The sequence below is a fragment of the Homo sapiens genome, chromosome 2 (genome assembly GCF_000001405.40).
Source record: "Homo sapiens chromosome 2, GRCh38.p14 Primary Assembly".
Classification (NCBI taxonomy): domain Eukaryota; kingdom Metazoa; phylum Chordata; class Mammalia; order Primates; family Hominidae; genus Homo; species Homo sapiens.
Window position 1 is genome coordinate 6,383,575 of NC_000002.12, and position 60,501 is coordinate 6,444,075.

General features: G+C 38.7%; 1 long non-coding RNA gene across 1 annotated transcript; it reads right to left on the bottom strand.

Moving 5' to 3' along the window:
- Positions 1–14,602: 14,602 nt before the first annotated feature.
- On the bottom strand, positions 14,603–37,548 carry LOC105373402 (uncharacterized). Its single transcript, XR_922743.1, has 3 exons — positions 37,479–37,548; positions 35,549–35,611; positions 14,603–14,715 (listed from the first exon to the last, which is right to left on the bottom strand). It is a non-coding gene; the product is annotated as an uncharacterized LOC105373402 (long non-coding RNA).
- Positions 37,549–60,501: the final 22,953 nt, after the last annotated feature.

The window sequence follows — 60,501 nt, forward strand, 5'->3', positions numbered from 1 at the left end:
GAGATAATGTAAGCAAAATATATATCGAGAAAATCAAGACGACTTTCTTTTCCTGTTAATGTTGGAATTGTCACATTAACATCCTCAAACGAAAGCAAGGTAAAACACAAGGCAATTTTCACAGAGCCACAAATGAGATCTGACCTCTTTGAGTTCTTTGAAAATATCGAAGAATAATTAGAATGTTTTGTGATACACTTTTAGATGGAGGTCAGGATTCATAACTGTTTGAAGAAAGAAAGTCATATGAATACTCATGATAAGAAGCAATATTTTCAAATATCAAAACAGCCTTCTCACAACTTGTTTCCCATTCCATTGTTTCTGATCTCCTTGACATTGTTGCATCTGGCATTATTTTGAAAGGGAAAAAGAATGCTGGATTTCGAAGTTAATTTGAGTTTAAACTCTTTCTTTCTAATTAATCAAGTTGTCTTCGGCATCAGATATAAAGGAGTAATCATTTGTTCCCCAGGTTTTAAAAATAACACAGAAGTCTGAGTTGTTTTGCTGAATGTTAAAGTGAATGACAGCTGGATGGCCAAACCTGACATCTCTCACCTGACTTTCCAGCCAAATCTGCTAAGGGGGTGAAAACCAGAAATAGCCTCAGTGACTTGCAGAGTCTCTGTTCCTGTCAACACTGGCCAACAGCTTTCCTCCATTGCAGTTGCTTCCCCCAGGGGTGCTGGAGCCATTGAATGTGCCATTGAATCTTTTATAATTTAGCTCAGCCCTTGTCCTTTGAACGGTCTCTCTCCTTAGATTTTACCTAATTTCCATATTTATTATTTTATTTTCTCTACAGCAGACACTGAAACTACCTAGACAAAGAGAAGCATTTTCACGCCTCACTTAAAGATGAGAAACATTCTGATAAATGTATTATTAAGTGACTACATTCTTGTGCAAACATCATAGAGTACTTCCTCACACCCAGGTGGCACACCCTACGGTGCACACGGCTATATGGATAGCCCATTTGCTCTGAGGCCACTCACCTGTACAGCAGGTTACTGAACTGCATACTGTAAGCAATTGTCACACGATGGTCAGTATTTGTGTATCTAAACATATCTAAACACACACAAGGTACAGTCAAAATATGGCATACAAGTTAAAAAATGGTACACCTGTATGCATTACTTAACATGAATGGAGCTTTCAGGGCTAGAAGTTATTCTTGATGAGTGAATCGTGCATGAATGTGAAGTCCTGGGCCATCACTGTACACTACTGTCGACTTTAGAAACACTTGTCACTTAGGCTGCATTAACTATGCAAATACATTTTCATTTCTGTAATAACAAATTAATCTTAGTTTACTGTAACTTTTTAAATTTATACACTTTTAAAAATAATCAGCTCACTGTAACTTCCTAAATTTACAAACTTTTACAATTATTTTAACTTTTTGACTTTTTTGTAGTAACATAACTGAAAACAAACACTCTGTACAGCTGTACAAAAATATTTTTCCTTTGTATCTTTAGCTATATGCTCTTTTATCTTTTTAAAATTATTATTTATTTATTTTTAAACTTTTGTTGTTAAAAGTGAAGACGCAAATACACATATTCCCCTAGACCTAACCAGGTTCAGGATCATCAGCATCACTGTCTTCCACCTCCACATCGTGTCCCACTGGAAGGTCTTCACCAGCAGTAAGACACATGGGCTGTCACCCCCCTGGTAATAATGCTTTCCTCTGGATATCTCCTGAAGGACCTGCCTGGGGCTCTTCTACAATTAACTATTTTTTTGTACAAGCAGAAGAAGTATAATCTAAAATAATAATTAAAAGTAGAGTACAGCAAATATAGAAACCAGTAACATAATCAATAATTTTATTATTAAGTATTATGTACTGTACATAATTGTATGGGCTAGACTTTTTACAGGACTGGCAGCACAGTAGATTTATTTTCACCAGCATCGCTATACACAGGCGAGTAAGGCATTGTGCTACAGTGTCAGGAGGGCTCCAACGTCACCAGGCAATAGGAAGACATTTTTCAGCTTCATTACAATGTCATGGGACCACTGACACATATATGGTCTGTCCTTAACTAAAATGCCCTTATGGGATGCAAGACTGTACTTCCCACCTCCACTCTTACCTCCCCATTGAGGAACTACTGTTAGCAAACCAACATCTACATGATAGGCTATTATTCTCATTTTGCCTGTGTGGTCTCTTAAACCCAGTCATCTACCAAGGTTTCCCACAAAATGCCCTCACCCTTCCTCTGCCCCTGTGAGGGCAGGCACAGCATCCTATACTAGCCTCTGGTTGTGCATTTTCCACAGTTAGAAGTCTGTATAGCAAGTACAAAGCCTAGAAAGTTCCTAGAAAACTTAAAGCTCCTTAGTATGTTATCGGACCTGCCCATTACAGAAGGTTGCAGTATACGCCCTCACATTTTCACATTGCATTCTTATGCTTCTACATCTTCTTTCACCATTTGCTCACATGTTCTAGTTTATCTTCCCATCTTCAGTGATTGCAGGTGGTTTCTGTCTAGGTAACAGATCCCTGGTGGACTTTTTTTTTTTTTTGTAGAGATAATTCAAATTAAAACCACAATACCAAAAAAAAAAATTAAAAAATCTTCCTTTTCACAACCAACTCTTATCAGCCTCCACTCCTCTTTTGCTTATATACTGAGAAGGTTTTCCTGCAGCTCAGCTATCATTTCCAGGCTGTATCTCCTTTCTTGCTTTAGATGGCTTGATCTTTTCTCTTTACAATGGAGCTGATTCTTAAGTCCACGGCCCAATTTCTGCACTTCTGATGTCACATGTCGGGACAACCTCAGGCCTCACCGGCCCGCATCCCATGACGCTTGCTGTCCCTCCTCCTGTGGAGGTGACTGTTATGGTGTCTGCAGACTTGTCTGATTGGGATGGCTTCAGCTCTCTGGGACTCTTCCTTCCTAGATATTCTTCACATTAGGGCCTCCTTACCAGCAGCCTCAATTCCCCAACTATGCTGCATTTCATTTCTTCATATTGTGTCCTTAGCCTGCAAAGTTCCCAAATCCTTCCACTGAGGTTTTTTTGCTGTGGTACGATCTTCAGCAAACCCATGCCCACCGTGAGGCCTCTTCATCCATCCTCCAGTGTCTTTTCTCTTTATCCAGAAACAGACAATAAGTCATTCCTTCTGAACTCCTTTTTCTCAAACATAAAAGTGAATTTTCAGTGTGCATTCTAGATGACTTGTGCAGTATTTGACACTGACCATCCGTACCTCTTGCTTGGAATTGTTTTCTCTCCCTTGATCTCCTTCAGAGGAATTCCTCCTGGGTCTTCTCGTACCTCATCACCCATATCATCTCATCTTTTCTCTCCTCCTCTTCCATTGCCAGTTTCTTCAGTGTGGGCAGTCTCAGAGGCTTCCAGCTTTGATCCTCTTCATAGGGTCCTATGACACACACTCCAACAATCTGCTCTTTACGTGGCTTCAAATTCCAATTATCTGCTGACTCCCAGATCCGTCTCCCAGTTGAGCTTGTGTCTCTGATTGTGAGCTGCATACACCTACTTGAGCATTTCACATCCCTCGCCCCCAACTCAACATCCAACCTCATCAGTTCATTTATTTTATTATGTAAGTCATGTCTTTTTTGAGATAAAACTCATATATTATTTATTTCCCAATTCTGGTCATAATTATCTTATAAGAAATTTGAAAATGTCATTGAAAAAATGGTATTTTACCTCTTACAACCTACCCAATAGCCAAACAAAAATAACAATAAGTCCAGAAAACATTTGAAGCCATAAATGAACCCACGATGTTCCTACATACACAGCAAGTTATCTTTCTGACATGGGAAAGTTCTGTTGACCAGGAACGATGTAGGCACTGTGGAGATAGAAAGTTGAATCTGACACCATCTTTCTTTTCTTAGTCAGTTCAGGCTGCTGTAACAAATTACCATAGGTTGTGTGGCTTAAGCAACAAACATTGATTTCTCCTGGTTCTGGAGGCTGGAAGTCTGAGATCAGGACTCCAGTTTGGTGGAGCGCTGGTGAGAGCCCTCTTCCTGGTTATGGCCTCAAATGGATTTTCTGTGGTACATGCATGCAAACAGAGAGATCGCCTGTCTCTTCTTTTTATAAAGGCATTTATCCCATCATGGAGACCCCAACCCCAACACCTCATCTAAACCTGAGTGCTCCACAAAGCGTCCACTTCCAAATACCACCACATTTCCACAGATGCATTTTTTGGGGTGGTACACAAAAGTTTACTCTCTAGCACTTCCATTCTGGAAGCTTGCAGTGTATCAGGCAAGACAGACCATTATATCAAACAGGTTGTGCTCAGAGCTAGAGCAGAGCTTTAAATAATGCCATAGGATTTCTACGAGAGGTGAAATATGAAAGTCAACTATACTTTGTGTCTGCCAGATTATCATTAGAAAATCCTATAGGTTCTGATAATTGTAATCAGATACAGTATAAAGTAATTGACTAATAGGAGCATGCATATATCAGGCATGGTTTGGAGGAAATAAATGAAAGAGATCCAGAAAGATGTTAGAAATTCAAGAACGGGTTCTCCAAGGAAACATCAAAGTCATTACTATGTCACGAACCTATCTGAAATTGGGACATTTAATCTTCTAACTTCTATGAGAATTATCTAGTCTACATCTTCAGGCTTCATTTCCAACTTATTATCTTATCTACTGCCTTATTCTTTCTTACTCTATGACTTAGAGCTTGGATTTCCTGAATTAAAATTAAAAGGTGGAACATTGTCTTTGAGGAGCTTTTTACTTTCCCTAACTCTCTGCTCCAGCAAATAACACTATCTCCAAGGTCCAGGTGTGGAACCCTGGAGTCATTCCCCTTTGGTCCACATCCAATTCCATGTCTTACTTCTCACATGTATGCCTTTCTGTCACATAAGAATCCTTGAGTTTGACGCCTAAACTTGAACTTTTCTCCTTGTTTTAGTTTTTTTCCTCACCTTGGCACTTCTGGAATTCCCTTTCCTTCTTCTGCTCATAGTCATGTCTTTTACTAAATATCCTGTAGAAGAAAAGCACCATGGAAGATTCAACCCGGAATGTGAGGTGGTCCTTGCCTGTGGGGTTGCAATCTATTAGGAAACATAGTTCTTCAAACGACCATAAGTTCTTACTCTTTCCTGATAGATTGCAACCCTGTAGGAAACGTTTGTGGTAGGTGGAGCAGGAGCAAGGTCAGGGTGGTCACCCATTAGTAATGGGACATGCTTGTTTCCAATCTCATGCTTTTTTCATTTTTTCTTTTCGCTGCCACCTTTTCATAAAGTTTGAGAATGAGCTTATTGGCTTATTTTGGGCACACAGGTAATGAGGGATACAGAATGTGGTGTTGTCATTTGTTTGATCATTACATGGGGGTACCTGGGAAGAAAGGACAAGATTTCCTCTGGTAGCAGTTAAAGACAACACAGGGTCCAATGTCTGAATGTGATGGGCAGTGCCTTTTCACTATTTTTATTTTTGTTTCTTTTGTATTTTTTAGAGATAGGGTCTTAGTCTGTCACCGAGGCTGGAGTGCAGTGGTAGAGCAGAGCTCACTACAGCTTCAACCTTCTAGAATCAAGCCATCCTCCTGCCTCAGCCTCCCAATTGTCACTTTTTTTTTAACACCTTTATTGAGGGACATATGGTATAAAAAGATACACCAATTTCAAGTGTATTTAAGTGATTACTTTTTACTTATTTTACTGAGTAAAATAAGCAAAATTCATGGAAAGCAACCCTCACCATATATTGCTTTTTTAACATTTTCATGCTTCCAAGGAGATCCCTCAAACCCATTTCGAGTTTACTTCTAATCCTACTTCAAGCATCAGCTAACCACTAATCTACTTTCTCTATACATTCGCTCTTTGTGAACATTTCATATAAATGGATTCATACGGTATGTATTTGTGTGTGTGTGGTTTCGCTTACTTAGCATTATGAGTTTGAGTTTCACACAGGATGTAGCATGTGTCAGTAGTTTGCTTTTTTATGGCTGAATAGTATTCCAGCATATGGCTATATCACATTTTCTCAATCCACTGTCCAGCTGATGCAAAGCTACGTTGTGTCCAGTCTCAGGCTCTTAGAAATGATGCCTCTAAGAACGTTCATGTGCGAGTCTCTGTGTAGACCTGTTTTTATTTCTCTTGGGCAGATTCCTAGGAGCAGAATAGCTGGGTCATATGGAAGTCCTATATTTAAGTTTTTGAGAAACCGCCAAACTATTTTCCAAAGTGTCTGCACCATCTATTTTATTATTATTATTTTTTTATTTTTGAGACAGAGTCTCGCTCTGTCGCCCAGGCTAGAGTGCAGTGGCAGGATCTCGGCTCACTGCAACCTCCACCTCCCAGGTTCACGCCATTCTTCTGCCTCAGCCTCATGAGTAGCTGGGACTACAGGCGCCCACCACAACGCCCGGCTAATTTTTTGTATTTTTTTAGTAGAGATGGGGTTTCACTGTGTTAGCCAGGATGGTCTTGATCTCCTGAACTCATGATCCGCCCCGCCTCGGCCTCCCAAAGTGCTGGGATTACAGGCGTGAGCCACCGCGCCCGGCCGTGTCTGCACCATCTTACACTCCTACCACCAATGTATGAGAGTTCCCATTTCTCCACATCCTTAGTAATGCTTGTTATTTTCTATCTTATTTTTTATTGCAGCAGATATAAAATAGTCCCTTATTGTCATTTTAGTTTACATTTTCCCAATGACTAATGATAGCCATTTTCATGTACTTATTCATATATACCTTGGGTGAAATGTTAGTTCATACATTTTGCCCACTTTCTTATTGGGGTATTTTTTATTGAGTTATACATTTCTTTTGAAAATTTGAATACAAGATCTTTATTAGATATGTGTTTTGCATATTTTCTCAGTCTGCTGTTTGTATTTTTATTTTAATATTATCTTTTGCAGTACAAAATTTTTGAACATTGAAAAAGTCTAATTTATCATTTTTTTCTTTTACAGACTATGATTTCAGTATAGAATCTAAGAGATTTTTCCTTAACCCAATGTCTTGAAGATTTTCTCCTATCTTTTCCCAAAAGTTCTATTGTTTTAGCTTTTAGAAGTAATCATATAATCAATTTTGAATTAATTTTTCTGACTTATGTGAAGGTCTAAGTTTATCTTTTTGGATTTTATATCCAGTTGTCCAGGCACCATTTGTTGAACACACTGTTCTTTCCCTAATGAATTGCCTTGGCATTTTTGTCAAAAATCAATATGTGGATTTATTTTTGGATTCTCAGTTCTGTCTTATAGAGGTAGATGTCTACCTGTCTTCGTCCATTCTGGCTGCTATGACAGAATACCGTAGACTTGGTGCTTTATAAACAACACAAATTTATTCCTCACAATTCTAGAGATGGTGGTGTCTGAGATCAAGGTGCTGGGAGATTCGGTGTCTGGTGGTCGCTCCCTGGTTCACACATACACATCCATCTATGTGCATGGGGGTTACCACCACCAGCAGATGCCCCTTCCTGCCTCCAAGGGATATTTCATCTCCTTTTCATGAGAAGCACGGTGACCGTGAAATAAGCTGATCTTTTTGCTTCCATCTCCCAAGGTACTTTTTACAGCACCTACCCAACATTCTGCTACTAGGGTTGTTAGGAACTCAATGTTTGTGTCCCCCAGCAAAATGTATATGTTGAAGCTCTAACACCCAGTGTGGCTGTGTTTGGAGACAAGGCCACTAAGGAAGTGATTAAGGTTAAATGAGGTTATATAAGTGTGGGGCCCTAAACCAATAGGATTGGTGTCCTTATAAGAAGAGACATCCAAGAACTTGTTCTTAGTGTCTCATGTTGCACACAAAGAAGAGGTCATGACTGCCAGGCGTGGTGGTCCACGCCAGTAATCCCAGCACTTTGGGAGGCTGAGGCAGGCAGATCACCAGGGGTCAGGAGTTCTAGACCAGCCTGGCCAACATGGTGAAAACCCATCTCTACTAAAAATTACAAAGATTAGCGAGGTGTGGTGGTGCACATCTGTAATCCCAGTTACTGGGGAGACTGAGGGAGGATAATTTCTTGAACCCGGCAGGTGGAGGTTGCAGTCAGCTGCAATCTCGCCACTGCACTCCAGCCTGGGTAATGGAGTGAGACTCCATCTCAAAAAAGAAAAAAAAAAAAAAGGAAGAGGTCATGTGAGCACAGAGAGGCATGGTGACTGTCCACAACCAAGAGAAGAAGCCCCAGAAGAAAACCTCTCCATCATCAGCACCTTGATCCTAGACCCCCAGCCTCCAGAACTGTGAGAAATAAGCTTCTTTTGTTGAAGCCACTTACTCTCTGGTATTTTGCTACCGCAGCTCTGGCAAACTGATACAAGTGTTGAGACAAAAAAATGGAATTGTCCTAATTGTAATCTTTGTCCTTTCTTCATAGCTAAGAATCACAGTCTACATCCAAATGCAAAAACATATCCACAACAGAACAAATAATTAATATGTAGTTTGTATACAATTTTAACTCTGTTTGTGGTACTTGGGCATTGTTATGAATTTGGCTTTCAGAGCTGGAATTTTTTTTTTTTTTTTGGTAAACCTTCTCACGAAGCAGTCTTAGTATTTGTTAAAAAAAATATGAGATTTATTTTTGGTTTGTAAAATAAAACATTTACAAAAAATGTATTGAAAGAATGAGAGATTAGAGATAGATAAATCAGACTGAAAACAAGGTCCTTTACTGGAAAAGGCTGGCATGTGTTACATTACAAAGACTTTAAGTGGCTATATATGTGGAAGACGTAAAGGGAGAAAGTTACTTCAAAAATTAAAGTTAGAGCTACTGAGAGGATGATGCCACCACTGTCTGGGAGCTGTGACTGAAGAGTGTGCATGCACGCATGTGTGTGCATGTGTGTCTGTGTGTGTGCACACGTGTGTGCACTGTGTGTGTGTGCATGCATGTGTGTGGTATGTGCGCACGTGTGTGGTGTGTGTGCATGTGTGTCTGTGTGTGGGCATGTATGTGTGCACGTGTGTGCATGTGTGTGTGCGTGTGTGTATGTGCCTTGTGTGCGTGTATGTGGTGTGTATGTGCGTGTGTGTCTGTGTGTGCACGCATGCATGTGTGTGTGGTGTGTGTGTGGGTGTGTCTGTGGAGGGGTTAGTTTGAGAGGAAAAATGTCACATTCAGCGAAAATTTTCAGAAATCAGAACGATGGTATTGACAGACATCCCAAATTACTGAGGATGGTGTTGGAGTTTGCCAATAGTAAATCTTATAGTTCCTGTAAAAGAAAAACAAACAAAAAGCTGAGTAAATAAAAGAAGAACCACTGGATGTGTTTGGAAAGACTTGATCCCTGGTGAGAATGGGGACATGATTGAAATGAGGTAATCATCTACCAAAACCAAGGAAAATTGCTTAAAGGAAGAAGGAGAGGAACATGACCCAGAGACAATGAGAACTATGAAAAGCTATTTGACAAGCCGATTCATCCCTCATCAGTGTCTAGGAGAAAGCAGACGCTACCCACATGCTGCCTATCTCCCAAAAAACTATGCAAAATGCAGTGCTGTCCCCAGAGTCATGCGAGGAGGTAACCCTGATGATGACGGGGGGAAGCGAGCTGCAAGGAATTCACCCTGCATTAGTGAGCAATCTATGTGTGGGCTGTGGTTTGGAGACATTTGGTGATTTTAAAAAGGAAGTGACAATGGGAGGCAAGAAGAAGGGAAAATGTCTCTCGGCATAGAGAATAAAAAATGTTTTTAAGCCATGTGGAACTAAGCAGTGGAGAGTCAGGCATCCAGTACTGAAGAAGAGCAAACAATCAAAAAAGAAAAAAGTATACCATTCTTAGCATAGTTTCTAATATAAGATAAATCTGTACAAATATTTATATCTAGAACCTATATTTATCAAAAATATTTCCTTAATGAAGCTTTTGTCTTTTAAAATTTAAAAATGTTAAATTTTCCTTCATGAAGCTTTTGTCTCTTTCAGAATTTCAAAGTTCTTTAATTTCAGTATTTTACATTGAAGTCCTTGCTGATATCATGGCATGAGGAATTTTCCAAATGTCTGCAAAACCATCATGGAGAAAAACTGTAATGAAAAGAAGTGTTCCTGAACTGAAATGTTATGGCTATTTTTGGATTTTTTTCTTTACTTAATAATTGGCACAAAAATCAAATCCCTTAATCCTAAAGCACAACTCACCTTTGTCCTAATAATCAGAGATTCTATAAAATATAAAAACATACGAGTGTTTGAAAGTCCAGTACATTTCTGATTTTCAAATAAACCTGTGTGAACACAATATGGAAGACACATATGTGCTTGAACAAGGGCTACTTTATTAGATTTTCTGAGTCTTCTCAATTTGGTCTTGCCTTGAAGTCAGTGACTAGTGTATTGTGTCTTTGATCATAGTGTCAGCGTCTAAAAGATCTATTTGGCCTTTACTTTCAGAAAAGGGTAAAAGCTCTTCCTGGGAAAATGTATCCCTGTAAGCCAGCTGCCTTTCAAGTCAAAACAGAAGGGATCGTTTTCAGGCTACCCAGATAACAAGCCTCCATTTTTCCCTTTCTTATGGTGGTACAGTCAGATAGCACTTAAGTGATAGAAAGAGTTTCTCCTAGGCTATATTACCTTGAAATGAATAAAACTCAATGCATTATTGTAAAGGCAGAGATGTTCTGATTTTGGAAGCAGGAGGGTTTCAAAGTGGGATAACAGGGACGTAATACTGGTAAAATGAGAGGGCTGTCCATAATAAATGAAGAGTCTACCTGGAGAAACCAGCAAATTATTGTGTGAGAGAGGGACACATTAGTGAGACAAAAGAATTGCATTGGCTGAGTCACCTCAGATCTCAAGAGTAAATCATTACCATCAGGCCTCTCTCAAGGTATAATGGACCTGGCCTGTTTCAAGTCCAGGCAAGCTAGGAAGGACAATGTCTCTGAAACCAATTTAGCGTGGATTAGTATATCTCCAAAGTTCATGGCTCCAAACTGCTTACCTGTTGGTGAACACAACAGATATTTGGCCACTTTTCCTCTCATTAACCTCAAACCACTATTTTCTGCTCTTTTCCACCTCTTGCCCTTACAGGGGCTGATACACCCACTCATCAATTATGTCCCAAGCTGATCCTGAAAAAGAAAGCTGTAAATGTTGTTCAAAGCCACCTTATTCTTGCTTTCATCCTGTTTAGGTCTAGTGTGCTTTTATGTCTTTCTGAGAATATTCTTAGCTCCCTCCCTGTCTTCCACGCTGAATTTGCCAGTCTTCTTAGATTGTGAAACTTAATGTGCCTTTATAATTTTCACCTTTTTCTCTCCCTGTTGCCCAATATCCTTTATTTTCCAAGACCCAATTTAAAGAACAAGACTACTAACATTATCTCTCCCTATAGGTGAGAGAACCAACAATATGATATTTTATGTTTACACCCAAATCTATGTTCTTTTCCAAATTCTTTCCCATAAATGTCAATAGGGAACTCTGATTTTGCAGATCACAGCAAAATATTATTGAGCCTAGTTCTTGGAACTTAGAGGCAATGAATGAAGATCATGTTAATGTAGTTTAGAGACAAACTAGGAAGGAGCTATGGTCAAAGAAAGTTTGGAAAGGCAGAAGACTCAAGCCCTGCAACAGAATTACCCAGGAATGATAACATTGTCACTCCCCCATCTTGCCACCTTCTTTGTGCTAAGGAAATGTGAAGGTGGAAAACTGGCTTTAATATCTGTTATGTTCAAGTATGGTATCCTTCCCAGTGCGGTGTGTTGACTCACTTGACACAGTTACAGAGGATGTGAATGGGAGGACAGAGAGGGCCCTAGCTGTGGGCTGGCCATACAATTTATCATCCAAAACGGAACAACTTTGACAGTGAAATGGAGTGTGCTTTTAATAATTATGCCTAAACAACGTGTTAACTGAAATGGCCCAGAAACAATGGTGTGTATTAAATACTTCCTATTTAAGAGGTTTGTGGAAAAAAAGAAAACGGTGAAAGAAACTACCCCTTGTCCAGTTTTTACTCAAGTAGCAAAATACCTTGGATTTCATAGCAGGAACAGAAAACACACTCCAAAATAGGAATTACAACCATTTTTGAGGCACCAAATAATACCAGTTTAAAGATGTGGCAAACAAACTGGTGGTCAATTGAAATTGAAGAACGAGTTCTCAAAAGGCCAACATAAAGGTGAAAAATACGCTCTATCTCCAGTTCAGGAATAGCTGTTCTTCCACCTGTCACATGGTTGTAGTTTTGTTATTTTGTCAGGTGAGCTGGTTGCAGAAACTCATCCTGGAGATGACCCTAATTGCCATGTCTTCCTAGAAAGTGCAAATACGGTAAAGCCACAGCTATAATACTGAGAAGCCATTGGTCCTACCCACAAGTGAAAGTGTGCAGTGTGTCCTTCACCTCAACATATAGAAGGGTGATTTGCATACTTGTGATACTGTGTTAGTCTGTTCTCACACTGCTAATAAAGACATACTCAAGACTGGGTAGTTTTTTTCAAATTTTATTTATTAATTTTTTTTCTTTTGAGATGGAGTCTCACTCTGTCACCCAGGCTGGAGTGCAATAGTGCGATCTTGGCTCACTGCAACCTCTGCCTCCCAGGTTCAAGTGGTTCTCCTGCTTCAACCTCACGAGTACCTGGGATTACAGGTGTCCATTATCATGCCTGGCTAATTTTTGTATTTTTAGTAGAGACGGGGTTTCTCCATGTTGTCCAGGCTGGTCTGGAACTCCTGACCTCAGGTGATCCACCCACCCCTCGTAAAGTTCTGGGATTACAGGCGCGAGCCACCGCACTAGGCCAAGACTGGGTAATTTATAAAGGAGAGAGGTTTAATTACTCACAGTTACACATGGCTGGAGAGGCCTCACAATCATGATGGAAGGCAAATGAGGAGCAAAGTCACGTCTTACATGGAGGCAGGCAAGAGAGTGTGTGCAGGGGAACTCCCATTTATAAAACCATCAGATCTTGTGAGACGTATTCACTACCATGAGAACAGTATGAGGGAACCACCCCCATGATTCCATTATCTCCACCTGCCCTGCCCCTGACATGGGAGATTATTACAATTCAAGGTGAGATCTGGGTGAGGCCACAGTCAAACCATATCAGATACCATGAACTGTTTTATCTAGTGGAATCCAACACTATTCATGATAACAGTAATATAATAACTATAACAGAAGGTGCCATCCTGGAACAGATACTCTGTGTCAGGCACCGTGCCCCCTGCTTCTTACATGGCAGCTCTAAAAATCCTGACCTCCCTCACAACTAGTTCTATGGTGTACTGTCATCTCTAATTCTGCAGATGTGAAAACTGGCACAGAAGAGTTTCATAAGATTTGTGTATGAGCACAACGTAAGAGATTGTATTTGTTTGCTAGGGCTGCAAAAACAAAATACCTGAGACTGGGCAGCTTAAACCACAGACATTTGTTTTCTCACAGTTCTGGAGGCTGCAAGTCCAAGATTGAGATGTCAGCAGGTGTTGCTCACCGTCTTGCTACATCTACACATGGTGTCTTCTCTGTTTGTGAACAACCCTGGTATCTCTGTGTATCCAAATTTCTCTTTTTATAATGACTTGGTCAGATTGAATTAGGACCCACCCTAACAGACTCATTTTCACTTTATCAGCTCCTTAGAAGTTCTATGTCCAAATACAGCCACATTCTGAGGTACAAGGCATTAAGGCTTCAACACACAAATTCAAGGGGGACACAGTTCAAGCCATGACAGTGACCTAGCTGAAATTCAAAATTGGTCTAAGTTTAAAACCATGTTTTCCCTGTCATACCTGGCTCCAACCACTGAAGGCAGGTACTTTATTCTATGCTTTAAGAGAAGCATATTTTCAGGTTACTGCCTCTATCCCCTAAGAGTTTTCAGCATAGGAGAACAGAGAAATAAGTTGACAACTTACTCTACTGCAAAACAAAATGCAATCATAATTAAATAAGAGCCCTCAGAAGACCATATAGCAAAATGGATCAAAGTACTTCTGAAATTAGAGTACCTGAGTTCAAATCTACAATTCAGTCGCAGATAGCAGAAGCAATTAAAGTAAGAATCCTACCCATTCATTAAAAAACTATGTATTGAGAGTCTACCAGGTGCCATGCATTGTTCTAGCCTCTTGAGATACATTATACAGCTCTACATGATTATTCAAAAAAGTGTTTGCAAAATAAATGAGACAGTTTATACCAACTGCCTGATGCTGCCTATTATCTTTAAACGAGGTCTTTGTGGATAATCCAAATTTGCTGATTTAAAGGATTTTTTAAGTTAATTAAGTATAGGAAAGAATTAAATAGGAAGATGTAAGGTATTTTTAAATTTAATATTCTTTCAAAGCAATAATAAAATATTCAAGAGGGACAATATTCAAATAGGAAGCGGAACTGACCAAACCATTGGAAAAAAGCTTTCTGACCAAGTGGTTCTGAGACATCTTAAAAAACCAACTTAATGCCGGGCTCTGACTATATGAGAGAAGAATTTGGACAAAAGATAATAAAGAAATCTTTGAGATAAGTTACCTGAAACTGCCAAGAAAATTCTGATCTGATTCTATATCCACATCTGTACCTCGCCCCTTCTCCTTGTGGAAATGCAGAGTCCTGGGCCAGTCTGCTCAGGCCTTCCAGCACTAAACATACTCTGTTGAGACATAACATAGGATCAGAGATTTACAAAGACCAGAATCATCTAGCACAGTGATACAAGTATGTGTCATTCTAGAGAGACCTCTCTGTATACTGATGTTTATCTGTTTAAAAACACACATCAGGATTAAGGTAAAAGGGTATATGTTTCACTAGGTCACACTTTGCATATGTAGTGGCCACATTTTTTATGATTTTAAAGATATGAGACATCATACAAGTTTGCAGAATTTCAAATAAGACCGCAGAGCCCAGGAGCTCTGGACAACATTAAATTCAGCCATCTAATAAAACACTCTCCATAGTTGTCATGACAACATCCTCCTTCTTCCCATTTGAAGTATGCCTCCTTCTTCTAGATGGAAGTGTTTATTTGGTGTCTGTTGGGAGGCTATAATTTTTTATTGAAATACACAGTTGAAAGGGCATTGAATTGGAATTCACTGAGCCTTGTTTAAGATTACTGTATATGAATCTGTGTTAAGATAACATACAACGCCTTCTTAAAGTCCTCCTCTAATGGAAGCCAGATTTGTCTTATCTCTTATGAAGCTTTTATTTCTTTTTTAACAGTATTTTATTTATTTATTTATTTATTTATTTATTTATCTAATATTTTTATTTTTATTTTTTTTAAGATGGAGTCTCGCTCTGTCCCCCAGGCTGGAGTGCAGTGGCGCGATCTCGGCTCACTGCAGGCTCCGCCTCCCGGGTTCACGCCATTCTCCTGCCTCAGCCTCCCGAGTAGCTGGGACTACAGGCGCCCGCCACTACGCCCAGCTAATTTTTTGTATTTTTAGTAGAGACAGGGTTTCACGGTGTTAGCCAGGATGGTCTCGATCTCCTGACTTCATGATCCACCCGCCTCGGCCTCCCAAAGTGCTGGGATTACAGGCGTGAGCCACCGCGTCTGGCCTTTTAACAATATTTTTAAAAGACCTAACTTAAAGCCCAAAAGATTTAAAATTGTCAGCCTAGATTTTAGTCCTTCCAGAACCAGGTATTCCAATTGTGGGTAAGTGGGCTTCTACAAATTTATAAAAAATGAGTTTTTATGGTGCTGGCAATGGGGTTCCTAATGAATTTGTCTGGGAAAGTCATTTGTCGTTACTTTTTAAATGGGTTTCTGTTCCTGAGAGAAAGGTACTTGTTGCTGATAAACCTAGTTCGTGCTGAAATACTGCACATGCACTCCACGGATCTCTCCGTGGACCCTGTTCCATCTCCACGTCACAGTTTTTCCTCACCTGCCCACCTTCCTCCAACATTTCACTCTTGCAATTTGCTCATCCAGGAAAAACTCACTTTATGCAAAAGCAAACAATAATCGAAGAGAATTTTGCCCTGATTCCTTTGAAATTGTTGTATGTATACTGAAAGAACAATAGCAAAATGATAGAGCAATGAACGCCACTAAAACAAAACAAAACAAAAAATTTTTTTGGAGCAAATAAAGATCGTGTAGCCTTTTACTCAAATGTTTACCTCCATAAAATAGGATCTGAAAATCAAAGAGAAAAGAACTCAAAATTTTTTACAGGAGGTGGAAAAATGTGCTTGTAAAAGTCAGAAAAAAAGTGAGACAGAAAAATAAAACTGTCTCTGTGAAGGCCAGATTGGAAGCAGCAAGAAAAGAAATTCTACATGGCTGAAAATGTGAAAAGGAACATGTTAGGAGGTCTTGAGAAAAATGAGCAATGTATTGCTTAAAAATTATTTTAAAAGAGTTAAAATGATGATTATAGGAGATAAAAATTCCATATGTAAATAAGTATTGTCTCTGAATAAGAAATAAATGAATTGAACCCAACAACAACAAAATAACTTTAAAAACTTTCAAAAAAACAACTATCGAGTACTATGCTTAGTAAGTCGCTGACGAGTTTGCACATCAAACCCCCATGACAGGAGTTCACCTGTATTAACAAACCTGCACATGTACTCCTGAACCTGAAATAAAAGTTAAAAAAAAAAAACAACTTTATTTTGAAATACGTAGAGGCTCGCACCTAGATACTAAAAGGTTACACTGTATCCCAGGGAAAACTGATTCAAAATATTCTATAGCAATGCATCATAAAAATTTTGGAATTTAGAATTAGAAACTGTTTTAGACATGAAAGCAAAATATTAAGTTATCTACAAAGAGAAAATTAGACTGACTTCAAAGTTATCCAAAACAACATTAAGTGCCAGAAGAAATATACAAAATGCTCAGAAAAAGAATATGTGTGTGAGAGAGAGACACAAAAATGTAGTATTCAACCATGTGCATGCTTAAACCAATCTTTTTTAAAAAATTATCTTCATTTTTAAAAATATCTAGGCCCTACAATGCTATGCTGAGCAGTAAATATTTTAAGAGAAATGGATCTAAACTGTCACCGTTGTATATAACATTTATCGTAAGATTTATATTCTATATTTGTATATGTACGCTTATTTTTATGTATTTTTATATATTTAAAATTCTATATTTATTTTATATACACATTTGTATAAATACATTCCTCTCTAGTCTTCTAAGTTTTTAAAAATGACACAAAGGTTTAAGTTTTTGTTTGTTTGTTTGCTTGTTTGTTTGTTTTGTTGAGAGGGAGTTTCACTCTTGCCCAGGCTGAAGTGCAAAGGCAAAATCTCAGCTCACTGCAACCTCCGCCTCCTGGGTTCAAGTGATTCTCTTGCCTCAGCCTCCTGAGTAGCTGGGATTACAGGCACCTGCCACCACACCCGGCTAATTTTTGTGTTTCTAGTAGAGACAGGGTTTCACCATGTTGGCCAGGCTGGTCTCAAACTCCTGACCTTAGGTGATCCACCAAACTCGGCCTCCCAAAGTGCTGGGATTATAGGCATGAGCCACCGTGCCCGCCTATAAAGGTTTAAGTTTAATCATTTTTATTTAGTTTTTAATATTTTGTTTGTTTTTATAGATTTAGGGATAAAAGCACAGCTGTGTTACATGAATGCATTACGCATTGGTGAACCCTGGGCTGTTGGTGTACCCATCACTCAAATAACGTACAGTATACCCAACAGGTAATTTTTCAGCTTTCACCACCCCCTAACCCTTTGGAGTCTTCAATGTCTATATCCCACTGTGTATGTCCATGTGTTCCCATTATTAGTTCCCAGTTATAAGTAAGAACATGTGTTTATTTTCACTTTTTGTTTCTGAGTCATTTCGCTTTTGGCCTCCAATTCCATCCATGTTGCTACAGAGGAAGTGATTTCATTCTTTTCTATGGCCAAGTTAGTATTCCGTGGTGTGTGTTTGTGTGTATGTGTGTGTGTGTGTATACACATTATATATACATCTTATTTTAAAACCTAATCATGAATTGATGGACAATTAGTTTGGGTCCATAACTTTGCTATTGTGAACAGTGCTATGATAAACATTTAAGTGCAGGTGTATTTTTGGTATAATGATTTATTTAAGGTACATTTAATCCATTTAAAATCACATGTGTATTTCTTTATGTATATATTTTATGTATTTTTTATTCTGTATTTATTACATATATTCATATATATTCTCATTCTAGTTTACTGAGGTTTTAAAAAATCACGTATAAAGATTTTAATATTTCTAAAGAATTTTATTGAATGTTTTCTTCTACCTCTCAAAATCTTTTTAGAATTTTCGTCATTTATTCTATTAATCTATTAATCTATTGATAGAATTTTCTGATGGTAAAATGTCTTCTTTTAGAGATAAACTGTATTGGATCATTTCTATTTTTATACACAGTTCTATTTGCGTAGCTTTGCATTAAAATCTACTTAGACTATTTTAAATGTTCACACTTTTTTTTTCTAAATTAAAGTTTGTTGTATATTTTTTTCATTGACTTAACATTCAACCTTCCTGTGTCTCTGGGGAGTTTTGATAGAAAATCCAGGCAAACCTCAGAGCTACTGCAGGTTTGGGTCTAGACCACTTCAATAAAGCAGATTTTGCAACAAAACAAGTCACACAAAATTGTTTGGTTTCCCTGTGCATATGAAAACTACACCATATTTTAATCTATTAAGTGTACAATAGCATTATGTCTAAGACGTATGTATACGTGTATTTAATTAAAAATACTTTATTGATCTAAAATGCCGGCAGTCATCAGAGCACCTGAGCCGTGAGTGAGTTGTAATCATTTTGCTGGTAGAGGATTTGGCTTCAGGTTGAAGGCTGTTGACTGATCAACATGGTGAGTGACGAAGGTTGAGGTGACTACATCTATTGAGTCTTTCTTTCACAGAAGATTTCTCTGTAGCATGTAATGTTGTTTGATAGCATTTTACTCACAGTAGAAGTTCTCTCAAAATTGGAGTCAATCTTTTCAAACCTTGCTGCTGCTTTATCAACTAAGTTGATGTAATATCTTTGTTGTCATTTCAAGAACGTTCACAACATCTTCGGGAGGAGTAAATTTTATCTCCATAAACCTCTTCCTTTGCTCACCTACAAAAACTAACTCCTTATCGGTTAAAGTTTCATCATGAGATTGAAGCAATTCAGTCACATCTTCAGGCTCCACTTCTAATTCTAGTTCTGTTGCTATTTCATCCACATCTTCAGCTACTTCCTCCAAGGAAGTCTTGAACCTCTCAAAGTAATTCATGAAGGTGGAAATCAACTTCCTCCAAACTCCCGTTATTGTTGATATTTTCATGTCTTTCTATGAGTCATGAATATTCTTAGCAATATATAGTATGGTGAATGCTTTCCAGGGGTTTTCAAATTTACTTTGCTTAGATCCATAGAGGAATCACTATTATGGCAGCTATAGCTGTGGTATTTCTTAAATAATAAGAAGATTTGAAAGTCAAAATTACTATTTGATCTTAGCAGCATAATGCATGCTGTGTTAGCAGGCATGAAAACAACATTTATCTCCTTTCACATCTCCATCAGAGCTCTTGGGTCACTAGGTCAATGAACATAATATTTTAAACAACTTTTTTTTCTGAGCAGTAGGCCTCAACTAAGGCTTAAAAATATTTAGTGAATCATGCTGTAAATAGGTGCTGTTTCCATTTATAGAGCACAAGCGGAGTAGATTCAGCATAATTCTTAAGGGCCCTAGGATTTTTGGAGTGATAAATGTGCATTGGCTTCAACCTAATGCCACCAGATGCACTGGTCCCCTAGCAAGAGAGTCAGCCAGTCCTCTGAAACTTTAAAGCCAGGCATTAACTTCTCTTCTGTAGCTATGAAAGTTATAGATAGCATTGTTTTCCAGTAAAAGGCTGTTTCACCTATACAGAAAATTTGTTGTTGAATGTAGCCACCTTCATCAGCCATCTTACTGAGATCTTCTAGATAACTTGCTGCAGCTTCTCCATCAGCTCTTGCTGCCGCACCTGCGTTTTATGTTCTGGAGATGGCTTCTCTCCTTAAACCTCATGAACCAACATCTGCTAGCTTCAAGCTTTTCTTCTGTAGCTTTCCTGTCTCTTGAAGCCTTCATGGTATTGAAGAATTAGGGCCTTGCTGTGGATGAGGTTTGGCTTAGGAGAATGTTGTGTATGGTTGGATCGTCTATGTAGGCTACTAAAATGTTCTCCCTGTCAGCAATAAGGCTCTTTTGCTTTGTTATCATTTGTGTATTCACTGAAGTGGCAATTTTAATTTCTATCAGGAGCTTTTTCGTGCGTTCCTAACTTGGCTAACTGTTTAGCACAAGAGGACTAGATTTCGGCCTGTCTCAGCTTTTGAAATGCCTTCCTCGCGCACTGCGCTTAATCATTTCTAGTTTTGGAAAATGATACACATTTGACTCTTTCTTTAACTTGAACCCTTAGAGGCCATTGTAGGGTTACTAATTGGCTTAATTTCAATATTGTTGTTTCTCAAAAAATAGGAAGAGAGATAAGAAACAGCCATTTGGTGGAGCAATCAGAACACACTTAACATTTATCGACTAAATTTGTCATCTTACATGAGCATGGTTTATTATAGCCCAAAACAATTATAATAGTAATATCGAAGATTACTGATAACATAACAGATATAATGATAATGAAAAAGGTTAAAAAGTTGCGAAGATTACCCGAATGTGGTACAGAGATGCAAAGTGAGCACATTCTGGTGGAAAAAAATGATGCCAATAGACTTGTTCCACGCAGTGTTACCAAAATCTTTCAATTTATAAAAAACCCAATATCTGGGAAGCACAGTAAAGCCAAGTGAAATGAAATGAAGTATGTCAGTACATTACTGATATGAATGTATTTATCTGACCCCTTTTAGATATATGAATTTTATTGACATGTAACTATGTGTCATAAATTGAATCATTTTTAAGTAACTAATTCAGTGATTATTGAAAAATTTACACATCTTGTTACCACAGCAACAATCAAGCTACATTCTGGTCCTTCCAGAAGTTTCCTTCATACACTTTTTCCAGGCAAATCCTCTCCCCTTCAATTTCAGGTATCCAGTAATCTACTGTCATTATGAATTGGCTTAATCTTTTGTAGAATTTCATATAAATGGAATCACATAGTACGCACTCTTCATGCCTGTCCTCATTTTGTTGAGTGTAATAATTTTGAGATGAATTCATGTTTTATGTGTATTATCCCTTTGTTCCTTTTTATTGATGAGTAGTATTCCATTATATATGTCATGGAATCTATACATGTATATACCACATTTGTTTATCAGATTACCCATTGATGGACATTAAGATTGTTTCCGTTTTTGGTTAAATCTGCTATAAACATTCCAATACAGATATTTGTGAGGACATAATTTTTTCTTTCTTGTAGATAATGACTTCGGAGAGCTCATATGGTAAGTATTTATAGGAAACTGAAAGACTTTTTAAAATGGTTATATGATTTTTTTTTTTTTTTTTTTGAGAGGGAGTCTTCCTCTGATGCCTAGGCTGGAGTGCAGTGGTGCAATCTGGGCTCACTGCAACCTCCGCCTCCTGGGTTCAAGCAATTCTCCTGCTTCAGCCTCCTGAGTAGCTGGGATTAGGTGCATGCACCATGCTCAGCTAATTTTTGAATTTAATTTTTTTTTTTTAGTAGAGACGGGGTTTCACCATGTTGGCCAGGCTGGTCTCAAACTCCTAAACTTGTGATCCGCCTGCCTCAGCCTCCCAAAGTTCTGGGATTTCAGACGTGAGCCACTGCGCCCGGCAAAAATTGATTATATGATTTTTTTGATTCACATTGTTCATGAGAATTTAATTTGCTTCACATTTTCTTCTACCCTTTGTATTTTCAGTCATTTTAACTTTTGCCATTCTATTAGGTATGCAATGGTATACTGTTGTAATTTTAATTTGCGTTTTTATAATTACCAATGATACTGAACATTTTTTCATGTGTTTTTCTCATCCATATATCTCCTTTAATGAAGGGTCTATTCAAATATTTTTGCTGTTTTAGCCCTTCTTGTTTCACTGTAAGAGTTTCTTATATATTCTAAATATGATCCCCTTGTCAGGTAAATGTATTGTGAAGATTTTCTCTTAATGTTTGGCTGTACTTTTAATCTTGTAACAGGGCCTTTCAAAAGTAATTTTTTAAAATTTGTCAACTTTATTTATTTCTTCCCATGGTTCATGCTTCTTGTATCCTAAGAAATGTGTGTTTACTTTAAATTCACAATGATCTTGTCTGTATGCTTGCAGAAGTTTTTTTATCATTTTGCTCTTTAATTTTGTTACGTATTTCAAGTTAATTTTTGAATTACTGAGGAAATGAATTATATGAGGAAATGGTGCTGGATAAATACATCCAATTCGTCCATCATCATTTGTTGAAAAGCACTCATTTTTTCCCACTTCAATGTTTGTTGAAAATGTCTTACTTATGTATGTGTGTATCTATTTCTGAATTCTTAATTCTGCTTAATCTATCTATGTTAATGACCCTAAGCTTCTGTCATGGTGTCCTGATTACAGTATTTTTCAGATCAGGCAATAAGTCCTCCAGATTTGTTTTACTATTTCAAAACTCTTTTGGTGAGTCTAGATGATTAGCATTATAATATATATTTTAGAATCTGTCAATTGCTTCAAAAAAGACTGCTGAGATTTTGATTGAGTGTATTAAATCTCTATATCAATTTTATGATAATTCATATCCTAACAATATTAAATTTTCCAAAACAGGACCTTAGTATATCTAATTATTTAGTCCTCATTTGATTTTTCTTGTTTCCGTTTTTTTTTTTTTTTTTGGTTTATTTGTTTTTGTTCTTAATTTTCACTTTATAGTTTTTATACACATTTTGTTAAATTATTTCTGAACATTTCATATACTTTTACTATTACAAATTATATTTTCTATTTATTTTGCCACTGTTTATTGCAAACAGGTAGAAAAGTGATGGGTTAGTTTGCTATTGGTTGGTATCCTGCATACCGGTAAAACTGAATTTTGGTTCTATATATTATCATTTGTAGGCTCTTAAAATATCAGCAAACATGATGATGGCATCATCAAATAAGAATAGCTGTTTCTTCTCATATCCAATTTTTCTGTTTTTTTTTTCTTCCTTATTGCATTGACTGGGGCATCCATTTAGTTATAGGGCATCCATAAATAAATAAATTTTTAATTTTTTTTAACTTTTTTCAAATGCTTCTGCATCCATTGAGATGATCATATATATTTTTTCTTTTTTAGTGTGATAAAGTACATTGATGCTGGAACTTTGAATCAATGTCGTACATCTGAGTTAAGCCCCAACTGGTTCTATATAATATATGTCATACACTTTTATATTTATTGAAATATTCATTATATATACATTTTTAAATCTTTCATTAGAGAGGTCCAATTGTCTACTTTTTTATAAAAGCCCACATGAACTGTTTTTATTTTTCAAAGGTTATTTCTGACTTACTAAAGCCACAATAAATTTCCCCTGTGAGTTCCTTAAGTACCTGTCATCTATCTGTGCAAATTTTAAAAAATATCAAATATCTTAGTATGTTCCGCCTCTCCTTCTCCGCATCATGTTGATACTATCTGAAATTTTTTCCTTATTTATTCTATTTGCTATTCTATGAATTTTCTCAACATAAGTTCTTACAGTTTTCTCTAATTTTTGGACTATATTGATCATTACTTTTAATTTTATTTTCTCCTCTCCATTAATGTTTTTGCTATCATTCTAGAGCATCCCCAAATAGATTTCTTTTTGCATCTCTGTTCTCTCCTGCATATATATTAACAATTTTTCTTATATTTTAATTTATTTTTGTTATTTTAACTCTTTTCTTTATGGTCTTAGGAAACATTTTATAACTTATTGATTTGCTCTTTGCTGTAACACTTGTTAATAAACTCTTCCATTAATATATTAATGTATTTTCAATACATACTGCCTTCATTTCCTTACTTTATAACTATGTATTCCTGCTTGAAATATAAAATATTCTCTCTTACAAATGCATCCTATATATTCCCAATCTCTCTACTTTCATAGGTATGCTACATCTGGAATAAAGGGTTCCATTAGTTGTCTATTTTTCAGTAATACTTACTTATTTAACTTTCTCATTATTTATCCCTGGGAGTTTATATTCACCTGAGAGTTTTAGATCCCCTGGCCGAGATGTAGGACCAGAGGGAGGGACGTGCCAGGTCCGAGCATGATTCCTTTCTGTCCCACGCCATGAGAAGTGCAGGTGACTGCCCAATGCAGGGGCCTTTAGAACTGAAACTTGCTCCAGGGTTCTGGAGCTGCTCTTTAGAGATGATTTTGTTATTTGCAATCAGGAGTCACTTGAGGGCTGGAAGCTACTGGAGATGAGGAGCGTATGCTCAGAGGATACCAGATGTTCCCACACTTGCTGTCAAAAAAGCTTTTCTTTCTCTTTTTCTTTCTTTTTCTCTCTTTCTTTCTTTCGTCTCTTTCTTTCTTCTCTTGTTCTTTCTCTTTCTTCCTCTCTATTTCTCTCTTCCTTCTTTAGTTTTCTCTTCTTCTCTATTTTTTTCTCTCACTCATTCTTTCTTCTTTCATTCTTTATCTTCCTCTTTCTTTCTCTCTCTTATTTTCTTCTGTTGTTCTTTCTTTCTTTCTTTCTTTCCTTCCTTCCTTTCTTCCTTTCTTTCCTTCTTTCTTTTTTCTCTTTCTTGCTTTCTTTCTTACTCTTTCTTTCTTTCTTTCTCTCTTGCTTCTTTCTTTTCTTCTTTCTTCTCTAGCTTAAACATACTGATTGGGCAGAGTTGTTCTCTGGTTTTTACAGGTAAAATAGGAGAAGAAAGGGATCTAGTTAAATTTGTTCTTTCATCTACTGTGGCACCCAGGATGATTATTCTTTCTCTTGTGCACACATGAAGTCACAGCATGTATACCGTCTTTATACAGTTTTTTTATGGTTTTTATTCAATTGGTTGGACTTTAATTGACTAATGCCCTCCCTTCTGTGGAATCTCCAGGACTGGATTAAGGAGATGAAGGGGTGGCTCTTCCTACTTGACTTACTGGAAATGCACAAGGAAATTGCTTTCCCATACTTTCTGCATTGTCAGACTGATATTCATTTTAGATGTGACAGTATGGTATTATTGTAACGTGTCTTAACAAGTTCCAATCTATTTAGCTTTCCTGAGCTCTTTGTGGTCTTCCTGTCCTTTTTCTTCCTAAGTTGTATGTGAAACTACCTATATTCCACTTAAAAAAAATTAGAACCTGGATTCAAGACCTGCCTCTGTCACTGCACAGCTGTGTGATCCAAGTGTGGAATGACGACCACATGTGAGCTTCTGTAGGTCTTAGGTCCCCCCTTTATGAAATTGCAATAATAATAATATCTACCACCTTTAATTGCTTTGATAAAATGCTACAATATGTGGGATGTTATGGTATGCCATGCAGGTCTCCCTTCTGCATGGGAGAAGACACTCATTTTCCCTGACTACTGGAAGGACTGGGGACTCACCACTAATGGGTACCTGTTCACCAAGTGCCTTCTTCTGGAAGGAGTTGCCTCCCCCGAGTTTATCACTCCTCCTCAGGATCAAGCTATGTCCAATAGATCCCGTGGGGGTACAAATGCCCAGTCCTTTGCCTTGATTCAGGACAAATCACAGGACCATACTTGTTCCAGAGCTGCCTATACGGTTAATTGAGGTCTCGGCTATAGCTGCATTACAGGGTTTCTTGCTTGCTTGCTTGCTTGCTTGTTTGTTTTCCTTCTTTCTTCTTTCTTTCACAGTCTTGTTCTGTTGCCCAGGCTGGAGTGCAGTGGCGGGACCCTTGGCTCACTTCAACCTCTGCCTCCCGGGTTCAAGTGATTCTTGTGCCTCAGCCTCCCAAGTGGCTGGCACTACAGGCATGCACCAACATGCCTGGCTAATTTTTGTATTTTTAGTATAGACAGGATTTCACCATGTTGGCTAGGCTGGTCTCAAACTCCTGACCTTAAGTGATTCTCCCACCTTGGCCTCCCATTACAGGTGTGAGCCACCACTCCCAGCCTGCATTGCAGTTTAATGACTCCTTCTCTCACACCTGCTTCCCTAACTCCCCTTATGATGATTTTTCTGAGTGCATCCTTAAAAATATTCTGCCCAGAAATATCTCCATTTCAATAAGTTTTCTGTAGAAATATAAGTCAGATATATCAAAATATAAGTCAGAATTTTACAAATATTGAAGTGTCATATCACATCAGAGTAACAACACCACCTAAGTACCAAATGATGATAATGAAACTTAGACCTACTGGAATTGAGTAGAGGTGAACATCATGTGAGAGAAAGATCACTGTGCGCTCGTGAATCAGGGTAGGGTCCACCGGGATGTGAAACATGAATTTGAACTTGAACGAAGAGGGGCTAAATCTGATGCACACAAAACAAACTCGTGCTACATCTTCCTCTGAAATTGCGATTCTAGCTTCTTATGTCAGGTACTTTTAGTATCTGACTCTTTTAAGCAAGACTGGGATAATTAAATTCATGGCTTCCAGTTGGAACACCTCCTTCAGTATGGAGCTGGCAAAACCTAGCCAGTAGCCTATGAATGTTACCGTTTGGCAAAGCCTCAGAACTAGGCAGAACCATGGATGCTGTCATTTGTATTGTCAGCTTCCAACATACCAAATAACCTTGGTAATGACTTCACCATAGCTCCTCTGAACTGCTTGGTGTTTACCCAAAATGTGCCTTGGTACAAAGTCTGTGGGAGGCAGTGTCAAGTCGAATGCCTAACAGTTTGAGCATCTGGGATTAATGAGCTATCAGCAAACACTTGGCTTATGCATGACCAATCTGTTTTTGAATACTGTGAGTGCTGACTGTATCAATAAAGATAGGCTGTGATGGGAAACATTTGCTGTTATGTAACAACATGCTTGAATGCTTAGGTCGGAAGGGAGATATCACACAAGTAAGAATGGCCATAATATGAAGAGAAGCAAAACAGTGGCAGAGTTCGTAGAGGGCAGTGATTCAAGAGGTCAGGTACGCAGGAGCTCAGGGATTTTCTTTCTTTTCTCCTTCCCTCCTTCCTTTAGTTTATCTTTCATTCTTTCTTTCTTTCAACATTCCAGGACCATTTAGAAGGCACTTATGCTCTCCCTCAAGGATCTTATGGTATAGTAGCATGATTGATTTTACATAATTGCTTTAAATAAATGTTCAAATCACTTGGTAGGTGATATTCAAACATAATTTTATGAAACTAAATAGACAAGAGACTGAAATAATTATAACATTAATGGATTTATAGTAAATACTCTGAATATTTTAAAATACATTCACCCATTTTGAAAGAGCACATGCAGATAAAGTGACACACAAGATCCACATGTAAGTGTTTGCTAAGAGGGGAAAATGGCAATAGAGCATGAGGACAGGAGAGGATGAAAATCAATCAAAGAAGGGCTTTGCCCAAATGGATGTAAGGGAAACGTGAGCTCTGCCATGGTATCTGAAAAAAAGAAACCCAAAAAGGTGAGGTGGGAGCTGGGCATGGTGGCTCATGCCTGTAATCCCAGCACTTTGGGATGCTGCGGCAGGCAGATCCCATGAGGTCAGGAGTTCGAGACCAGCCTGGACAACATGAAGAAACCTTGTCTCTACTAAAAATACAAATTAGCCTGGTGTGGTGGCAAGTGTCTGTAATCCCAGCTACTGGGGAGGCTGCAGTAGGAGAATTGCTTGAACCTGGGAGGCGGAGGTTGAAGTGAGCTGAGATCATGCCACTACACTCCAGCCTGGGCAACAAGAGTGAAACTCCATCTCAAAAAAAAAAAAGAAAAGAGAAAAAAGAAAGGTAAGTTAGGGCTGAAAAAAGAACTTTAGAGTCAGTGCAAAAGACAACCACCCTCCTCTAAGAGGAGCTGAAGATGACTCCCTGTATTCCCCCAACACTGCCATGAAGGAAGAGACTCCCTGATGTAGACCGAGAAGTCCAGGGACACCAAGGTAGCAATGAAGCTACTGAGCTGGAGAAGACCTTCCTGTTGATGGAGCACGGATATTAAAATTAAACAACTGGAAAATATTCTCTCCAGTCTCCTGCTGGTTCATTCATTAGGTAACTGGTCAGGTTGCTTGTAACCATCTCTTCTGTGGCTTGGCCTTTTCAGTGATTTTGGCTGGTGAGAGGCTCCTGGCTGTTCCTGCTTGGGAGGCCCCTGAGGCCAGCCTCTCAGGAGGAGTGATTCTTTACCTGCACTCTTGGGAAAATGTGTTAGCCATTCGGGGGCTGGAGAATATCCTAATCCTAGAGTCACTCAATATTTTCATTTTTTGCTTTATTGTAATATAATTTATATACTATGAATCTCACCCATTTAAAGTGTACACATCAGTGGCTTTTAGTATATTCACGGTCATGTTCAACACTAGTCACAATATATTTGAAAAACATTTTCGTCACTTCTTAACAAAACCCCCTACTCAAAATCAGAGGTCCTCATTCTTGCTCCCCACTCCCAAGCCCCATATAACCACTCACTCATGCATTGTCTGTGTCCCTGTAGATTTGCCTAGGACATTTCATAGATGTAGAATAATAGAATATATGGTCTTTGTGATTGGCTTTTTTCATTTAGCAGGATGTTTTTGAGTTTGGCTATTACTGAATATGCTTAGAAGGTAGCCCAAAAATAAGACCAGCCTATTAAACACAGGTGATGTTTCTATCCTATTGTTACTTGCTTTGTACTTTGTTCTTGTAAAATGATTTTGTTTTTCTTTGCCTCTATCCAGTCACTCTGAAAGAAGGAGAGTTTGTGTTTACCAGCAATGTCAGTATCATATGACCTTCCTTGGCCTGTGTAATTCCACTAAGTCTTAAGTACCACGGGATATCACCATAGAAAGATGAGAGAAATTGACATTGTTTAAAGTCATGTTGTATATATGGGAGATACTGATACTCCCTCTAGTTGCAAGTGAGTCAATGCTTATATTTACTCTAACTACCATTTTTATAGGTTTTATACAAAATACAAAGCTGTTTTGTTCATCATGAAAGAAATTTCTGTCAGTATAATTTGACTCTTAGTATTTCTTAAGACGTGTTATTAAAAAAATAGAACCAACAGAAGGACCTAGCATGTGAGCAGATGCAATTCTAGCCTTCCTATGGTGCGACACATCTCTGACTCACCTTCCTCTCCACCAGACCCACCCTCTTACTGTAATCACACTCAACACAACCCACATTTATTTGAGATTTTGTCACTTTCAGTTCAAATGACTGTGACCTATTTGTTGCCCTGGAACATAGTACAATACCAGGCATGTAGCAGCTTTTTAACAAATGTAAGAGGAAGAAAGAAAGGAAGGAATGAAGGAGAAAAGGAAGGAAGGAAGGAAGGCAGGAAGGAAGGAATGGAGGAAGGGAGGAAGCAAGAAAAGGGGAGGGGAGGGGGTCAAAGGAGGGAAGGGGAGATGAGAGGGAAGAAACAAAACACTCAAACGAACAAACAAACTGAGACTAGACTGTTCTCTTAGATTTACTTCTATATCAACATAAATCTCATTTTATTCATTTAGTTGTATTTATCCAGATGACTAATGAGATTTTTTCCCAGAGAAATGAGAAGCAAATTTAATACTGGATATAAAACGACTTGGTAAAATGAATGCATGCAAACCATAAAAATACATGTTTGTAGAGTTGATTCAGTCATGGCCTCCAGCTTTTCCCCAGCTACAAAGGCATTTAGGAATCAGAGCTAAATTTTTCAAAGGGGCCCAGATGCTCACTTTAAGGCACTTATGGCTTACTTACCATTCCACTGTTATATTCAATCACATGAGGATTCATAACTAGCACCTTTACGTAGAAGCTCTTTGTTTCAATGTTGAATCATGAGTGCCACGACTTTAAAATTTATGCTCTTGGAACTATGATGATGCTGCTGATCTAATTGGTTTTGCACAGAAAGTGTCAAAGTTATTTTTTAACAGCCAATGTATTAGGGTCTAACATAATAAAACAATTTGTGTGTATTTTTGTATATCTATCTATCTATATATGTATATATATACACACACACACATATAATCAACATTATTCCTATTTTTAAGAATAATGTGAAAGACTAGATAAATTAGAAACAAAACTTGATTTAATCCTAGGATCATGTGACATCATTAATATTTGTGTGAAAGTTATTATTATCCTAAATAATACATGTGTTTGGAGTTCTACTAGATGTGATGAGATAATGAGTTCCAACACTTTTTCATGCCCCATTCTGCTAATGAGAAAGTAAGCTTCAATTCCAGCTCTTATTTCTATGCACCATTTTATAATTTTGAAGTATATCAATACTTAGCTATTGGGTTCTGAAGGATAGGGAGAAATTTTAGAAGATATGTGAAAATAATAATATTTGTGGCATAATTGTTTTTAGAAAATAATCTCATATCATCAATTCACAATTATGAGAGTTTTCGTGATCAATTGACTCAAATACTTTTTGTAAATCAATATTGTTAAAAAAGAAAGCAAAAAGCTAAAAATGTGTATGAGATTTTTATTAATCACAACAAAGAGGTGAATGATAGCATTTTTTCTATATTCAAATATAAGTTTAACTAAAAATATATTGTTTAAAGTTAGGTAGGGAAAAACTACTGAAAAAGATAAACTAAGGAAATAAATATAAAATTCAACATAGCAGAATTTATTACTTCTAGTGGGACGACAGAAGTGTGGGCTTGGGCAGGAGCATGAAGAGGGTTTCAGCAATACTTTGTGTAAAGGAATGTACATGGACACACTTATACTAACATACATGTAACATATTTTTGGAAGACACATAAATAACTGGTAAGGGTGATTGCTTTAGTGGGAAGTTTTGGAAGTTAGGGTAGAAGACTTGATGTTTAGTACATATTTTTGTATTGTTTTAATATTCACATTGGAAATATGTGTTTTCAAACATTAAACAAAAATAGTAACTTAATAATCAAAGAAACTAAGAAACAGCAAATATTTTTTGAGCAACTACAAGAAATACCAAGCAGTGCTAGAGGCCATGGGGTCATAGGTATGATACTGATATGATAATAAAATAAACAATGAAGATAATATTTAAAATATGTTGAGAATTTGTTTTGTTCCAGATGTTATTCTAAGAATTTAATGCAAATAAAAAAATTACTAAAGCCCTATTAGGTAAATGGTATTATTTTTCCTATTTTAGAAATAAAGAAACTGACATTTTAGAATCATATAATTTGCCCAAGACCATACAACTGATAAATAAAAGAGCCAAGGTGCTGAACTCATGTCACATTACCCATTATGCTAGACTTCTTGCCTATGGGAGTTGAGTTGCTAGAAAGTGCCTTTTGTTACTTAAGTGCTCTGGAATCAGGCTCTTTTTCCTTCTATTTGGAAAAATGGCAGGAATCACTCCTCTTCCTGTTGTGCCCATAAGCCTTTCTCCAGTAGCTGAGAATCCAATCATAAAGCTAAGACAAAGATGGTAGAAAAAAAGTCCCCACAATACTTGGCAGACCCTATCAGAGTCAACTCCAAAAATGTCAATAAGAAGAGATGTCCACAGCCTGCAAAGGATTTGCCAATGAGATGCAGTGGTTTGGCTAAATAAGAAAATGTAGGGGCATGGGGAGGTTTCTATAGGACCAGCTTGGGAAAATAGGATGAGCAAAGGCATAGTGCACGCTGACGACAATGCACAAATCACTGTTGAAATTCATCAGCAAGATCTCCACCCTCAAAGACTGTAATTTAGTGGGGGAGATACATCATTGTAGAGCTTGATCACACTCCAGAAAACATTAGAGATGCCTTTAAAAGGTAGAAAGTTCTGGAGGCTTTACTATTACTATCAGCCTCGTATTTCAGTTGCATTTGGCTAGGAATGTCCAGGACAGGAGTGAGAAGCGAGGAGAGGAAACGGAAGGAAAGACATCAAGTGAAGGGCCAATGGCTGGCCAAGCTCCATGGCTGTGCCTACCTGCTGCGGGCTCAGCTCTTCTGCCAGCTGGTGGCATAATTTGTTGGGGGTAGTGGGGGCTACAAGTAACCCATTTGTCAGGTCACTCCAGGGCCAGGTGGAAGGAGGACAAGGGAGAGAAGAGAGTCACGCATGGCTGGTGTTGCAGTCACTGTTCTATTTGGCATGGAGCAGACCTGAATGGATGGGAGGCCTACAAGGGTGGCAAGCCCCACACACTCTTCAGTAGCTCTCTCTTTTCCCCGACCTGCCATCTGGGCAACCATCACAAAAAATCTGCCCTCTGTTCTCTAAGAACCGAAATTAACCGAGTGATTATTTCTCAGTGAGAACCTTTCCACATTTCTGATATCCTAATTTATTTGGCAGCAACACAAGAAACTATTAACATGTGCACCTCCTCACATTTTAAGAAATTCATATTTAAAGAATCGACTATAGTACTGCTTTTGACCATATAAACAGCTAGTTTTGAAAGTATGTATATTTAATCACCCTCCTTTGACTACTTCCTTGAAGCTAATATAGTCTATTGAATTCTAAATTCCTATGTAAGAACTATTTTAAAGCAATGGACCCTTGACACGATGGGGCTTTGACATGACATGTATTCTCAAATCTTCAATGCAGATCTGCATATGGAAGCATCTTATGACAAACATTCCTGAGCATTCTTAACTGGTAATTTTCAATTGCTTTAGAAAATGGCTTGGATGAGGGTTGCAGAGTGATTGACTGAAGAGGGGTCTGAACTCATAATTATCTCCCAACTAATGTGTACATTTCGGATGGTGAAGCCTCTTCACATGCTGAATTGTGATAATACATCACAAAATTGGCCATTTTGAAGAGCTGTTTTGTGAAGCTGATGAATGAAATTTCTCCACAGTGTTGCTTATACACAAGCTTCCCTCCTCCCATACGCCATGTGCACGCTTGTCTAGAAGACAGCACCCTGGCTCACTGGTGGAGAACCAGACCCCTGTATTTCCACCAAGCTGTTCTTGGGAACCAAATTAGAGGAGCTCAAAAGTGGTGGGAATGTGGTCTTAATTGTCTCTTCCATGGAGCTCAACTTGTGGTCTTTGGTTTTGTGAGTTTTCCTGTTTGTGGATGTATCTTTCTTTGTCTCTTGGGGGAAAAACTCCAAGCACTCAGAGGCTGAGATTACTGCATTTGGGATAACATGTTCTGTGCGGAAGACACGTGGGGGAGAAGAAAAGACACACACACAATACCTTTAAGGGTAAACAACCTTTATCCTAAGTATGTGGCAATACAGATATAATAAGCAAATGATATAATAAGCAAATTGCAATAGAAAGGGGAGAAGGGAAAAGATATATATATATATAGATAGATAGATAGATATAGATATATATATAGATATATATATTTATATTTACACTCACTAGACTATGGAGGATTCATCACCATACTGGGAAGCAACAGCCTGGGCTCCAGAGTCAGCCACCCATCCGTGCACAGATGAGGTGAGGTCTCAAGAAGCTTTGGCGTGGTCTGGAACCCTAGCTCCTTTTGTAACGAGTTGTTTGGCATGAGGCCCAGTCTCAAAGGCCCTTCACCACTGGGCTCAAGGAACACAAAAAGGTCAACTTGTTTTTGCGATTGTCTGTTATTTTTCAATAACTAACGTACAGGAACAGATTTCTCTGAAACAGTGCTGGATGAATGCCTCAAGGTACTTACGCAACCTGTTCCAGGACTTGGTGACCATCGTTTTTGTCCATGTTCAATCGAGTTCAAATTTAATATTTAACTTTTCCTCCACACATGTCCTGGACACTTCAATCAAAAAGATGTCAATGATCTTATATCCATTGAGACTAATGACTGCATGTAGGAAGATATATGCGACAAAGCTGAAAACTTAGCACATATATGACCAGTGGCCATGTGTTCAATTTCACTGTGAAGAAGAATAATGGGTTCGTTATAAAAAGACTGTGGTTACAGGTGCTCTCCTGTGTCGGTTTTACTGAGACTGCGCTCCTGCTAAGGAAAGCATGTGGGTACTGGAAAAAATTCAGCAGAATTCCAGTTTTTTAAAGCATTAATGAATTTGTATAAATTTTTTTTTCAAAAAATATCACAATGGATCTCTGATTCATGGTTTTGTCAAACACAATTCTTTGATGAAACAGTAGTCGTTGCTGAGTCCTTAACTGTAATGGAACACATTTCCATTCCAAGAAGTGTCCTGCAACCATCTGGTGATGAAGGTCTTGCCATATGTTTAATAGTTTACTATTTAAACTATGCATTGTCTCTGGCTCTTTTTCCTCTTCTTTCTCTTCCTTCTCTTAAACTTCTCTTTGCTTAGTTCTTTCCTTCTTTCATTCTGTCCACAATTCTTTTCTGTTTTCTTCATCAGTTTCACCAGCTTTTCCTTCCCTTCCCCCTCTGACTCCTTTTTTCCTAACCTCCTTGTCTCCCCTTCTTTCCTCACGTCTTTTCTGGCTCTTCCTCTTTCTTATCATTTTTCTTCCCCTCTCCCTTTTTTTTTTTTTTTTTTTTTTTTTTTTTTTTTTTTTTGGTCATGCTCTTGTTTCATGAATGCCTGACATGGCTTTCCTTTAGGCCCTGAACTTCAAATAACTGAGGCCACTTTTTCCTCTCAATTCATCTGAATTTCCTCTGATCTATTCAAGATGCTCACAAATCCTGAGTTTCTTTGTAGCTGCCTCCTTAAGAAATGCTGTGGAAAGGAAGACTGAAGAAAGGCACTGGGCGTTGGCAGAAGAAAACCTCTTTGTATGGGGTCTCACACCCTAATAACCACAACTTCCTTTTTTCCCCATGTTTCCTTTTCTCCTTTGTTTTTTTCACTTTCTATTTCCTGATGCTTTGTAGGATTTTTAAATCAAACACATGTTCTAAGTAATGTTGACAGAAGTAGGACTGGGAAAGAGGGAATTTTCTCTTCCCATGTCTTGGCTAAGCTCTGAGACTTTTTTTTTTTTTTTAAAGTAACAGGCCCTCTATGAGAAGAAAACTATGCTATAATTTCTGGGGACATGAATTTCTTCAGATCCTAACTGTTTTGTTAGTTAAATGCCTGGATTACATCTTGAACAGTTTAGTAAACTCAATTATTCAAAGCCAGTGGATTTTCTAATCTCTTGTGAGTCCCTTCACCTTTGTTCAAATTTCTATTTAATTAAACATTTGCTAGATGGAGTAAAATTTGGATCATTTGATTTTACTACCTATATCAGTCTTGGTATAGAGTCTATTCTGGTAAGAGATAGCTAAGAAGAATTTCTCACATGGTATTGATTACTCTGATTTATTCCAGCCAGTGCTGCTTTCCAGCACATTTCTGGGTGCAATTACAAGATTTTCATCAACAAAACTCTACGCATTTAGAGATCCAGTTACCTTCTTAATCACATGATATGCCTCCATAGGGTCTGAGATCAACCAGAGAGTATCTCTTTAGCTCTGTTGAAAGAAGTCGAGAAATATGAACGGAGTACATTTTAAAATTAATGAATGAGATGCTATATGCCAGCATTTGCAAATATTTACATCTATACATAGTATGTATACATTACCTAAACATATATATTGTTTAATGTATAATAAATATATGTACTCTCGAAAACTTCCTCTTAGTTCATAAGAAATCACCTCTTCCCAAAGCAATTAAAGCCTGCTTTTGTTTAAACTAGTTTTCGTCGCTGACATTTGAGGAAAATGTTTTTGCATGGAAAGTTGAGAATTTGTTGATTTTTCTAGTTGGTAAAAAATGTTAGTGGACACATTCGATATTAATAATTATAATATCATACACATAAACATTAAAATTATAAAATTTTATATCTAGAAGAAATATTGAAGGCAAAAAAAATTCAAAGTCAAACTTTTTATATAACCGCTGTATAATAATAAGATGCTCAGTATACCACAGCTAGAATAAATTCCTTAGCATTTTAATGTACTTTTTCAAACTAAAGATTATAGATACTTTTGAAATTATGGCAATAGAAATATGTATGGCATTTTTTTTTTTCAGCTTACCACAGAATCCTTGATTCAAAAATGCATTTAAAAATTGTTGCATGTTCTCCTAGGCACTAGTATTTCTCCCACTAAAGTATCCTCCAAGGGGTAGCCAACCTATAATTCTACCCCAAATCACTCTTTTTTTTTTTTTTTTTTTTTTTTTTTTTTTTTTGAGACGGAGTCTCGCTCTGTCGCCCAGGCTGGAGTGCAGTGGCGGGATCTCGGCTCACTGCAAGCTCCGCCTCCCGGGTTCACGCCATTCTCCCGCCTCAGCCTCCCAAGTAGCTGGGACTACAGGCGCCCGCCACTACGCCCGGCTAATTTTTTGTATTTTTAGTAGAGACGGGGTTTCACCGTTTTAGCTGGGATGGTCTCGATCTCCTGACCTCGTGATCCGCCCGCCTCGGCCTCCCAAAGTGCTGGGATTACAGGCGTGAGCCACCGCGCCCGGCCCCCAAATCACTCTTGACTCCAGTTTTCTCAGGAAGATCCTGGAGGGAACCCAAGCTTGCTCTCTTGCAGAGCTAATGTTCCTCACCAATAGTGAGTGTTCTATCAGCAGCACAGGTGCAATGAAATGAGATCCATGTCCAGTAAATACAGGAGCTTCCCTGGTTTAAAAGCTTCTGAATTCAGGGCCGGGCGCGGTGGCTCACGCCTGTGGTCCCAGCACTTTGGGAGGCCGAGGCGGGTGGATCATGAGGTCAGGAGATTGAGACCATCTTGGCTAACACGGTGAAACCCCGTCTCTACCAAAAATGCGAAAAATTAGCCGGGCGTGGTGGCATACGCCTATAGTCCCAGCTACTTGGGAGGCTGAGGCAGGAGAATCGCTTGAACCCGGGAGGCAGAGGATGCAGTGAGCCGAGATCGCACCATTGCACTCCAGCCTGGGCTACATGGCGAGACTCTGTCTCAAAAACAAAAACAAAAACAAACAAACAACCAAAAAGCTTCTGAATTCAAATTAAGGCCCTAGGCCAGGCACGGTGGCTCACGCCTGTAATCCCAGCACTTTGGGAAGCCGAGGCGGGTGGATCACCTCTAGTCTGGCCAACAGGGTGAAACCCCGTCTCTCTTAAAAATACAAAAAATTAGCCGGGCGGGGTGGCGGGCGCCTACAATCCCAGATACTCAGGAGGCTGAGGCGGGAGAATCGCTTGAACCCGGGAGGTGGAGGTTGCAGTGAGCCAAGATGGCACCATTGCAGTCTAGTCTGGGCAACAAGAGCAAACCTCCCTCTCAAAAAAAAAAAAAAAAAAAAAAAGGCCCTAGAGGAGTCAGTCCCCTCCTCTCAATTCACCTTTTCATGGGTGTAAGGATACGATGGTTATGAGTCACCAGACTCCAGAAAGTCCACAGCACAGCATCCCCATCAGGTATTCCTAGTTCACTTTTAGCTCCTTCCAGTTCAGATAAAATGTACTAATCAGTGGTCCTTTTATCCTGAGGGTTGCTTAGTAACATAAGTGACAATTTTACCTTTGTCAGGTTACCAGGGAAACTGATGCAGACAGCATAACCAAAGGTCAGCTAGGAATCACAGATCAGGTGCAGCATCCTACGGGGCCGAGGAAGCTCAGCCACAGGACAGGCTTCCTGTAGTCAGACTCAGATCACACGGCATTATGACAGACGGCGGCTGACTCCGAAACGCTGGCCTCTTTATCCTAAACGTATTGTACTGCCCAACATTAATATGAAATATTAATATAAAAAGTGACTGCCAAGACAGCACCCACATCAAAGCACAGCGGTGTGACCATGACTGCATTTTTCTGGGTTTATTGATGTGCGTGTCTTAGAAGGCAGAATCCAAGGCTTCGCTCCCTTTCAGCTAGATTACATTGCTCACCTCCCTCTGATTTATCAGTTGTCCTTTGCTCCAATAGCATTAGATCAGAATTTATTAAACGTCTTGCTTATATTAAGACATTTTTAGTATTAACAGGTATTCTCTATCTTATACAGTGCTTACCACACATATGCCAAAGTGATTTTCAATCCATTAATAAATGAAGATTTCATTAGCTGTTTCTATGAGCAAAACATGATCCTAGGCAGTTTGTGAAGGAGATCAGCTATTAGATTAAAAACCTTTTTACACAGAACATTCCATTTTCAGCTTACTGGAGAAGCTAAAACATATATTGGGGAATTAACCAAATAGAAGAGAGTATATACTAGCCACCAACAAAAAGTACTATAGGGATCTATTGGAGAGATTGTTTTGATCAACACGTATCAGTAAAGGTTTCAGGAGGGGCATGAGAGCTGAGGGAAGGCTTGCATAACGGCTCTGATTCCCTCCTGGAGTGATGCTTAGGATCTACGTAGATTTTTCACAGGGCGGAAAGGAGGTGGTGCTGTATTTCCAGATTCAACACAGAGATGAGAGGGAATTTTCTGGCTTGGAATTCAAGGCATTTTCTTTCATCTTCCTAAATAATGAGGAAGTCATCACATGTCTCAAGGTGAAATGGGAGGCACCCCCTGTCCAGAGACCCCAAGAGAATATGAAACCATTCCTTAGCTTCTCTTTTGAAGTCACAAGCTCCTTGCAACTGTCAGTGCCTTATAAAATCTCTATTCCTGTACTTATCAAACTACACCACATTCTGCTGATGTAGCCCATCTTCATGTCCATCACCCAGCACCGTGCCTCTCACAAATTAGTTGTTTAATGCACATTTGGTATTACCAAAAATAACAAGATACAAGTTCAGTGCATGCTGCCTCTCTAAGCACAAATCTATGGATCAAATTTTGTGTCAGGCAAGGCTAAGTTTTCTCAAAATGCTCAGAGTAAGTAGGATGACAATGCTTTCCGGTTTTCTAGAGAGAGTTGCAATTTATGCCTGTTTCTCTGCAAAATAAATAATAGTAATCCTTTTCACCTTAAAGTTGTCACAGTTTAGATGATGAATTATGATATGGTCATCCTAAATAGAAGGCTCAATCTATGATAAAATGTGTTGTAGATCTTTCTTTATTCTCCTACCCTGACACAAAGATAACCTGTTTAACATGTTAGTATAATTCTTCCCTTTTGGAAAATGCATTTGAAAATATCTGGGGCCGCAATTTATTCACAAGTCTCATATAGTCATTTTCTTTTTATGTGAAATATTTTCTTTTCCTATAAAAGGAACAAGGGCCCCAGTGGTGTTCTGAACATGGTCTGTATGGTCTGACATATCAGAGCATCTCTACCCAACATTGCCTGCCCCGACCTGAAGTTGGTATCTTAAAAAGCCATAACAGGATTATTTCCATCATGAAAATGGGCAAACGCTACAAATCAGACTTTGATTTTGAGAGTCAGTTATGAAACACCATATTAACACTGATAAGCTGATAATAGGCCATTTAAAAAATTGATAAGTACAAAAAAGAACGCAAAAATTACCTATAATCTTACCATTTGGGGATTTCCCCTATAAACATTTGGATGTTTCTCCTCTTCTCTTTTATATGCTAACACACACAGACACCCACATCATAACACACAGTCATTATAAAGTAATGAGATTTGTTTTGAACAGATGTTACAAAATATAGCCATGTAGATGGGTATCATCTTTTGAAATAATCATCTGATGAGTCAGAATGTTTCTTCTAGGAATGATTCCATTGCTCTAAACACTTTTGCATATCCTCTGTCATGACTGTCAGAGAGCCAGTTTAAGACACCCACTAGAAAATCGCATCTGATTTTCTTAAGCCTAAATTAGAATTCCCAGATTTGTCATTTAATTTATACATAAAGCTTGACTCTAAAAGAAATTTCTTCTTTCCAAATATAGCTATAAAATGAAGATTGAAACTATTCAAAACAATGTTTTCCAAACCCTGAAGACAGCTTTGAAACAAAGAAGGCATGGCGTGCGCTGTCATGGAGTGGGGCTGGGAGGCAGGATCTCTGCGTTACGTGCAGGGCCTACAAGGTGTGTATTTTGAAACATATTTATTTGGATGTAAAAGTTCTATTATGAACTTTAAAAATCGATCACATTATTTTACAAGTTCACCTTCTGTCTGAATATATGTATGTGTAAACAGTTGCACATTTTAAGACAGAATGTTAACCATGATTTAAATATTTAATGCAATTCAAGCTATGTTTTACGCATTTTAAGTTGAGTTTGATAAAACTAAAATGCATTTTTCTAAGCCTTTTTCTCCATAATCCTTAATCCCACGTGCATTTTAAAGGAAATGAATTCCGTGTGTTTCTTATTCCATACATTTAACTCGTCAAACAATGTTTTGTAAGGACGCTTTGATATCTAAGAAGCCCTTTGAGTCTTTTTATGAGACTTTTTAAGCCTTTCTCCTCAGAAACAGGAAGTCATGTTTGGCCACGACCAAAAGAACTTGCATACCAAATGGTTTAAGCTCAATTTGAAAAGGCCACACCACTAGGCTGGGATGGGCTGTCAACGTGGCAACACATGTTCTCCAGGCCCAGAGAAAAAGGAGGTCAGGTTTTGATCTACTTAGAGGCCATGAATTAAAAGGCATCTCTGTAACAGGTTGGAGTTGCTTAGAAAGTTTAAGAAATGGTAAGATTGCTTTAAAAAAAGTCATATTTCTAAATTCCTAGACTGTAATTTGCAGAACTTTTATTTATTTATTTATGTGTGTTTTATAAAAAAAAAAAAAATGACACGTCGAGTATGAGGAGAGAGCCTACACATGGTGCTTTTGCTGACATCTGACTGCAGTTAGGCCAACTGCATAATTTGGTATTTCTGATCCTTTTTCTCCCCACACACTGCTTTCAACTTTCTGGTTTTCTGCTGTAATCATGATCCAGCAACTGATAGGGGTAAATTCTTCAGGGAATTATTCTTCAAATCCACAGAGGATTCCTGCTGCTCATTTTAATAGGGACGTCTGTGCCTTAACGTTAGGATGTCCTGCTAGTTGCTGGCTCTATAAGGATGACATCGGATGCTGGGAAATCTTGTAGAAGTGTGTACAAAGAACATAAATTCAGGAAAAATAGTGTCATGTAAGTCTAAGCCACCCTGAAACATAAATTAGATGTCTTTTCATGTTTGATGTGAAAGTATATGCTGACATTCTTAGAGGATGAGAGATTTATAACATAATCTTATGTCCAGTGTAATATTAAATAATAAATTAGTTTTAAAAAGTAACACTTACGCAATTTTATTCTCAGAGTTGTATATGAAGCCAGAGAAAAATACTATATTATTTAATAAGCAGAAAAGCCCATTTGAGGTTAGAAAAAAAATCTGGAGGATTCCTATATCATATTTATATTGAAAAATATTTTTAAAAGATTAGTTTTTCTTCCTTTTTTTTTCTACATGACCACCACCATAATTCCTATAGTACTGAGAGGGCGGCATCAGCAAATCTGCTCTTCCCCCATGCTCCCTCTCCGAATAGTCGCAATGGCCACAGGAGTCATTAATCATAGTGGCTCATGCTTGGATATTTTCCAAATGCTTTCAGGTCTATTATCTCATTTGACCCTCATAAAAACTTCTAAGTGTAGATAAAACAGGTATTACTATTGCTATTTGACAAGAAGAAAACCAGTCACAGGGAAGTTAAGAAACTGTCTTAAAAGTAATAAAGTTAATTAATGGTAAAAAGGAAGATGCCTATATGGAGTATTGGTGCCATCCTAGGACCTGTACTTGATTCCTTTAAAATGACCCCACAGGGAAGGCACTGCCCACCTGAGATGAGGAGGCTGGGCTTGGAGACCCCAGGTAACTTGGCAGAGGCTAAACCCCTAGGGAGGGTCTGGCGCCACGGAGCCCCAGGCTGACCTGACCCCACAGCTCCTCAGCACAGTTTCCACTTGTACCCAAGAATAAACCCTCCTCTCCTGACCTGTGCTTCCTCCTCTGGCTCCCTTTCAGCCACACCTGGGTGCTCCTCCCTCCCCAGCATTTCAGGGCAGCCTCACTGTGAGGTGGCAGAATGCGTATTTAAAATGGAATCCAACCATGTGTCAAAACAATTACTTCTATTCAGTCAATTCGTTCTAAATGAAACCAAAAATATAGTATACTTCGTGAAACAATGTAAACTGCTTAAAAATGTATCATCAGCTGAACAATGTATAAAGGAGAACTAAATTTATAAAGAATAAAATAGACCCACAGTCTTTTACAGGAGACAGCAGGTGCTGTGGGAAGGCTCAGGCTTGGAGGCGCACAGGCAGCTTTGGATTCTCCAGACAGCCACCTCCTAGACGCATGTTACAGGACAAATCACCTGCCTAATTTTGCTTAAGTAGAAAATTGGAATTAATAATAACAATAAAAACACTTCTTGGGGTTTTGGAGCCCATTGAGAGACTACTAAGTTTCTGATAAAAAGAGAGAATTTAAAATGATTGTTATTAGTAGGTTTTTTTCCCAAGTGAACCTGAAATGAATGGGTACTTTAGTATTTTATTTTCATTTCAAAATAAGACAAGAGAAAAAGTATGAGAGTGTGTAAAAAAGTCAGTCATGCATTTTAAGGAGTTAACACAGATGATAGATGAACACAATGTCATCAGCCTTCATCACAAAGTGACCATAAAATATATATTTAGGAAAATGTAAAAGTAGGGTCTATCAAAGCATTTTCCACCATCATCTATTCAGGACCTCTTCTGCTGTTAAGTAGAAGTGAGAAAAGAACAGTTACAATGGCAATAAATAATGTCATATAGTTCTGCCTTTTAGAGACCTGAGGAAGCAGGTAATTTAGGATTAACATGTACAGAAAATAAGACTCCTCTTTCTAGTAAGAACAAAGAGACACATCCCAAAGTCTGAAACAAACAAATGAAAACAAAAGTAAAGGAAAAAACACAAACTGAAAACATTCAGAAAGGTCAGTATACATGGGAGGTAAGTCTTAACTTTGGATTATTTTTCTTAAGAAAAAAGAAAAAAAAGCCTTTGTTTTTAATACACTCACTAAGAGTTGTACAGTGAAAATTTTGTGGAATTATTTTAAAGAAAAGGCAAGCTCAATTGCTTTGAAATGGGTGTTTCTGCCAAGCTGTGTTTATTCATGCAATCAGCATTTGTTGTAGCCCTACTAGATGTGAGGGCCTGTACTGCACAATAGCATGAGGGGAGGGAAGTAAGGAATTAGAACCACTCTCCCGGCAAGCATCAGAGATAGACACACTAGCAGCTGGCTCAAATACAGTGTAATAAGTAGCCTAATGAAGGTAAATTTTAAGTGCTCTGGGACTCAAAGGTGGTGACATTTGAGCTGAATCTTAAGTAGAAAGCACAAGCTTCTCTGGTTTAGAAAAAGGAAAGAGTATATCAGAAAGAATCATGTGTATATAGACATGGAGGTGGGAGACAGCATAGCATGGCTTATTGACAAAATAAAAAATATTTTGCTATTATTAAAAACAGGAAATCTAATGAAGAAACACGTTAAAGACAAAATTATTCAGACACGTTAAAATGATAAGGAAAACTTTATTCAAGACTATTGCAATAAGGGAGAGAGATTGAACTGAACTCCAAATTCAGCAAAACAGCTGGAGATTTACATACAAGGGGCAGAGCAGAGAGGTTCTTTCTATACTGGCTTAACAGGATTCTTGCTAAAGAAAGACCAAGAACTTAGACATCAAAGATGAGAAGTAAAGAACTTGATTAGACATCAGGGTGGGGGATAACTTAGCAGAGTTGTTTGCTAAGACCCAGCTGGGCTGGCCAAAGACAGTTTAGGAGCCACGGTCAAGGCCTAGTGGAGAAGAGGGCTTGAAGGAGCCTGACTGCAGTATGGCCAACAGGAAAGCCTTTGTCAAGCAGCAAGATCTGAGCTTTGATGGAAAAGAGGTCTGAGGCTAGCTTATGAGTAGCTGTGCATGCCACAATGAGAGACTGGATTTTATCATATGAGAAGAGAGAAGCCATTGTAACATTTTGTATTTTAGGAACATATTTTTAGAAATTCTTTCCATGTATTTAAAATAGTTTTCTTTGCAGTGATATTTAGAAAAGGAAGCATTTACCAAAGACGTGTCCCTAATACATCTATTTGAAACCATTAACTTTCTAAATAGCAGTCAAGCCCTTCCTATACATGAGGTAGGAGGCCCAAGAAAAATGAGTTCGAAACCTTTCCTTCAAGAAAGTCACAGTCTATTTCCCCATTGTTCTGAAATCCCAATACAAATGAAATTAAAATGAAATCCACATGGGAATGGTCGATTGAAAATGCAGAACCAGTTTGAAAGGTTGTTAAAAATTTATCCAGTAACTCACAACTTACAGAGCCAGAGTCCACCAGTGGGCTGTGGAGCTTTTAACTTGCCTTGGTTGCTTTCCTCTTGCCACCTCCTCTTTTAGAAGAAGACAGAAACTCTTCTCTGATCCATAAGGCTTTCCCTCTTAATGCTACCTATGCCACAGTGTGGCTTTAACACTATGGATTTTAGGGACAGAAGAGAGGTGGATGCCTGTAAGTCCATTAGGAAGACCATATTAAATAAATCATCTTATTCAAACTGAGGCAATGGTGTAACCAACGAAGACAGGCCATGCCTAAATGCGCAAAGATGTACCTTTGGTAGCCACGTTGAAACTTATTCAGTTATTAGAGACAGAATATATTGGGCTATGTTGAATGAAAATACATATTTACATAAATTTGGTATTGACTTTTTTTTATTTCCACTACCAGCTCTGCGTCAGTCCCAGCTGTATGACTTACAGTTCATCATTATTTCTAAAATTAACTTTTTTTATCTGTAAAATGAAGATAATAACTGGACTGAATTTGTGAGTTTGCTGTGATTAAATAGATAATGTTTCTAAAACCTCTAATGCTTTGCTCATGATAGGCAGTCAACACATGTCCTTTCCTCTGGGATGGAGTTGAGTTAGATATTAATCTTTTTACTCATTTATTTATTTCCTAGGAATTACATTAAAAGACTAGAAACCATCTCTTTGCTTTTCTGACAGGAGCACAGTTCTCTGGTGTTCAGAGCTGGTAAGGCCTTCTCAGAATCCTGGGGGTGAAGCAACTACTCCACCTTAGAACCACTCTCTTTCCCAGCTCTTGCACAATGTGTACCCTCTCTAGACAACAGGAAAAAGCCTCATGACAACCAAAAAAATGGTTTCAAAACAGAATAAAAATTAATGCATATGAGTGTGAAGAGGAACACGGTCTGCCCAACACATAATTGAAGAGTGTAAACTGTAACAAGTAAATGCAGCATTTACTGTATGGATATGAAAAATATGGGCCACACTTTCCATCCATTTTATTTGTGAGGTCTCCTTGAAACGGCCTATAAAACCTGGGAACCTGGGCAGCTTTCTCTAGGGGACCCATAAACTGCAGCAGCTGATACTGGTAAAATAGGTTATATGGAACCTTAGATTTGGCCAGTATTTATTGCCTGTGTAATGTACAGAAACAGTAAAACAGAAAAGCACACGTTTCCATCTGTGCCACATTATAATGCCACGCATGAGGAGACGAGCCATTTTTCATTTAAAATGGTGGCAGTCCTACAGACCTTCTTCCTTTGATATCCTACGCTACCATGCGTGATATAGCATAAACAGGCCGCCTATAAATATGAATTTTTACAGTTCTGAAAGCCGAAACATTCCAGCCTTCATGACGTCACCAAACATACCTTCCAAAATGTGAGCTAGGCCCAAGTGCTCCCCTTCTTCTATCTCTCTCTCTCTCTCTTTTTCTTTCCGATTCTTAAGCTGATTCGTGGTGTTTTTCTTTTTTAGGCACAAAACAGCTACAACGAATGTCTCTTCATAGACGCCTCCAGAGTGCACAGTTCCCCATGATATTTAAAGTGGATGACAAATCACACTCTCGAATAGTGCGGTGGGGGACGCCATGGCCATGCAAGAGTCAGGTCTTCATTTTATATCCCAAAGCTCCGCCAAGTCATTGAGATCTCAGATTCCCTTCAAGCATCAGCGAAGCTGATAGGAAAGGAACCCTACCCCACCTTATCTCCTGCCTTTCGAAAGGTGAGGGAGCAGGTTAAAGCAGATTGCTCTCCATTGTTAAGAGCGATTTTAACAGCTTTTTTGTTGTGGTTGTTTAGCAAGCCTGGAGGCTAGGAGGAATTTTTTGAGCTTTGTTTTTCCATGTGGGACTTTTCAAGAAGTCAAGAGAAAACGAGAGTAAGTAAAGACAAATAAACAAATAAGCCAAAGGAAAAAAAAAAAAAACCATCAATTTCAAGTCGCCAAGGTGAGGCAGGGGGATTGGGGGTGGGAGAAGACTGTTGTCTAACCTGTCCTTTCGCCTACATTTTTCAGTGCTTGTTTTGCTTTCTTTCTTTCTTCCTTTTTTTTAGACCAGAGATTTCCATTTTCCTTTGGTTAAGCTTCTGATGGTTCCTAAAGAAAGTTATTAGACTTGAGCTGGAAATTTCCTTGGAGTTCACCTCTTACATGAAGGCATACAAAGGTTAAATTTGCCCAATAACACACAGGCAGGAGTAGCAGAGCTACTGAATTTTTCAGCACAAGTGAGAAAGGAAAAGAGGCTCTGAAATCAGTTTAAATGTGCAATTTCAGGGAAGTTATTTAAATTATCTGAGTTTCACGTTCCTGACCCACAGAGTGCAAGGTTGTCATGAGGATAAATATGACATCTTTATCTGCATGCTCTATGTTGACTAGGTCTTAGGATAGTTTTATAGCTAAAAAAAATCAACTTTTTGAAACAGTTCAGGTAGTTTCACTTTTCTCCGTTGAAATCCAAGGTCACTGTTGGTGCAGACTGTCCCTTTATTCTGAGAGGTGTGACTTGGCTGGGCTATAGCCTAACCATCCTTCTGTGGAAAACTTTTTTTTCTTTTCAATGTTTGTGGGTACATTGTAGATGTATACATTTATGAAGTACATGAGATATTTTGATACAGGCATGCAATGTGTTATAATCACATCAGAGTAAATGGGGTATCCATCACCTCACGCATTTATACTTTGTGTTACACACAACCCAATTATGCTTTTAGTTATTTTAAAGTGTGCAATTAAATTATTTTAACTATAAGAACCCTGTTGTGCTATCAAATACGAGGTTTTGTTTTGTTTGGTTTGGTTTGGTTTGCTTGGTTTGGTTTTTTTGTATCCATTAACCATCCCCACATCTTCCTGCATTGCTCTCCCATTAACCTTCTCAGCCTGTGGTAACCATCTTTCTACTTTCTACCTCGTCAATTCAATTGCTTTAATGTTTAGCTCCCACAAATAAGTGAAAACATGTGAAGTTTGTATTTCTGTGCCTGCCTCAGTTCATTTAACATAATGATATCCAGTTCCATCCATGTAGTTGCAAATGACAGGATCTCATGCTTTTTTATGGCTGAATAGTACTCCATTGTGTATATGTATCACATTTTCTTTATCCATTCATTAGTTAATACACACTTAGGTTGCTTCCAAATCTTGGCTGTTGTGAATAATGCTGAAATAAACATGTGAGTGTAGATGTCTCTTCAATATACTGATTTCCTCTTTTTGAGGGGATATATATGTATACACATACACATTTGTATACATATATACATATACATATACACATATACACACACACATATATATCATGGAGTGGGATTGCTGGATTGTATCATAGCTCTATTTTAAATTTTTTGAGGGACCTCCAAACTATTTTCCATAGTGGTTGTACTAATTTACATTCCCACCAACAGTGTAAACTCTTTTTTCTTGACCTGTTGTCATTTGTGTGATCCTGAAAGCCCAAGTCCTGTGCAAGCTACTCTGGAACTCAGAACAAGGTGACTTGCTTGTGAACACTAAAAAAAGTGAAATTTACAAGTGGCAAGATCATGGAGAAGTACAGGAATATACCACCGACAGCTGAAGCGGGGTGCAGCCCAAATTGCTTGGGAGGAGAAGGCAGCCATGGCCTGCAACTCTGCAGGGTCCCACAGGGACCAGCAGCACCAACACAGCAGGCAGCAAGAGGAGGGTTTAGTGCAGAAGGAATGGGGCAAATCACCTGCCGGAAGGACACCAGGATAGACACGCCCAGATGCAGAGAGCTGGATGCAGAACCCAACAGAAGTCAGGAAAGGAGAAGTGCAGTTTCTCTTAGGGGTCTGCCAGGATAGTCCAATAATCTTACCTGAAGATGAGAATAAATAAAAAATGTAGCCATTTCTAGGCTTCATTTTGTTTAGAGCACATAATTTAATTACATGCATGAAAGTTAGAGATTTTTCGGAAGAGTTTTTTTTTTCCTTAGCTTGTTACACATGTCAGGGACTAACTATATACGCATCATATGAAAATACCCCACGTATTTTAAGAACCGCTAAACATAAGAAAAATGTCTAGCTAGCATCAGTGGCGATTACACAGGTGATCAAACCTATATCCCAGTCTTTAGCCAACTGAAACTTGTTGATTTAAGTTGGAGGTTTTTGACAGTGGCTCATTTAAATCCTACCACTTTGTAACTGAATGTCTTTAGTGAATTCCTTAGATTTATTATAATGCAAGCTCCTCAACTATGAAATTGGAGATTGATAAGAATACTTATAGGACTTTTTGAGAATTAGATAATTTTTGGCCGGGCATGGTGGCTCATGCCTGTAATTCCAGCACTTTGGGAGGATGAGGCGGGTGAATCACCTGAGGTCAGGAGCTCGAGACCAGCCTGGCCGTCTCTATTAAAAATACAAAAATTAGCTGGGCATGGTGATGGGTGCCTGTAAACCTAGCTATTCAGGAGGCTGAGCCAGGGGAATGACATGAACCAGGGAGATGGAAGTTGCAGTGAGCCCAGATTGCGCCACTGCACTCCAGCCTCGGCGCAGAGTGAGACTCCGTCTCAAAAAAAAAAAAAAAAAATTTAGTTATTAAGAATAATTAAATCATGTAAATAAATGCTAAATCAGTGCATGCACACAATAAGTACAACTTTGTGTAAGAAAAAGCTGTTCATTACTACACATTTTGAATCATTCCTGGTATCAAGTAAAGATATTATATTTCAGCAGCAGTGGGAAGACTAGACAAAGTCTCAGGTCTACTGGAATCTCAGGCCTCAGGTCCTTTGCCAGAGCTGCTTGGAAAGTCTTTCTGGTGTTTCCCTCTTGGGTACACCTACCTGCCCCTCAAGAATTAGCTAAGCCAGGCATCATGGCTCTTGCCCGTAAGCCCAGCACTTTGGGAGGCAGAGGGGAAAAAATTGCTTGAGGCCAGGAGTCCAAGGTCAGGCTGACCAAAACAGTGAGACCCCGATCTCTACAAAAAAATAAGAAATTAGCCAGGCATGGTGGCTCACACCTGTAGTCCCAACTACTGAGTCGACTGAGGCAGAAGGACCACTTGAGTCAAGGAGTTTGAGGCTGCAGTAAGCTAGGATCACACCACTGCACTTCAGCCTAGGTAAGAGTGAGACCCGGTCTCTTAAAAAATTAAATTAAATTAATTTACAAATAAATAATAAAATAGAATAAAACTAACTGAGGGGTTTTCTCCCAGGACGTGAAAAAGATCTTTCCTTGACACCTTTGGTACTGCTGACTGAGCTCACTACACTGAATAGCATCTTAATTCATTTTTCCCTGTAGATTGCAATTTTGTAAACAAAAGAGATCGAGTCTTCTTTGTTGTATGTATCACAACATCTGTCACAGGCTGGCCCAAAGTGCCCAATAATATTTTTTGGATGAGTGAAGCTCAGGGCCATAGCTGTATTGAAAAGCTAAAGGAATCTGTGGGGTTTTTTGTATGTTTGTGTGTGTATGTGTGTGTGTTATACTGTTTAGAAGATTTTGTGTTCCTGCATTTCTGTATGTAATTGTTTGCTTTTTGTTGTTTTGTTCAAATTTTTTTTTTTAGAAAAGATGCCAGCAAAATCATGTTTGTTGCCGTTTTGTGCAATCTGTGTGCTCCTTAGTGGTTCTGCTAGCGTTCTTGTGCTTAGTGATGCTCAAGATGTGTGGATGTTTTCATAATGCATGGGTTTATTGCCTGACATGTTCATACAGAATAAGTAATTAAATTCTAATAAACTAAGGAAAGAAATCTTTTCCTCCAGCATTTGTGCCTCCTGGAGAATCATGTGCATACGCAGCTTCAATTTGATTAAAATACCATTTCAGGTTGGGCGTGGTGGCTCACGCCTGTAATCCCAGCACTTTGGGAGGCCAAGGTGGATGGATCACTTGAGACCAGGAATTCGAGACCAGCCTGGGCAACATGTTGAAACCCCGTCTCTACTAAAAATACAAAAATTAACCGGGCATGGTGGTGCTCACCTGTGGTCCCAGCTACTCGGGAGGCTGAGGCAGGAGAATTGCTTGAACCAGGGAGGCGGAGGTTGCAGTGAGCCAAGATTGCACCACTCCACTCCAGCCTGGGCAACAGAGTGAGATTCTATCAAAAAATATATGTGGAATTTCATCCACTCATCAAAATTCATATGAGTCTGTTATATATACACTATAGTAGAGTGTGAGGAGTCAAAGGTTGAGATACCTGATAGCCACCAACTCCAGCAGGAACATAGACTGGTAAGAACTAAAGAATAACAGATGGGTAAGTGTAGAAACAGCAAGTTTAAACAAGAGGGGACTGGTCACTGCTGACTTGGGTGGACAGGGTGGCAAGGACCCAGGGAATGAATCATGGGGTTTGCGATGATTAGGATATTTTTAAAGGTCAAAATTTTGTTAGATGGACAAATAAACGGGCAACATAGGCTAAGAGAATCACATGAGTAAAAGCTCTGAAGCACAGGGTGTTAGGAAACTGTGACTCCGTCAGCCATGCTGGAGCACACGGGATGTGGGAGATGAGGCTGATACCTATTAGGGGTGAAGCCACCCACGGCCCTGTGCTGTGAGGAGGAGTTTGAATATGATTTTCAATAAGAAGGTTTGTGATGGGAAATTCTAAGTGATGAAATGATGCAATCAATTTTCTATTGTAGAAATACCCTAGCTGTAGGCTTGGGGAAACATTGAAGTCTGGAGACCAGCAGAAAAGCATCAAGCTATCACAAGCGACAAAAATTAAGAGCTTTACCGAGATGAATAAAATCTCTGAGCTTTAACATGCCTCTATAAACATTCCATGACTGCAATAGTCTTTTCTTCAGGATCTAAATAACAGTAAATAGTCCAATAACCAACATTTCCCGTAAACATGGACAGTGGCAGTTAGAGTGTTAACCCTTTGCTCAACAAACTCTGCAATTAGCCTCCGAGTTAAATCATATAAAATTTACTTAAATTTTGGTTTAAGGATGAAACACATTCTATCATGGCCTAATTATTGAAATAGGTTAGTTTTGTGATTCCCTGTAGGTAGTTTATTTCTGTTTCGGTTACATTTTGATATTTCGGGGAATTGTACAGATAGTTCTGAGGGCGAGCTCCGTACAAATGTTGCATAATAAATCACTTTTATGTTGGCATAATAGGTTTTTTCATAATGTTATAGACAAGATCTGCTCCAGGCCTGCCACATGTCTAATAGCTATTTTAATAAAACATGCTTTTTCAGTTAGCGGATTCTTGGCTAAACTGCAAAGAGGAAATGTTGTCCACGTAGCAGTGGATATGAAATGGTTAAACAAGAACACCCGGAGCTACGATTGCGAGTGAGAAGGTTTCATGGTGCTAAGCGGCATGCACTGTGAGGCCGATGGTACTGCCTCCTGAGAACACCTTTCTCAGCTGTGGTAAAAACATCTTTAAGTGAAGCCATTGATAAGTATTTGGTGTTTAAAATGAACTTTACACGTGTGCATAAAAAGACACCTGGTTTTAGGGCCCTGCCACTAAGATGAAACTTGCACCATGTAGCAGCTGGATTACTTTTTGCTGCAAATAACACAAAGTTCAACTCAAATTGGCATGAATAATTTGAGAATTAATTTATGTCCTCTGATAGGAAATATAAAGGTTGTACAGATTCCAGGTTTTCTAAGTCAGGGTACAACAGAATCATCAGGAACCTAGACTGCTTTCATTCATCACTGGGTACCCATGGCCTCAGTTTACCACGGAGACTTGTTCCTTTCAAAATACTCAGATGTCTCTTAGACCCAATCAAGCAGGGTGCTTCCTGATTCATGTATAACAGGAGACAAAGAAGATAATTTAACTTTCTTCATCATTTTGGACCAGTTACCCAATTGGACAACGATCTTGCTTTTACCAGAAATAGTTAGAAGTATATACTGAGTGGCTTAGATGTGTCTCCATCAACTTCTGGCACTGGGGTGAGATTGGTTTAAAAACAATCATATGGTTTGGGGAGGTGAATATTGGATACTGGAATAAAATTGCAGTTCTGTTTGTAAGGATGAAAGACAAGATGCTGAGTAGATTTCATATCGGGACCACAACACACTGTAGAGCATTGCAGGCCGCACTTTCAAGTATCAACAGGATATGGAGCTCTCATTAGGAGGAGTCTAGCATCCAAAGTGGACAGTATTATTTCCTGGCTACCCTGGCCATCAGTGAGGAGGCTCAGTGCATGCCGGTGGAGCCCTACTTCACGGCGCTCATGGTCGTGTATTTACGCAGAATTGAGTTAAGTTGTAAAATAGCTCTCACTTCACAGGCTGGATTCAATATTTTCAAATTTTGTAAAATCTGGATGTAAAGAGCTCTGTATATATTAGTTTAGATGGATACCTGGAATAGGTGGGTTCTGTCTAAATCCTATGGTCAAAATTCTGGTGATCAGCATGGAAAAAAAAGCAGAGAAACAGAACTTCTTATGGAAGTTTTGAAAATTCTAGGTGTGCTACATTTTATAAACACATACACAGAAAAAGTATGGTAGACGCAGGTACAAATAGACCTGTCACTTCACAAGTCATTTCCCCATTTTTACAATGCCACCTAACAAACACCTGCAATTCATTTCTGTCTACATTGAATCAGTTGTCCAGAGTTTTCAAACAATGGCATTTGGAGTATCCAATATGGCACCAGCTATGGCAACATTCTCCTCGAAGCACCAACTCAGTTAAATTTTGCCTTAGGAAAACCAACTTTTCAATATGTTACTAGGAATATGTATACTCCAAAATAAAACTGACCTATAATTTTAGACTCTGGAAAAATTAGGGTATACTCCTCTTGCTTCATAAGATCTGTTAGATACCTTTTCTTGTTTTCAATGACACAAGATTTTTATGGCAACACACTCCAAGGGCAGTTTGCCCTTCGAGATTTTTGCCACCTCTTTGTTTCTTGTTAAATGAATACTAATCAATGTCAGAGAGTACTTGTGCTACTCCTGTTCTCTGCTTGAATATGGAAATACAATTATCCCAATGGTACAGGATCCCAGGCCTCTTCAAATCGTGAGGTCTCCAGAGTTTGATAACGCAGGAAAATGTGCAAATTTAGAGCTGGGCTCTCAAAGAACAAATAATCAACTGTTTCCAAGGGAAGCATTGTTGTGATTTTGTCTCTTTTCTTCAGAGCAGAAACTCTGGGCCAATGGCAACTTCCAATCCTCATCTCACTCCTCACAATTGAGCAGCATAATGTCTACTGTTTCTTTTCTCTTATCCCACTCTATGAAGCCTTGTTCTAAAATTGCTAGGAATTACAAGACAGTGAGAGTAGCTCATTAAGCCTGGGACCTCAGAATGTGGGATTCTGTGGGACTGCATGGGGTATACAGGTTCACAATGAAAATCACCTGCTTGCCGGCAAGGAGACATTGAGTGCTTCTTAGTTTGAGGTCTAAGAACTGAGTTTCAGTTCCAGCTCAGCCTCTCCCTCATTCAATGACACCGCCAGGCACTGCTCCTCTCTGAGCCTCAGTTTTCTTATCTGCATTTTGAAAATATAAATATGACCCTCATAAGGTTAGTTTTACAATTTAAATAAAATGATGAACACAAAGTTCTGTTATCAGCATTGAGGCCACACCTACCATAACATTTTATATATTTTTCTATCATTTTTAAAACTAACCAGGGAAAAGACTACTATAGCGCTTACGATGTAAGGCAGTCATAATTTGGGAATGACAGAATATTTGCTGATTTTTACGTTAATTTTAGAATCTATTTGGTATCTCGATTTATATAACATATAGAGATCTAAAAATTGAAATTATCTCCAGTAATCAATTATTTTACTCCATTACTGACCTTTATGAAGTTACATTTTCTCTCCTATACTCACCATGCCCTTGGTTATCTTTCCAACTCTGTTTTCTACCAATAAGTGCAGTTATTTAAAAAGAAAGACCAGCCGGGCGCCGTGGCTTACGCCTGTAATCCCAGCACTTTGGGAGGCCGAGGCGGGCGGATCACAAGGTCAGGAGATTGAGACCATCCTGGCTAACACAGTGAAACCCCGTCTGTACTAAAAAATACAAGAAATTAGCCGGGTGTGGTGGCGGGCGCCTGTAGTCCCAGCTACTCCGGAGGCTGAGGCAGGAGAATGGCGTGAACTGGGGAGGCAGAGCTTGCAGTGAGCCGAGATCGCGCCACTGCACTCCAGCCTGGTGACAGAGCAAGACTCCGTCTCAAAAAATACCAAAATAATAAAATGAAAAAAGTGCTGTGATCCCAAATACAGACAATCCTGGATTTACAATGGTTTGACTTTTAGATGGTATGAAAACCATATGCATTCAATAGAAACTCTTCTTTGTGTACTCATACAGAAATTTATATCATTCTGTTTTTGTACCATTCTGTTTTTTACTTTCAGTACAGTATTCAATAAATAACATGAGATATTCAACACTTTATTATAAAATAGTCCTTGTGTTGGATTATTTCACTCAACCGTAGGCTAATTTAAGTGATTTGAGCACATTTAATGTGAACTAGGCCATGCTATGATTGTTAGGTGTATTAAAAGTTAGATATATTAAATGCATTTTCAACTTATGATATTTTCAATGCATGGCAGGTTCATCAGGACATAACCCCATAATATGCCAAGTGGCATCTGTATTTACTGTGTCTTATGCAGAAAAGTAATGTTTTATGTCATTTTAACAAGGTTTTTTCTTCTGTACTAAAAATTCTACCCAAGTAAAATAAAAATGTCCCTGTATAATCAAGCTCTTTCTGACACCAACCTAATAAATTTGAACCTCAGGTAGAGTAACAGTGTTATGATGGAGAGTGTTTAATAAATAAATTTGAGGATTACTGGAATATTCAGAAAATGGCCAATGGCAGAGTGAAAAAGTAACAACTTAAAAATAAAACAAGACAGAGAAAGAGAAACAGAGAGCAAGCAAACAAGCAATAATTTTTAAAAAAAATACCACAGAAAATATTTTTCATGAGAGGTCAAAGAAAATCAGAAGGTGTTTTTCCGATAAGGAACATCAGCCTCACAGCTATGCCAACCCCACTTCTCCAGAACCCAAGTAGAACAACCAGGGTGCTAAGAAGAGCACCACCCAGCCTTGTCTTCACTATGTGCAGGAGCTTTACAGTTGCCCCAGGTCAAAATCTATGTCCCACCAAGGCATGGATAGCAGATAATTGGAGCTCTGCCGACAAAGAAGACTGCTTTTCTTCCAGTGACTCAAGATTCAGATTTTTCTGTGAACAGCAGCTCAAGACTGGAGTTACATTGAGAAAATACTAGTAAGGGCTGAAGATAAATTATATTACTATTGGGGGTTTTATTTCTCAATGTCTTAATCTAATTGTTTATTCAAGTTAAAGTGAGACATACAATTGATTCAGGGACATGTTTAAATTGATTTAGTGGAAGTCAATTTCTTATTTATTTATTTATTTATTTATTTTGAGACGGAGTCTCGCTCTCTCACCCAGGCTGGAGTGCAAGGGTGCGATCTCGGCTCACTGCAACCTCCGCCTCCCAGGTTCAAGCAATTCTCCTGCCTCAGCCTCCCAAGTAGCTGGAATTACAGGTGCATGCCACCACGCCTGGCTAATTTTTTGTATTTTTAGTAGAGACAGGCTTTCACTGTTTTAGGCAGGATGGTCTCGATCTCCTGACCTCGTGATCTGCCCACCTTGGCCTCCCAAAGTGCTGGAATTACATGTGTGAGCCATCACGCCTGACCGGAAGTCAGTTTCTTATATTTTAAAAGCCCAATAAATTAAAGAGAACATAGAGATTCCTCTTGTAGTTTCCAGTACCTAAGAGAAATGTGGTTTTACCCCACCAAGACATCAGCCTCACACCATAAGGACACAGCCCTCCCTGCAGGAAGGTTTATGTGCTCCAGGCAGAGAGCAGCTTCCTGGGCTGGGGATTATGTCCAGCATGTCCAGTTCCATAGGAAACTCCCATGGGCTAGAGCACCAGCCACACAAGACCTGTCTCTATGCCTTCCACAAAGTACAGACCCCCAAGAGTGCAAATTACTCTTTATTTTTTAAATAAATTCCTTAAAAGTGTTGCATTTTAGAAAAAAAATCAGGTAGAATATTCACACCTAGAAGCCTGTATAAAAAGAGATGATTTCATCAGATAGGTAAAATTTCCCTTCCAAACTTGAAGGCATGAAGAGGTAAAGTCCAAGTACAGATACCTGATTTTTGATGGTGGAAATACTGAAGAGAGCACAGTCTATGAGATCTTGCTGGAAGCTTATAATTCTCATCTCCCCCAGTGTGAACAGTTCCAAAGGAATCACCTTTTAGAACCTGATCCAATAACCTAAGCTCTTTTATCCTGAATTTCTATAGTTTACGTTACCAAAGGAGCAGAGTATCTTTATATCAATACATTTATGTGGTCATTTAAATGAACTGTATGTGCGGCCTGTTTGATGGTTCTAGCACACCTCACTCTCCCTCATAGTGCACATGTATCTGAAAAGAGTGAGCACAGGGTCATTGTTTTATCCTCGTCTACACATGAAGCTCCAAGGATGAAGAGGTGAAAGGACAGTGGGCCACAGAAGCAGCCACACAGTGGCCTTCTAGACCATGCATAGTCTGCAGCTAACCTCAGTGGGCTCCACAAACCAACCCACGACACATTCAGCTACATTCAGGATCCATTTTTAATCCCAGGTTCTTAGCATGTCCATCCCTAGACAATCAAGTCATGGCAAAAGTCCAGAGCTGTATTTTGGAATTCTTAAAACCATTGCCAAAATCAAGTAGCTGGAACTGTCCGGGAAAAATAAAAAAAAATGTTCTTGCTTAAGATAACATAGATTTATAAAATTCTGGAGTTGTCAAAGAGCTCAAAGTCTACCTGTACCATGGCTCTCCGATTCTCCCTGCAGCTAGAGCACATTATACAACAGCTCTTCAGGCAGCCACCTGCCTCTGCTTCCACAAATCCTCAGAGGAGGTGACATTTCTGGTCCCAAAGAAAATTGATGTGGTCAGGGACTAATTACTTTCTAATAATACTCTTCACATGCTCTTTGAAAAGAAACATCTAGCATTCCAATAGCCCACTGTCTGTGAGAGAGAGGCTTACCCTTTAATGTTTTGGGGCATGTCAAATTTAAATGAACCAAACTAGACAGAATAGCAGGTTCAGTGCACCAACTGGTAGAACACAGAGCCAGGGTGTAGGTCAGAGATGTATTAGAGCTGAGAATTTAAAGGTTAAGCAGTGACTCCACCTGAAGTGGACACCTGCAAAGGTGACTCTTATGGTAATACCAGTGTCACTGCTTCCTCCGTCTTTCCTGAGTGTCTTCCAGATGGATAACTCATCTATCCCTGATTCAAACACTTTTTAAATGAAACTAAACTTGGGCATATTTTGGACTGTAGTTATGTGTTGCATTGATTCCTAACTATAGATACTGAAATGATCAGACTTAATTGTAGTAGCAGTAATGCTTACTATAGTACCCAGAGTTGATGGGGATTCTGGAATCGCTGAGAGGCCATCTGTGCTATTTTAGTCCTCATTCGTAGGTCCAGCTCACTCTCCCTTAATTGTGAGTGCTACTAGCTACTGTTGGTACACTACCATCCACGTATTTTTCTCTATCTTTCCTGGTACATGATTTTTTGTTTGTTTTGCTGCATTATCCTGGAGAGTATAAGACAAATTTTTAACTGACAAGTCAAATCATATATTTATCTTGAATTCATTATATTTTGTATTTGGAATGCTGTACCTAAACACACAATCTTCGGCTTCACCAGAGCTTCTCCAACACATGTGTCTACTAGAGGCTGGCAAGAAATTCTGATCCTGTAAGGGTTTACACTCTTGACCACAGGGCTCATGACCTCAATGGTCACATAATGTCATTCATCTTCTTAACTACAAAGCTTTACGTGAGTCATCTGATTAGCTGCCCTGACCATTCCCCTTCTGTCTGTTCACTCTGGTGGCTTCTCTGTACCCTGAAAAGTTTTCAGGGACAGTAAACAATGCTTTGTAGACTAAGCCCTGGAAAATATTCTTTATCTGTAGTCCTGTTCTGTATCTCATCCAAAACTTTCCCTTTCCTTGATAACTAAATTTGAAGGCCTATAGAACTGCTCTTTCAGAAAAAAAATTGGCATCCATCCATGAATTTTATAAACATTTTAAATGCTTCCCAAATTCTTCAATTTTGTCTGTAACTTTCCTCTTGCTTCTAGTTCATCTTCCCGAATGAGTTTGTCTTGATCTGACACTAGAGCACCTTATCTCCTCTGTTCCCCAGAAGGAGCTTTTGCAACATGGCTGTGCAGAATGAGGGATGCTGTCTGTGGTCAGGGCTAGCTTGCAGCTGTGCAGCAAGGGGAAATCCTACCATGTCCTGTCTCACTAACACGTCCTCCAGCCACCTGAGCCTAACATTTCCCCTGAAAATAATGACTTTGCCATCAACTACAAATATTAAGAACAGAATACCCAAGTATTAAGTGAAATGACTGTTTTCTCTTTTTTCCTTTTATTGTTTCTGTAGCAATATTCTACCAAACTAGGTGCAATGACACATAAAACTTTCACGTTCACAAACAAAGGAACAGTCCAGTATCAGCCCTACTTACTTTTCTGGCCTCAAACTCAAGTTATACACCATATTAACTGCAAACAGCAGGGTCTTAATCATTCTTAGTTGCCAAATAGCCTAGCAAATTACATATTGTGCTGGCTCTGGGCACTGCTAGAGGAAATAAATGCCTATGTTTATGTGGAAAATATGACCATATAACATAATTGGGAGTATTTAAATTCTTTTTCATGAGTATATAATTTCAACAATGAGTATGATGGGTATTGCTTGAGAATTCTTCAGAAAAATGAAAAACAGATTTACTGAAATCATTAGAAACTGATCAGTGATTAGTGGCAGTCGCTTTTATCAACACAAAAATAGAGCAAAATAATCAAGGTATTCATTTATTTTCACTCACTTAGTACCCATATGCTATTTCCATTAGAGCAGCCTAAAGTTACTTAATGTTCAATTCTGCATTGTAGGGAGAGCCACTGTCATAGGCAGGCATGGCCCAATGGTAAGGCATATGGGAGATTCACTCCTTTTCTCTGAGCAGATGGAGACTAAGCATGTCATAGAAATAATGTGTTTTGTCTCTAGAGAGAGGATGCTGGCTGCTTTGTTCTCAGATGACATCGCCTGCCAGGCCTTCTGCTCAGGTTTGAATTCATATGTTTTGGGTTTCCACTGACTTTTTCTCTTTTGAAAAGAATTTCCACAAAAAAAAATAAATAAATAAAAATAAAAAAAAACCTTGCTTTACAATGATCCAGAAGTCTGAAGTACATAAATGAACTTTGTCTTCCAAAGGACACAGTCTTTTCACATTGCATGGCCAATTTAGCTTTACAAATTCCAGGGAAGAGAATGGGATAGGGAGCAATAAGCCTTCCTAGAGCTGAAGAAGCAAAGATGCAGAGAAGTGTGACTCACCCAGGGCCTTGCAGCTAAACTTCAATACAAACAGCTGTCATGACTCTGCTCTACATTGTGATCCACTGTATTGAATAATCCATGAACCTAAAAATGAACATGGACTAGAGGCCAACCTACAAACTGAACTTACCCACTGAAGAGCTTTCGGTGGAGTCTAAATGCAGACAGCAATTGTACGTGGCTTCAGGGACGTTTTGCTTGAAGACAATGTGTCTGCTATTGCTGCTCATAGCTCAGCATTCTGTCAGGTGTAGATGTGATGCAGGATTTTTGTTTTTGGTCACTTTGCAAGCCGGGGACCCCTGGCCAGTGACACTGCTGCCCAGGGGTGGCCACGCTGGCATGCCCCAGCTCAACTGTGTTATAGCTTATACCTGTGTCCTGTGGTTCCTGGGCTCTTATATCATGCCCAAGAAGAACAAGCATACGCTGGACATTGAAGGGCGAGGAACGTGGAGAAGAATTTTA